This window comes from Oncorhynchus mykiss, chromosome 16, assembly GCF_057628025.1.
Source record: "Oncorhynchus mykiss isolate SJ-2025 chromosome 16, ASM5762802v1, whole genome shotgun sequence".
NCBI classification, from domain to species: Eukaryota; Metazoa; Chordata; class Actinopteri; order Salmoniformes; family Salmonidae; genus Oncorhynchus; species Oncorhynchus mykiss.
In genome coordinates, this window is record NC_143037.1 from 75,606,469 (window position 1) to 75,678,557 (window position 72,089).

The window sequence follows — 72,089 nt, forward strand, 5'->3', positions numbered from 1 at the left end:
CCAGGCTACTGCCCTAGATGCTGACTAGCATGCCCTCACCTCCGATGGACCAGGCTACTGCCCTAGATGCTGACTAGTATGCCCTCACCTCTGATGGACCAGGCTACTGCCCTAGATGTGGACTAGCATGGCCTCACCTCCAATGGACCAGACTACTGCCCTAGATGTGGACTAGCATGGCCTCACCTCCGATGGACCAGGCTACTGCCCTAGATGCTGACTAGCATGGCCTCACCTCCGATGGACCAGGCTACTGCCCTAGATGCTGACTAGCATGGCCTCACCTCCGATGGACCAGGCTAATGCCCTAGATGTTGACTAGCACGGCCTCACCTCCGATGGACCAGGCTACTGCCCTAGATGCTGACTAGTATGCCCTCACCTCTGATGGAGATAGGGAGCGGTTGGCTCTCCCGGGACATGAAGGTTCTCCCGCCCAGCTGGACCTTGTAGAGGCAGTAATAGTAGCCCTCGTTGGAGCGCTGTGCGTTTGAAAAGGTGAAGGTGACGAAGGGAGAGAGGGCGGGCAGCGACTGTCGCACCGTGCCGTTGGAACGGATCAGACGCAGCTGGAAAGAACCTTAGTAAGGAAATAAGATAATGTGACTAAATAGCTACATTTACAAAAAAACGATGTACTACTTGTTCTTGGCTCTACGGACCGGGTTTTCCCGTGCACAGCTTAGCCCCAGACTAAAAAAGCTTGCCGACTGGAGAATCTCATTTGAAATGACTCCAGGACAAGGCAAATTGTAAAATGAATCGAATAAATGAATCAAGTTACCTCCAGGGTACTGCTGCTCGGTGGAGCAGGTGATGTTGAAGCTGTGGCCTTTGATGACAGAGCCTGTGGGAGCCTCGATGGACGTGTTGTGCCAGTGCCGAGGGGTGTGCAGCTCCACTGGCGAGATGCGAGGGGAAAACAAGGGGGTCGGGGATCAATTTGACCCCGTCATTGAGTTACAGAATAGATCCAAATTACAAAACACAGTCACAGTCTAGTAATTTTTTTGTTTCTGGAAAAGATGTCAGGACTTCAGACAATACCTTTATCTTTTGTCGTTTTGGTTAAGTGTTTAGTAAGGAGAACATGTTTTGAAAACGGAGTGAAATGAGGCAGTACTACTATCTATCCTGCACATATGAACACTGGACTTTAGGGCATTCCGTAGCAAATCGCCCTGTTTTCTTCCATTATATATCTAACTGAACAGGCCCCAGATAACTCACCCACAGTGATGTTGATAGAGTTGCTGGGTGGAGAGCTAAGCAGGGAGGAGGGAGAGCTGCCCTTGATCCTATACAGACAGCTGTAGCTGCCCTGGTGGGTAGCCTCCAGGTCTGACAGAGTCAGCTCCACCCTGGTCTGGGCAGAGTCCACCCTCTGAGTCACCAACGGGGTGGCTATGCCCCTCTTATACAGGTGGAAGTCATTCAGGTGGTGGCCCAGTAGCACAGTACAGCTGAAGCGAACCGCCTCCCCGGCAGAGAAGACAGTGTGAGGGGAGAGCAGGGACAGGGTGGGCATCAACAGTGTACCTGTCAGGGACAAAAGGTATGTTATATATCCATTAGGATAGTTTCTAGCCACATACATTGTCTCAACAACAACAAAAAACACAATCACACCACACGTATATTATCAATTGTTTATCGTTACCATTGATCATATGTATTCTAACATGGAAATGTTTTCTGTCCCATAACAAATCCTCACTATTATAGGTGTCCTTGTCTCCTGTAGCCTGGGGATCTGTTTAAACAGTTTAAACAGATCTGGTACCAGGCTATCGTCCTGGGCCTCAGTCTCACCTGAGCATTTCACCCCAGCGTCATTATTATGGGTGCAGGTGAGGTAACTGTGGAGGACCCTGGGACATCGCGTCAGGCTCGCCTCGTGGCCAGAGCACTGGACGTGCCTCAGCCAGATCTCTCTGGAGCCCCTGCCAAACGCAGCTCCACGCAGGGCGTTCTCGGCCAGCCCACAGCCCAGCTCCAGGCACACCACGTCAGCCTCCCTCAGGTCCCAGCCGTGGTCACACACCGTCCCCCACTGGTTTCTCTGGAGCACCTCCACACGCCCCGAACACTCACTGTCCCCATTGACGAGCCGGATGAACGACACACCATCTGCAGAGGGTATCATTTTGAGCAATTCACCGTCTGCATCGACTCCATCCCAAGTAACAAGAGCACAGCCTGTATGGGGAACAGCATAACGAAGAGAGGAAAACATTAGAACTATAACCGTGAAAATACTGCAGAAGAGTCATTGCTACAGTACAAAGCAATACCTTTACAGTATTGGTTATGACACTTGCTCATTACATCAAAAGAGCACATTGAAATACTAAAGCTAGTTCCAGAATGAACAAATTACACCATATAATCATCAGGCACAGAGCAAAAACATTTAAATCATCTCTGACCGAGCGTACAAAGGACAAGGAGAATCTTCAGCATCTTTGTCACCGTTCCATTCGAGAGATGATGATGACGGCTCGATGCGATTTTCTGGGGAACAGACTACTCAAAATGCACCGGACAATGGAGTCCTTCAACTTGACACCACTATAGCTGGCTGGTTAACAAGTCAAAGTATCGCGGCGCAAATACTAGCCGAATGATTTCGGTGTGCTTAGCTCGTACAACTGGCTATAGCATACCTACTGGCGTCAGCTAACTAGCTACATTCCTTCATACGTGTTTAGTCCGTCGCGGTCCTTTTTTTCACATTTAATCACGGATATTTAACATTTTAAACGGAGAGCACTACCCCCTGTCGTTAAAATAAATGTCCATTTAATATCAAACTATTTTTTGAGAGAAGGCGAAGATGATGGTTAGAAACGAGCTAGCTAGCATGCTAGCTAACTAGCTAGCATATAGTTATTCTAGTTAGCTAATAGGGTGGATGGCGTAGCTATAGTTAACATTATAGATACAGTATTCTTTATCATCCATATATAATCAATTCAAGGTGTAAATCCTTTCAAACATTTTTTTTTTTTTGTTTACGAAAACTAGCTAAACACATGTCCGTGACGCGTTGTATTTACGTCATCACGTATGGAAGCGATTCCCAATCGTTCCATCACACATAGAGAGGAACTTGGAGAAGAGTCCCCTGAGCATGCTGGTCCTGGGGACTCTGTTCACACACAAAGTGTCCGGAGCCCCAGGACAGCAACACAATTAAAGCATAAGAAAACAAATAATTACTTGACACATTGGAAACAATTTAACAAAAACAAAAAAACGAGCAAACTGGAATGCTATTTGGCCCTAAATAGAGAGAAAGTACACAAGTGGCAAAATACCTGGCCACTGTGACTGACCGAAAATTAAGGAAAACTTGTGACTTTCCACAAAGTGACCCAGTGCGCCAGTCAGCGAGCATAGCCTTGCTATTGAGGGAGGCCTCTGTAGGCAGACCTGGCTCTCAAGATAAGACGGGCCATGTGCACACTGCCCACAAAATGAGGTGGAAACGGAGCTGCACTTCCTAACCTGCCAAATATACGACTCTATTAAAGACAGATATTTCCCTCAGATTACACAGACACACAAATAATTTGAAAACAAATCGATTTTTGATAAACTCCCATATGATATTAGGTCAAATACCACAGTGTGCCGTCACAGCAGCAAGATTTTGTGACCTGTTGCCACGAGAAAAGGGCAACCGGTGAAGAACAAACACCATTGTAAATACGACCCATATTTATGTTGATACACATCCCCTTTAGTGCTTCAATTACTATCACATTGTTTAAAAACTACATAGCCATGATACGACATTTGAATTTCTCTATTCCTTTTGAAACTTCTGTGAGTGTAATGTTCACTGTTCATTCCAGATTGTTCATTTCACTTTTTTTTTTATTCATCTATATATTTTTGCTTTGGCAAATGTTACCAAATGTTACCAAATGTTTTCCCCATGCCAATAAAAGCCCCTTTTGAATTGAACTGGCTTGTGACGACGGGTCTATTCATTACGCCGATTATGTAGCGAAACGTTTCTCCTGTTGCCAAATGGAAATGTTTCTCAATGAAAAAACAAGATTTTCTATTGGACAACTTCATGTAGGTTACCTCCCCGTTTAGTTCTGTTTGCTCTGTTTACTTCCGTTTGGTTCTCAAAACTGTAATTGTTTTCTGTTGCAATTGCGTAATGAATACACCCAATGACCATCCCACAAAAAATGTTTTTCTTTTAAAGTGTGACCATCCTTCCATCCCACAGACAGAGGTCACTCATTCACCACTAGCTACTCTGCTACAATGTATCCATTTCATACTGTATGTCGAGGATGAAGCTACAGGTCAACACTGAGTATACAAAACATTAAGAACACCTGCTCTTCCAATGACAGACAGACCAAGTGAATTCAGGTGAACGCTACGATCCCTTATTGACGTCACTTGTTAAATCCACTTCAAACCAGTGTAGAGATTAAGGGGAGGAGACGGGTTAAAGAATGTGTTTTAAGCCTTGAGACAACTGAGACTTGGATTGTGTATGTGTGCCATTCAGAGGGTGAATGGGCAAGACAAACTATTTCAGTGCCTTTGAACAGGGTATGGTAGTAGGTACCAGGCTCACCGGTTTGTGTCAATAACTGCAACATTGCTGTTTTTTAAAGTTTTTTTTATACACTCAATGGTTTCCTGTGTGTATCAAGAATGGTCCACCACCCAAAGGACATCCACACAACTGTGGGAAGCGTTGGAGTCAACATTTGTCAGCATCCCTGTGGAACGCTTACAACCCATTTCGTTACATACACCCGCAATAAAATCTGATAAATATGTGCATGTGACCAATACAATTTGATTTGAACACCTTGTAGAGCCCATGCCCTGATGAATTGAGGCTGTTCTCAGGGCGAAAGGGGGAGGTGTTCCTAATGTTTAGTATGCTCAGTGTATACCACAGTGGGACGAACCGTTGCACAGGAAAGTAGCCCATCTTTGGTAGAAAGTAATGACCCGTGTGCAGGTACTGTAGGTAAGGGTAACCCTATTGATGGATGAAAAATATCTCAGGAGAACAAACATTCTTGATGCTCCTTTGATACAGACAGTCCCCCCACCAATCACTGAAAGAGCTTTGTCATCCCACCAATTCATCTGACTATATGAGTCAATTGCGGATAACGGGTTGTAAAAAAATATATATACAGCTAGTCAAATGACCACGGCATTCGCATTCGTAAGTTCATAACCGAAACCAAAAGTCTCATGTGCGTTATCACCTTTCAACGCAGACACACTGACTTTTAGAGGCTGAATCAGGTATTCGTTTCTTAAAATGTCTCTGCATTTTATCGAGGTTTTTGGAGATATTCTCATATTTAATAATCATCTATTTATTTATGTTAAATGTGAACAGGTTGAGAGCGGACTTGAGTGAAACCATGCAGAGAGAGACTCTGACGATCATTCTCCTTTTACTCTGTGGTAATTCCGCTTTTACTCTGTGGTAATTCTGCTTTTACTCTGTGGTAATTCTGCTTTTACTCTGTGGTAATTCTGCTTTTACTCTGTGGTAATTCTGCTTTTACTCTGTGGTAATTCTGCTTTTACTCTGTGGTAATTCTCCTTTTACTCTGTGGAAATTCTCCTTTTACTCTGTGGAAATTCCACTTTTACTCTAATAGTATTGTGAATAAGGCTATTACAGTGATTACAATGTAACATTGGGCATAACGGCTTTATCTATTGTATCTGAATTATACTAAACATGGAGAAACATTAACTGTTATGTGGTTGAGGTTTTGAACAGTGTTACTTTGCCATCTCAAACAGCACTAAATCTCTCTTACTGTCACTCAAAAGTTAAAGAGAAAATGATCATGAATGTTATTACCATGTTACGCATATAACAAACTCACTATTTCCTTCCTTGTCTAGCTGGGCTTCCAGGTGACTGTGGAGTAATAGATTTTCCCGTACTCCATTCTGATATAACCGGTAATCAACAGTGTCCTTATTGGATGAGTGCCAGTCTGTTTCTAATGTGGGACCAGGCTATTCATTTTATTTCCCCGTGTACACTAAAGCATATGCTAGTTTAATTCAATTGTGTTGTCATCAACCTGTTGATATATATATATATATATATTTTTTTTCAGGCTGTATGAAAATGACATGTGCCAGGAGTATCAATGCCTGTGTGGACACACATGGACAGGCCCCCACAGAACAGCTCAAAGGTGAGGAGGACAAAATGTCAGATGTCTTGGTTGTAATACGTTTATACATCATGGATTAGATCATCTTGAGGTTTTATATATATCCTAAAGTATATACGTCAGCCTCAAAGTCTTTTCGTCATGCATTATCAAAACAACGATAATAAAAATACTATATTTATTTATTATATTATTACATTTTTTTTTCTCCCCCAAAAAATCAAAACTGATGTCTTTAGGTCTTTTTTGCAATCATTATTACTGCTAACCATCCTGTTTTTCCTGTTGCAGGTTGTGTTGTCCACAAATGTAGGAAAATCACCAACCGCTGTGTAGATCAGTTCTTCCAACAGTACCTACCCCTGTTATGTGAGTTAAGTTCATTACAGTTTAGTACTATTACACTGAAATGATTCATTACCGTTTAGTATTATTACACTGAAATGATTCATTACAGTTTAGTATTATTACAGTGAAATGATTCATTACCGTTTAGTATTATTACAGTGAAATGATTCATTACAGTTTAGTATTATTACAGTGTAATGATTCATTACAGTTTAGTATTATTACACTGAAATGATTCATTACCGTTTAGTATTATTACACTGAAATGATTCATTACAGTTTAGTATTATTACACTGAAATGATTCATTACCGTTTAGTATTATTACAGTGAAATGATTCATTACAGTTTAGTATTATTACAGTGTAATGATTCATTACAGTTTAGTATTATTACAGTGAAATTATTCATTACAGTTTAGTACTATTACACTGAAATGATTCATTACAGTTTAGTATTATTACAGTGAAATGATTCATTACAGTTTAGTATTATTACAGTGTAATGATTCATTACAGTTTAGTATTATTACAGTGTAATGATTCATTACAGTTTAGTATTATTACAGTGTAATGATTCATTACAGTTTAGTATTATTACACTGAAATGATTCATTACCGTTTAGTATTATTACAGTGAAATGATTCATTACAGTTTAGTATTATTACAGTGTAATGATTCATTACCGTTTAGTATTATTACAGTGTAATGATTCATTACCGTTTAGTATTATTACAGTGTAATGATTCATTACAGTTTAGTATTATTACAGTGTAATGATTCATTACAGTTTAGTATTATTACAGTGTAATGATTCATTACAGTTTAGTATTATTACAGTGAAATGATTCATTACAGTTTAGTATTATTACAGTGTAATGATTCATTACAGTTTAGTATTATTACAGTGAAATGATTCATTACAGTTTAGTATTATTACAGTGTAATGATTCATTACAGTTTAGTATTATTACAGTGTAATGATTCATTACAGTTTAGTATTATTACAGTGTAATGATTCATTACAGTTTAGTATTATTACAGTGTAATGATTCATTACAGTTTAGTATTATTACAGTGAAATGATTCATTACAGTTTAATGTTATTACAGTGTAATGATTCCCTCCTCTAACTATGAGAACTGTGTTTTCTAGTGGCACAAAATCCAAAAGTTGCCTCAATTGTCGAACCAAATGCCAGTATGTATCAAAATTGTTTAATTCTAATGACAATGGGTATTTTAAGACAGGGACAGAAATGATTCTAAACTATAAGGGGATGTGAATTTCTTTCATTGAATGAGTTCTCTGTTTGTGTCAACGTAGAGCTTTTCATGGCTGAAATGACAGATGCTTTTCTTGAATGCTGGCTCGAGACGACAGACTCCGAAGTCGGAGGTGAGGCAATGTTCAGCAGTCAGTACAATATTTTGATGGTGAATAAACTGTGTGACTGAGTGTCTGTGCCTTATGTGATGGTCTGTATATATATCGGCTGTATCTGTTGTTATGTAATGGTACTTGTGTGTATATATACATATATACAGTGGGGCAAAAAAGTATTTAGTCAGCCACCAATTGTGCAAGTTCTCCCACTTAAAAAGATGAGAGAGGCCTGTAATTTTCACCATAGGTACACTTCAACTATGACAGACAAAATGAGAAAAAAATCCAGAAAATCACATTGTAGGATTTTTTATGAATTTATTTGCAAATTATGGTGGAAAATAAGTATTTGGTCACCTACAAACAAGCAAGATTTCTGGCTCTCACAACCTGTAACTTCTTCTTTAAGAGGCTCCTCTGTCCTCCACTCGTTACCTGTATTAATGGCACCTGTTTGAACTTGTCATCAGTATAAAAGACACTTGTCCACAAACTCAAACAGTCACACTCCAAACTCCACTATGGCCAAGACCAAAGAGCTGTCAAAGGACACCAGAAACAAAATTGTAGACCTGCACCAGGCTGGGAAGACTGAATCTGCAATAGGTAAGCAGCTTGGTTTGAAGAAATCAACTGTGGGAGCAATTATTAGGAAATGGAAGACATACAAGACCACTGATAATCTCCCTCGATCTGGGGCTCCACGCAAGATCTCACCCCGTGGGGTCAAAATGATCACAAGAACGGTGAGCAAAAATCCCAGAACCACACGGGGGGACCTAGTGAATGACCTGCAGAGAGCTGGGACCAAAGTAACAAAGCCTACCATCAGTAACACACTACGCCGCCAGGGACTGCAGTGCCAGACGTGTCCCCCTGCTTAAGCCAGTACATGTCCAGGCCCGTCTGAAGTTTGCTAGAGAGCATTTGGATGATCCAGAAGAAGTTTGGGAAAATGTCATATGGTCAGATGAAACCAAAATATAACTTTTTGGTAAAAACTCAACTCGTCGTGTTTGGAGGACAAAGAATGCTGAGTTGCATCCAAAGAACACCATACCTACTGTGAAGCATGGGGGTGAAAACATCATGTTTTTGGGCTGTTTTTTTGCAAAGGGACCAGGACGACTGATCCGTGTAAAGGAAAGAATGAATGGGGCCATGTATCGTGAGATTTTGAGTGAAAACCTCCTTCCATCAGCAAGGGCATTGAAGATGAAACGTGGCTGGGTTGTTCAGCATGACAATGATCCCAAACACACCGCCCGGGCAACGAAGGAGTGGCTTCGTAAGAAGCATTTCAAGGTCCTGGAGTGGCCTAGCCACTTGAAAATCTTTGGAGGGAGTTGAAAGTCCGTGTTGCCCAGCAACAGCCCCAAAACATCACTGCTCTAGAGGAGATCTGCATGGAGGAATGGGCCAAAATACCAGCAACAGTGTGTGAAAACCTTGTGAAGACTTACAGAAAACGTTTGACCTCTGTCATTGCCAACAAAGGGTATATGACAAAGTATTGAGATAAACTCTTGTTATTGACCAAATACTTATTTTCCACCATCATTTGCAAATAAATTCATTAAAAATCCTACAATGTGATTTTCAGGAATTTTTTTTTCTCATTTTGTCTGTCATAGTTGAAGTGTACCTATGATGAAAATTACAGGCCTCTCTCATCTTTTTAAGTGGGAGAACTTGCACAATTGGTGGTTGACTAAATACTTTTTTGCCCCACTGTATATATATATATATATATACTTATATATATACTGTATCGGTTGTTATGTAATGGTCTTTGTGTGTATATATATATACACTGTATCTGCTTTTAAGTGATGGTCTGTTTGTATACAGTATACTGTATCTGTTGTTAAGTGTGTTTTTGTACTCTATATTCGCCGAGGTGATCATTGATTTAAGTCAGTCTTTCTCTTGCAGGTTGTTTTATGGGCAGACTCATTGATAAGGCACAGCCGTTCATTACCCCTTTGTCTGCATTGATCTTTGATGATCCAGGTCAGACTTATTATCGCCTTAAAAAGTGATATTTCACATTTTAAGTTTTACCTCCTAGAGTGGTGTGGTGTTGATTCATCCCTACAGTTTTGAAGTCCATCCGCCAGCTATTTAGCAAGTTGCTTTAGAGAAATGTGAAAATTAGTACCTAGACAACAAGGTTTTCTATGAGTCCTTAGACAACAAGGTATTCTATAAGTACTTAGACAAAAAACTATTCTATAAGTACTTAGACAACAAGCTATTCTATAAGTACTTAGACAACAAGCTATTCTATAAGTACTTGGACAACAAGCTATTATATAAGTACTTAGACAACAAGCTATTATATAAGTACTTAGACAACGAGCTATTCTGGGGGTACTTAGAAAACAAGGTATTCAATAAGAACTTAGACAACAAGGTATTCTATGAGTACTTAGACAACAAGGAAATCTATAAGTACTTAGACAACGAGCTATTCTGGGGGTACTTAGAAAACAAGGTATTCAATAAGAACTTAGACAACAAGGTATTCTATGAGTACTTAGACAACAAGGTATTCTATAAGTACATAGATAACAAGGTATTCTATAAGTACTTAGACAACAAGCTATTATATAAGTACTTAGATAACAAGGTATTCTGGGGGTACTTATATTCTATAAGTACTTAGAAAACAAGGTATTATATAAGTACTTAGACAACAAGGTATTATATAAGTACTTAGACAACAAGGTATTCTGGGGGTACTTAGAAAACAAGGTATTCAATAAGTACTTAGACAACAAGGCATTCTATAAGTACTTAGACAACAAAGTATTCTATGAGTACTTAGATAACAAGGTATTCTGGGGGTACTTAGACAAGGTATTCTATAAGTAGTTTGAAAACAAGGTATTATATAAGTACTTAGACAACAAGGTATTCTATAAGTACCTTAACAACAAGATATTCTATAAGTATTTAGACAGCAGTATTTTATACAAGTACTTAGACAACAAGATATTCTATGAATACTTAGACAACAAGGTATTCTATAAGTACTTAGACAACAAGGTATTCTATAAGTACTTAGACAACAATATATTCTGTAAGTACTTAGACAACAAGATATTCTATAATTTTCATATCAGTTAAATCTGATCGCTATATATTCCATATTTTCAGTTGCTGTGAGCTGTTGGCTCTTCCATGCTTTGAAAGGAATGGTAAGCTGCTATGGTCAGCTAGATGACAACTACATCAAGGAACTGAGTAAGGCAGATATCATATAATTTATATCATTACACAATTGTATTTAAAAATGTTTACATAAATGTACACATACAAAATGTTCATGTACAGTGCCTTCAGAAAGTATTCGTACCCCTTGACTTATTCCTCATTTTGTTGTGTTACAGCCTGAATTCAAAATGGATTACATAGATTTTTTAAATTTGTAGACGTACCTTCGGCAGTGATTACAGCTGTGAGTCTTCCTGGTTAAGTCTCTAAGAGCTTTCCACACCTGGATTGTGAAACAGTTGCCCATTATTCTTTTCAAAATTCTTCAAGCTTTGTCAAATTTGTTGTTGATCATTTATGGACAACCCTTTTCAGGTCTCTGCCATATATTTTCAAGTAGATTTAAGTCAAAAACTGTAACTCGGCCACTCAGGAACATTCACTGTATTCTTGGTAAGCAACTTGAGTGTTTTAGGTTATTGTCATGCTGAAAGGTGAATGTCTCCCAGTGTCTTAATTATTACAAGCATACCCATAACTTGATGCAGCTACCACTATGCTTGAAAATATGGAGAGTGGTATTCAGTAATGTGTTGTATTGGATTTGACCCAAACATAACACTTTGTATTCAAGACAAAAAGTGAATTGCTTTGCCACCGTTTTTGCAGTATTACTTTAGTGCCTTGTTGCAAACAGAATGCATTCTAAGGAATATTTTTTATTCTGTAGAGGTTTCCTTCTTTTCACTCTGTCAATTAGGTTAGTGTTATGGAGTAACGACAATGTTGTTGATCCATCCTCAGTTTTCTCCTCTATCACAGCCATTAAACTCTGTAACTGTTTTTAAATCACCATTGGTGTCATGGTGAAATCCCTGAGTGGTTTCCTTCCTCTCCGGCAACTGAGTTAGGAAGGACGCCTGTATCTTTGTAGTGACTGGGTGTATTGATACACCATCAAAGTGTAATTAATAACTTCACCGTGCTCAAAGGGATATTCATTGTCTGTTTTTTTCAATACCTATCTACCAATAGGTTCCTTTCTTTAAGAGGCACTGGAAAACCTCCCTGGTCTTTGTGGTTGAATCTGTGTTTGAAATTCTCATGCTCGACTGAGGGTCTTTATACAGTAGATAATTGTATTTGTGGGGTACAGAGATGAGGTAGTCATTCAAAAATCATGCTAAACACCATTAATATTATTGAGTTCATGTAACTTGTGACTTGTTAAGACATTTTTTACTCCTGAACTTATGTAGGCTTGCCATAACAAAGGGGTTGAATACTTATTGACTCAAGATATCACCGTTTAAAATGTTCAATGAATTTGTAAAAATATAGGAAAAAAAAATAATCACAAAATAATATTGAAATCATTCCACTTTGACATAATGTGATGTGTGTAGGCCAGTGACACAACATCTCAATTGAATTCATTTTAAATTCAACGATAAACAGCTGTCTCTGATTGGGAACCAATTCAGGCCACCATAGGCCTACATAAACCTAGACATACTAAAACCCCATAGATGTACAAAAACCTAGACAGGACAAAAACTAAACAAACCACCCCTCGTCACACCCTGACCTAACCAAAATAATAAAGAAAACAAAGATAACTAAGGTCAGGGCGTGACAGTGTGAATACATTCTGAAGGCGCTGTAGATTCCCTTGGATTGTTTGGCTCTTCTATTGAATTTAAGGGCGGCAGGGTAGCCTAGTGGTTAGAGCGTTGGACTAGTAACCGAAAGGTTTCACGTTTAAATCCCCGAGCTGACAAGGTACAAATCTTGTGAGACAAATCTGTCGTTCTGCCCCTGAACAGGCAGTTAACCCACTGTTCCTAGGCCGTCATTGAAAATAAGAATTTGTTCTTAACTGACTTGCCTAGTTAAATAAAGGTAAAAAAAAAAAATACAAAATTTAGATTAGTTTCTGTCTGATTGTAAGACGACTGAGTACCCCACCAATTCTCCCACCATTTCATACTCTTATTTTTTTTCCAACAGAAAAAAGGGCAGAGAGAGAGATGAAAGACAATACGTTACGTAAGTAAAATGACATTCATTGTAATGACCGTATTATTTTAAGTCTACACTGAGTATACAAAACATTAAGGAACACCTGCTCTTTCCATGACACAGACTGACCAGGTGAGTGCAGGTGAAAAGCTATGATCCCTTATTGTTAAATCCACTTCAATCGGTGTAGATGAAGAGGAAGAGACAGGTTTAAAGAAGGATTTTTTTTTAAAGCCTCGAGTCAATTGAGACATGGATTGTGTATGTGTTGCCATTCAGAGGGTGAATTGGCAAGACAAAAAATATTTCAGTTCCTTTGACCAGGGTATGGTAGTTGTTGCCAGCCGCACCAGTTTGAGTTTTGAGCTTTGTGAGCACTATGGTGTTGAACGCTGAGCTCTAGTCAACATGGGCCAGTAATCCCTGTGGACTGCTTTCGAAAACACCTTGCCCCCCACGGGCCTGGGGCCAGGGGCCTGGGGCCAGGGGCCAGGGGCTTCAGCCCCGGTAAGGTGATGCATTAACCTGGCCCTGCTTGTAGAGTCCATGCCCCTGACAAATTGAGTCTGTTCTGAGGACAAAAGGGGGGTGCAACTCAATATTAGGACAGTGTTCCTAATGTTTTGTCCACTCTGCGTATTTATTTAAGTCTACACTGTGATAATAGTTACAAGTTTTCAAATATTACTATTGTTGATAGTCGTATCACTTCATCACTTGTAAATTATGATGCATATATTTTCACACATTTAAGTTGTCTCTTGGAATCAGCAAGGTTTCTGTCTCTTTGCGGTAGGTTATATGACATGCATGAGCAAACCCATGACAAACTGGAACTGGTGTCAAGGACTCTTTGATGATCTTTTTGGTAAGTAATTATAGTGTAAAAAAAACAACAACAACAACATTAAGATGGCTAGAAATGAAGACCCCAGAAGACGGGGAGATGTTTCTACTTTTTGAAGTATAAGTAGTTTGAATACAACTAGTCGACGGGTTAATTAAAAGCTGTCTAATTTTTTTACTGTGGTTTTACTCTAGCTTCATCACCAAAGAGGAAACGACAGTACAAAGGTAAGTCAATAATAAACACCGTGTCCTGTTCGCATGTTAAGTTCACGTTTAACAGGGTTTCCCTCGCCACTGAGACCTATCTGAAACCTATCCCTTAAATATATATTTTTTTTTTTTATTTTCCCCCCTCAAGACTTCCTCATCTGTTCAATCCACGGTGGGATTACTGCAACAGCGAAATGCTAGAACTTGTTTTACGAGGTAATACTCTTTCTTATGAGGAAATGTATTACATTTCCCTTGTCAAAATGTATTCATTTGTGTTTTTTTTTCCTTTTCTTGGTTTGTTTTTAGGGGACGGTTATGCATTTGCAGGTTTCCAAAGCAACCGTTGACCAGTAGAAACACGACAAAAAAAATAAATAAATGAATAACGTATTTTGAATGTATCATCCACAAACACAAGAGTTTTATTATACCTTGAAAATCATTATTTTGTTTTATCTTTAACATTTTGAAATGATTTTTTTTTTTTTTTAAAGCACTAAGACTGTCTTTTATTACATAGACAATGAATAAACATATAAATCACAATTAAATGTTCAACTTTGGATACAAAACACACATGGGATTGTTTTTCAAATCCACAACAATGACTTCACAGTGTTTGCAACCCACTGTATTTAAAATGTCCACAGTATTTTAGTGTCCACAGTATTCTAGTGTCCACAGTATTTGTGTCCACAGTATTTGTGTCCACAGTATTTGTGTCCACAGTATTTGTGTCCACAGTATTTGTGTCCACAGTATTTGTGTCCACAGTATTTGTGTCCACAGTATTTGTGTCCACAGTATTTGTGTCCACAGTATTTGTGTCCACAGTATTTGTGTCCACATTATTCTAGTGTCCACAGTATTTGTCCACAGTATTTTAGTGTCTACAGTATTTGTGTGTCTACAGTATTTTAGTGTCTACAGTATTTTAGTGTCTACAGTATTTTAGTGTCTACAGTATTTTACCGTGTCTAGAGTATTTTACCGTGTCTAGAGTATTTTACCGTGTCTAGAGTGTATATATATTTTTGTTGTTGTATTTTCCCCCCTTTTGGTGATATCCAATAGCGATCGTCTCATCGCTTCAACTCCCCAACGGGTTCCGGAGAGGCGAAACATGACCCGCCAAACTGCGCTTTTTAATCACCAGCCCGCTTAACCAGGAAGCCAGCCGCACCAATGTGTCAGAGAAAACACTGTTCAACTGACGACTGAGGTCATCCTGCAGGTGCCCGGCCCGCCACAAGGAGTCGCTAGAGCGCAAATGAGCCAAGTAAAGGCCACCCGGCCAAACCCTCCCCTAAACCCAGACGACGCTGGGCCAATTGCGCGCCACCCTATGGGACTCGCGGTCACGGCCGGTTGGGATACACACTGGGATCAAACCTGGGTCTGTGGTGACGGGAGGCTGCGCCCACAGTATTTTAATGTTCACAGTATTCTAATGTCCACAGTATTCTACAGTGTTCACGGTATTCTAGTGTCGACAGTATTCTAGTGTTCACAGTATTCTAGTGTCGACAGTATTCTAGTGTTCACGGTATTCTAGTGTTCACGGTGTTCTAGTGTTCACGGTGTTCTAGTGTTCACGGTGTTCTAGTGTCCAGGGTATTCTAGTGTCCAGGGTATTCTAGTGTCCAGGGTATTCTAGTGTCCACGGTATTCTAGTGTTCACAGTATTCTAGTGTCCAGGGTATTCTAGTGTCCACGGTATTCTAGTGTTCACGGTATTCTAGTGTTCACGGTATTCTAGTGTCCAGGGTATTCTAGTGTCCAGGGTATTCTAGTGTCCACGGTATTCTAGTGTTCACGGTATTCTAGTGTTCACGGTATTCTAGTGTTCACGGTATTCTAGTGTCCACGGTCCATTCCAAACAAAGTTGATGCAACTTGTTATGAGGATGTTCTAGTAAATCAGACTACATTTGATAAGAGTTGGGCGTAATATATATATATATATATATCCTTCTCAGTCTTTGCATAGGGTTTTCACTTTTGATTGAACCACTATGTAAAGGAGTTGTGAAGTGAGAAAATCCAGTTGACATTCAGCATCTTTTACTGTAGACCACCAAGGGAAATCCATAACACCAAAAAAAAATCCAGTCCATCTTTTACTGTAGACCACCAAGGGAAATCCATAACACCAAAAAAAAATCCAGTCCATCTTTTACTGTAGACCACCAAGGTAAATCCATAACACCAAAAAAAAATCCAGTCCATCTTTTACTGTAGACCACCAAGGGAAATCCATAACACCAAAACAATCCAGTCCATCTTTTACTGTAGACCACCAAGGGAAATCCATAACACCAAAACAATCCAGTCCATCTTTTACTGTAGACCACCAAGTGAAATCCATAACACCAAAACAATCCAGTCCATCTTTTTACTGTAGACCACCAAGTGAAATCCATAACACCAAAAAAATCCAGTCCATCTTTTACTGTAGACCACCAAGGGAAATCCATAACACCAAAACAATCCAGTCCATCTTTTTACTGTAGACCACCAAGTGAAATCCATAACACCAAAAAAATCCAGTCCATCTTTTACTGTAGACCACCAAGGGAAATCCATAACACCAAAACAATCCAGTCCATCTTTTACTGTAGACCACCAAGTGAAATCCATAACACCAAAACAATCCAGTCCATCTTTTTACTGTAGACCACCAAGTGAAATCCATAACACCAAAACAATCCAGTCCATCTTTTACTGTAGACCACCAAGGGAAATCCATAACACCAAAACAATCCAGTCCATCTTTTTACTGTAGACCACCAAGTGAAATCCATAACACCAAAATAATCCAGTCCATCTTTTACTGTAGACCACCAAGGGAAATCCATAACACCAAAACAATCCAGTCCATCTTTTACTGTAGACCACCAAGTGAAATCCATAACACCAAAACAATCCAGTCCATCTTTTACTGTAGACCACCAAGGGAAATCCATAACACCAAAACAATCCAGTCCATCTTTTACTGTAGACCACCAAGTGAAATCCATAACACCAAAACAATCCAGTCCATCTTTTACTGTAGACCACCAAGGGAAATCCATAACACCAAAACAATCCAGTCCATCTTTTACTGTAGACCACCAAGGGAAATCCATAACACCAAAACAATCCAGTCCATCTTTAACTGTAGACCACCAAGTGAAATCCATAACACCACAAGTCTATATTTTCTAACCAGGTTACTGTAGTATGACACCATTCAAAAACAATCCAGTCCATCTTTTACTGTAGACCACCAAGTGAAATCCATAACACCAAAACAATCCAGTCCATCTTTTTACTGTAGACCACCAAGTGAAATCCATAACACCAAAACAATCCAGTCCATCTTTTTACTGTAGACCACCAAGTGAAATCCATAACACCAAAAAAATCCAGTCCATCTTTTTACTGTAGACCACCAAGTGAAATCCATAACACCACGTCTGTATTTTCCAACCAGGTTACTGTAGTATGACACCATTCAAAAACAAATGAACCAAACCACTTATTGATGCAATTTTATTGAGCCACTGGTCAAATAAGCATTCACGTTGTCGTTATATTGTAAAAGATGACCATGTTCTTTAACAAACACAATATTACAGATTCATCTGTATTCGTCATGTAAAATATGATGCATTACTCAGCGATAATTCTAATCAAAACTTCACCGTGTGGTAGTGAATAAATAAACTATCATGAGTGTGTGTGTGTGTGCTTTTGCCTGGCAAATAACAACTCTAGCTATGCCTCCACCTTCTTTCTCATCATTAGTGTGAAATAAAATAACCTGTAATGAAACAACCTGTAATGAAATAGCCTGTAATGAAGTAGCCTGTAATGAAATAGCCTGTAGCCAAAGAAAGTCCTGGAACGTTGGACATTCAACATGGATAACCGTCAGAGAAACAGCATTTAACAATACAAATACAAGAAAATAATTTAGTTGAACTTAACTAGTGGCCCACCTATTCAGGTGACCTCTTTACCTCGTATGATTCAAAACGGAAACTAAAGTTCTTCTCGGGACATGGAGTAGTCCTAGCCCGATTCCCGGATCTGTTTGTGTCGTCTTGCCAACTTACAACTCAAAATGACAGCAGTGGAGTTGGTAATAACAGCACAAACCGATCTGGGACTCGGGCTAGAGTTGTCCTGTCATAAGTACCACAATTCTTGAGAGCGTAAAATTATTCTGAACACCTTAATAAACATAACATGCTTCCATTAAAATAAAACATTATTTTTCCAGAGTCCCAAATGCTCCCTTATTCTCTATATAGTGCACTACTTTAGACCAGAGCCCTATGGCACCCTATTCCCTATATAGTGCACTACTTTAGACCAGAGCCCTATGGCACCCTATTCCCTATATAGTGCACTACTTTAGACCAGAGCCCTATGGCACCCTATTCCCTATATAGTCCACTACTTTAGACCAGAGCCCTATTCCCTATATAGTGCACTACTTTAGACCAGAGCCCTATGGCACCCTATTCCCTATATAGTGCACTACTTTAGACCAGAGCCCTATGGCACCCTATTCCCTATATAGTGCACTACTTTAGACCAGAGCCCTATGGCACCCTATTCCCTATACAGAGTGCACTACTTTTGACTAGAGCCGATAAGGCTCTGGTCAAAAGTAGTGCCCTAAATAGGGATAGGGGATAGTTTTCCATTTGGGATGCAAGCCTTAAAAATCAGTTTCAGGTCCTTTGGATAACAGTAAAACCTGCTTTCAAATTCCTTCAAGAGAAACCAACAGTTCACAAAAAAAAACAAGTTTTCTTTCTTCTGCAATTGCACGATAGTCTCTTTCTTAGCCAACGTGCCTTGGGGTACAGCTACATAATGTTGCCCTTCCATCTGATGGGCCCGACCAGAACACGTCGTCATTGATCATTGCGAGGAGTCTCCCATCAGGTGGACAATGAGTTCGTAGGTGGAGAGGACGATGGCTGTGTTGGGGATCTGTCTGATGAGCTGTGGAATGAGTCCTCTGTAAAACGCAGCGTAGCCCTCCTCCACTGCCACCAACCGGGCTGTCTGGAAGAAGTACAGATATTTGCTGCCCTCTTCTCGCAGCCTTGTCCGAATCACCTCTGATGAATGGAGACAAGACGCGTTAGAAGGTGATTTTGAATGAAGTTTACAGAGTATTTGACCCAAAGATGGAAGGAACGTTGGGAGTTTAATCTAAAAAAAAGACTGTTCACTCAAAAGGTCAAGTCTGTAGCTTTCTGGGCGACCCAACCAATAACACATAGAAATGCGAGTTATAGAGCTGTCGTTCTCATTGAAAGCCAGTCTAATAAGCTGTAGAGCCATTCTATGAATGCCATTTCGATGCTTCCCCCTTTTTTATTTTTTTAAAAGTTTAGATTTGGTTTTGTACACAGGCTTCAAAACAGCTTTAAAATGGATGTTTGGGTTATTGAAAAGAGATTTCACAGGGGTTTAGATTTGTACTGATTTTAATGATTCTCTACTACACACTGTGTTTTGGCATTAGGCGAACATGATAGAATTTTGAGTCACGATGTGTGTTTGCTTATTCCACAGTAGGCTAGATGGCCGTTGACTGGGCCGTTGTCATTTAAACAGCTACGGCTTGGCCTCCGAAGTCAATGTGCATTTTGTCCGTTGAGCTGTGGTTTGACAAGTTAATATCCTAACATCTTATTCACTACCCATTAATCCCCATGCTTACCGTGCGGGTAGGCTATGCAGGAAGCACAGCCCTTAGCGAAGGCAGCCGCCATCATCAGGCCTAGGAAGTCCGACGCCCCTTTTTCCGTCTCGCTGTTCGGCGACGTGAAGCGCGCTTCGTTCAGGCGTTTCTTCAGCGTCTCGTAGATGAGGAAACAGATCATGGTCTCGGAGATGCCAGCGTAGGACGCCGTCAGGCCCCGGTAGAAACCTCTCATGCCCTCGGTCTTGTAAACGTTACGGGCACACTGCAGCGCGTTCGTCTTCTTCTCCCCTCGCGCCCTGGAGGAAATTATCGGAGGTTAGATTAGAATGAAATAAACATTTTTCAAGTAGGAACTTACAATTAGTGGAAAACAGAAGAAAAACGGAGTGGTTCTATTTGAACCAATAGGAAATACTTGTTTTGCGCCAGGTTGCTATGGTGCGCCTCAATGCGGGGCTCCCGTGTGGCATAGCGGTCTAAGGCACTGCATCTCAGTGCTAGAGGCGTCACTACAGACCCCGGTTCGAATCCAGGCTGTATCATAACCGTCTGTGATTGGGAGCCCCATAGGGCGGCACACAATGGGACCAGCGTCGTACGGGTTTGGACAGGGTAGGCTGTCATTGAGGTGAGGTGTCCCCTAAAGCACCAGGTGTAGAGGTGTCCCCTAAAGCACCAGGTGTAGAGGTGTCAGGAGCTAGTCAACACTTCACCTCCCCAAAACACATAAGTTGTCGTGTGGAGAAGTCAGCATACCTCAGACTCCAGTCAAATATGGAGTCTGAGGTACAAGCATTTCGCTACACCCGCAATAACATCGGCTATACACGTGTCTGTGACCAATAACATCTGCTATACACGTGAATGTAACCAATAACATTTGATTTGAATAGGTCACAGGACAAGATGAGGGGGGCATTCTCTCTCAAACAATACATCCTATATTCCATTTCCTTTCTCAAATATACATTTCAGTATATATATTTTTTAGCATCTTAATACATTTCAGAATATATCTTAGAAGAATATTTGATGAATTTTTCCTCTAGCAGTTAACACTAGTTTGAGGGACGAGCTACATGACACTAGTTTGAGGGACGAGCTACATGACACTAGTTTGAGGGACGAGCTACATGACACTAGTTTGAGGGACGAGCTACATGACACTAGTTTGAGGGACGAGCTACATGACACTAGTTTGAGGGACGAGCTACATGACACTAGTTTGAGGGACGAGCTACATGACACTAGTTTGAGGGACGAGCTACATGACACTAGTTTGAGGGACGAGCTACATGACACTAGTTTGAGGGACGAGCTACATGACACTAGTTTGAGGGACGAGCTACATGACACTAGTTTGAGGGACGAGCTACATGACACTAGTTTGAGGGACGAGCTACATGACACTAGTTTGAGGGACGAGCTACATGACACTAGTTTGAGGGACGAGCTACATGACACTAGTTTGAGGGACGAGCTACATGACACTAGTTTGAGGGACGAGCTACATGACACTAGTTTGAGGGACGAGCTACATGACACTAGTTTGAGGGACGAGCTACATGACACTAGTTTGAGGGACGAGCTACGTGACACTAGTTTGAGGGACGAGCTACATGACACTAGTTTAAGGGACGAGCTACGTGACACTAGTTTGAGGGACGAGCTACATGACACTAGTTTGAGGGACGAGCTACATGACACTAGTTTGAGGGACGAGCTACATGACACTAGTTTGAGGGACGAGCTACATGACACTAGTTTGAGGGACGAGCTACATGACACTAGTTTGAGGGACGAGCTACATGACACTAGTTTGAGGGACGAGCTACATGACACTAGTTTGAGGGACGAGCTACATGACACTAGTTTGAGGGACGAGCTACATGACACTAGTTTGAGGGACGAGCTACATGACACTAGTTTGAGGGACGAGCTACATGACACTAGTTTGAGGGACGAGCTACATGACACTAGTTTGAGGGACGAGCTACATGACACTAGTTTGAGGGACGAGCTACATGACACTAGTTTGAGGGACGAGCTACATGACACTAGTTTGAGGGACGAGCTACATGACACTAGTTTGAGGGACGAGCTACATGACACTAGTTTGAGGGACGAGCTACATGACACTAGTTTGAGGGACGAGCTACATGACACTAGTTTAAGGGACGAGCTACGTGACACTAGTTTGAGGGACGAGCTACGTGACACTAGTTTGAGGGACGAGCTACGTGACACTAGTTTGAGGGACGAGCTACGTGACACTAGTTTGAGGGACGAGCTACATGACACTAGTTTGAGGGACGAGCTACATGACACTAGTTTGAGGGACGAGCTACATGACACTAGTTTGAGGGACGATCTATATGGACAAGTCCAAAGGGTAAACAGGATTTTAGGTCACCATTTAACCTGCTTATCCTTGTAACTGACTTCAACACAGTCCTCTCTGCTCCAAAAAAATGGCACCCCCATATTCCCTACATAGTGCACTACTTTTGAATAGGGCTCTGGTCAAAAGTAGTGCCCTATATTAGGGAATAGGGGGAGGGGTGCAATTTGGTACGCAAGCAGCCGCTTAATATAGCCTCCTCCTCCCACACAGCCTAATGCGTCAGCAGCTCGGGTATTTATGGACCTGCCTGGTCACATGTTAAACCATGCTGCACTGCAGCTAAGATGTGGGGGCTTGTCAAAGGGCACATTACACGTGGTGGTGACCGGTGACTAGACTAGTTACAGTAACCCTGACATGGTCTGTACCATTAGTAGAGAACAAACTCTTGAAGGTGTCCGTCTGTAATTTAAAGATGTAATCAAAAGATTTTAAAAAACAAAACAAGAGATGAACAGTTAGGAATGTACTACATATATAACAGGAATGTAAAGTACATATATAACAGGAATGTACTACATATATAACAGGAATGTAAAGTACATATATAACAGGATGTACTACATATATAACAGGAATGTACTACATATATAACAGGATGTACTACATATATAACAGGAATGTACTACATATATAACAGGAATGTACTACATATGTAACAGGAATGTAAAGTACATATATAACAGGAATGTAAAGTACATATATAACAGGAATGTAAAGTACATATATAACAGGAATGTAAAGTACATATATAACAGGAATGTAAAGTACATATATAACAGGAATGTAAAGTACATATATAACAGGAATGTACTACATATATAACAGGAATGTAAAGTACATATATAACAGGAATGTACTACATATATAACAGGAATGTAAAGTACATATATAACAGGAATGTAAAGTACATATATAACAGGAATGTAAAGTACATACAGTGCCTTGCGAAAGTATTCGGCCCCCTTGAACTTTGCAACCTTTTGCCACATTTCAGGCTTCAAACATAAAGATATAAAACTGTATTTTTTTGTGAAGAATCAACAACAAGTGGGACACAATCATGAAGTGGAACGACATTTATTGGATATTTCAAACTTTTTTAACAAATCAAAAACTGAAAAATTGGGCGTGCAAAATTATTTAGCCCCTTTACTTTCAGTGCAGCAAACTCTCTCCAGAAGTTCAGTGAGGATCTCTGAATGATCCAATGTTGACCTAAATGACTAATGATGATAAATACAATCCACCTGTGTGTAATCAAGTCTCCGTATAAATGCACCTGCACTGTGATAGTCTCAGAGGTCCGTTAAAAGCGCAGAGAGCATCATGAAGAACAAGGAACACACCAGGCAGGTCCGAGATACTGTTGTGAAGAAGTTTAAAGCCGGATTTGGATACAAAAAGATTTCCCAAGCTTTAAACATCCCAAGGAGCACTGTGCAAGCGATAATATTGAAATGGAAGGAGTATCAGACCACTGCAAATCTACCAAGACCTGGCCGTCCCTCTAATCTTTCAGCTCATACAAGGAGAAGACTGGTCAGAGATGCAGCCAAGAGGCCCATGATCACTCTGGATGAACTGCAGAGATCTACAGCTGAGGTGGGAGACTCTGTCCATAGGACAACAATCAGTCGTATATTGCACAAATCTGGCCTTTATGGAAGAGTGGCAAGAAGAAAGCCATTTCTTAAAGATATCCATAAAAAGTGTTGTTTAAAGTTTGCCACAAGCCACCTGGGAGACACACCAAACATGTGGAAGAAGGTGCTCTGGTCAGATGAAACCAAAATTGAACTTTTTGGCAACAATGCAAAACGTTATGTTTGGCGTAAAAGCAACACAGCTGAACACACCATCCCCACTGTCAAACATGGTGGTGGCAGCATCATGGTTTGGGTCTGCTTTTCTTCAGCAGGGACAGGGAAGATGGTTAAAATTGATGGGAAGATGGATGGAGCCAAATACAGGACCATTCTGGAAGAAAACCTGATGGAGTCTGCAAAAGACCTGAGACTGGGACTGAGATTTGTCTTCCAACAAGACAATGATCCAAAACATAAAGCAAAATCTACAATGGAATGGTTCAAAAATAAACATATCCAGGTGTTAGAATGGCCAAGTCAAAGTCCAGACCTGAATCCAATCGAGAATCTGTGGAAAGAACTGAAAACTGCTGTTCACAAATGCTCTCCATCCAACCTCACTGAGCTCGAGCTGTTTTGCAAGGAGGAATGGGAAAAAATGTCAGTCTCTCGATGTGCAAAACTGATAGAGACATACCCCAAGCGACTTACAGCTGTAATCGCAGCAAAAGGTGGCGCTACAAAGTATTAACTTAAGGGGGCTGAATAATTTTGCACGCCCAATTTTTCAGTTTTTGATTTGTTAAAAAAGTTTGAAATATCCAATAAATGTCGTTCCACTTCATGATTGTGTCCCACTTGTTGTTGATTCTTCACAAAAAAATACAGTTTTATATCTTTATGTTTGAAGCCTGAAATGTGGCAAAAGGTCGCAAAGTTCAAGGGGGCCGAATACTTTCGCAAGGCACTGTATATAACAGGAATGTACTACATATATAACAGGAATGTACTACATATATAACAGGAATGTACTACATATATAACAGGAATGTACTACATATATAACAGGAATGTACTACATATATAACAGGATGTACTACATATATAACAGGAATGTACTACATATATAACAGGAATGTACTACATATATAACAGGAATGTAAAGTAAATATATAACAGGAATGTACTACATATATAACAGGAATGTAAAGTACATATATAACAGGAATGTACTACATATATAACAGGATGTACTACATATATAACAGGATGTACTACATATATAACAGGAATGTACTACATATATAACAGGAATGTACTACATATATAACAGGAATGTACTACATATATAACAGGAATGTACTACATATATAACAGGATGTACTACATATATAACAGGATGTACTACATAACAGGAATGTACTACATATATAACAGGATGTACTACATATATAACAGGAATGTACTACATATATAACAGGAATGTAAAGTACATACTTTCTCTCCAGCTGCATCCTGGTCTTAACCATCCAGACAGGGTTCATGAGGGAGTTTGTAACAAAGGCTGAAACAGGAAGTAGAAATAGAGAGTTTCATGTCATATCACTGGATGGAGCAGGAGAGAGAGAGCGAGAGAGAGCGAGACAGAGAGAGAGACAGAGAGAGAGACAGAGAGAGAGAGAGAGAGAGAGAGAGAGAGAGAGAGAGAGAGAGAGAGACAGAGAGAGACAGAGAGAGAGACAGAGAGAGAGAGACACAGACAGACAGACAGACAGACGACACAGGGCTCCTCTACGACACAGGGCTCTATATCCTCTACGTCCCAGGGCTCTACGTCCCAGGGCTCTATATCCTCTACATCCCAGGGCTCTATATCCTCTACGTCCCAGGGCTCTATATCCTCTACGTCCCAGGGCTCTATATCCTCTACGTCCCAGGGCTCTATATCCTCTACGACACAGGGCTCTATATCCTCTACGACACAGGGCTCTATATCCTCTACGACACAGGGCTCTATATCCTCTACGTCCCAGGGCTCTATATCCTCTACGACACAGGGCTCTATATCCTCTACATCCCCGGGCTCTATATCCTCTACGTCCCAGGGCTCTATATCCTCTACGTCCCAGGGCTCTACGTCCCAGGGCTCTATATCCTCTACATCCCCGGGTTCTATATCCTCTACGTCCCAGGGCTCTATATCCTCTACGTACCCAGGGCTCTACGTCCCAGGGCTCTATATCCTCTACGACACAGGGCTCTATATCCTCTACGTCCCAGGGCTCTATATCCTCTACGACACAGGGCTCTATATCCTCTACGACACAGGGCTCTATATCCTCTACGACACAGGGCTCTATATCCTCTACGACACAGGGCTCTATATCCTCTACGTCCCAGGGCTCTACGTCCCAGGGCTCTATATCCTCTACGACACAGGGCTCTATATCCTCTACATCCCCGGGCTCTATATCCTCTACGTCCCAGGGCTCTATATCCTCTACGTCCCAGGGCTCTACGTCCCAGGGCTCTATATCCTCTACATCCCCGGGCTCTATATCCTCTACGTCCCAGGGCTCTATATCCTCTACGTCCCAGGGCTCTATATCCTCTACGTCCCAGGGCTCTATATCCTCTACGACACAGGGCTCTATATCCTCTACATCCCAGGGCTCTATATCCTCTACGACACAGGGCTCTATATCTTCTACGACACAGGGCTCTATATCCTCTACATCCCCGGGCTCTATATCCTCTACATCCCAGGGCTCTATATCCTCTACGTCCCAACGTGTTCTGCTTCAGACTGAGTCTCACCTGCAAAGCCAGCTGAGGACATGTGCACCACTCCGCTGTTGGGGACGAAGACCCCGTTGAACGTCTCTTTCGCCTTCTTGTAGGCAGCAAAATAAATAGCTCTGCAATGACACAAGACGGAGGGCGGTGAGAAAATGGAAATGACAAATTGGTGATAACCCCCTGAATGAATGAATAATGTTCCCATCTTTAGAAGTGTGTGTGTGTATGTATGTATGTGTGTGTGTTTGTAACATCACGTTTCCCAGAGATGCCTGTGCTGTGAAGCAGCAGTCTTTGACAGGGCTAGCCAAACATGCTGTCTGTCCTGTCCAGAGCAGTCTCATTTCTTTCTGCTATGCATTTGGAACAGCCAACCCCAATCCCTGTGTGTGTGTGTGTGTGTGTGTGTGTGGGGGGGGGGGGGGGGGGGGGAGGAAGAGTTCACAGGCAGGAGCAGAATGGGCTGATTAAGAACAGAGAGGGAGGATTAGATGGCTGATACTTAGTGAGGACTGTATACTATGTAGTGTATACTATATAGTGTATACTATGTAGTGTATACTATGTAGTGTATAGTAGTGTATACTATGTAGTGTATACTATATAGTGTATACTATGTAGTGTATACTATGTAGTGTATACTATATAGTGTATACTATGTAGCGTGTACTATGTAGTGTATACTATGTAGTGTATACTATGTAGTGTATACTATGTAGTATACTATGTAGTGTATACTATGTAGTGTATACTATGTAGTGTATATAAACCCTGGGGTGGAAAAGGGCCCAGGCATCAGGTCTACATTGGGATCATCCTGTTACCTTCGTTAAAGTAAAGAACATCAAAAGGCCTGAAGCTGTGTTTTTCTTGTATTTCCCCCCTCTGTCAGTATACAGTATAACCACGTCTGGCTTTCCAATAATATCTCGCTCCATGAATGAAAACAAAGGATTCCATGAAATATGGACTACTTTCTGTTAACGTTTACATGACCACGGGTCAATGTCTTAACGATGTCACCCTCTATCCCGAGAAAAATCAACACTATACTGCAACTCTGTCACTTATAAAGCGGCGTCGTGTTCATCAGGGCACAGTGTAGCAAAAAAAAACAACATTTTTTTTTGCGACGGAAAACAAAAGCACGCGTTTCTTATTGGACGAGTTCAGATAGAAGCTCTCCATTTTGTGTCTACTGAACAGGCCCCTGCTTTGTTCTCTTCCACCTCACCATTCTGCTCTGCCATCCTATCGCCACAGGTTACTGAAGCTGCCATCCTATCACCACAGGAGGTTCCTGGAGCTGCCATCCTATCACCACAGGAGGTTCCTGGAGCTGCCATCCTATCACCACAGCAGGTTCCTGGAGCTGCCATCCTATCACCACAGGAGGTTCCTGGAGCTGCCATCCTATCACCACAGGAGGTTCCTGGAGCTGCCATCCTATCACCACAGGAGGTTCCTGGAGCTGCCATCCTATCACCACAGGAGGTTCCTGGAGCTGCCATCCTATCACCACAGGAGGTTCCTGGAGCTGCCATCCTATCACCACAGGAGGTTCCTGGAGCTGCCATCCTATCACCACAGGAGGTTCCTGGAGCTGCCATCCCATCACCACAGGAGGTTCCTGGAGCTGCCATCCTATCACCACAGGAGGTTACTGGAGCTGCCATCCTATCACCACAGGAGGTTACTGGAGCTGCCATCCTATCACCACAGGAGGTTACTGGAGCTGCCATCCTATCACCACAGGAGGTTACTGGAGCTTCCAGCCTATCACCACAGGTTACTGGAGCTGTCATCCTATCACCACAGGAGGTTACTGGAGCTGCCATCCTATCACCGCAGGAGGTTACTGGAGCTGCCATCCTATCACCACAGGTTACTGGAGCTGTCATCCTATCACCACAGGAGGTTACTGGAGCTGCCATCCTATCACCACAGGAGGTTCCTGGAGCTGCCATCCTATCACCACAGGAGGTTACTGGAGCTGTCATCCCATCACCACAGGTTACTGGAGCTGTCATCCTATCACCACAGGAGGTTACTGGAGCTGTCATCCTATCACCACAGGTTACTGGAGCTGTCATCCTATCACCACAGGAGGTTACTGGAGCTGCCATCCTATCACCACAGGAGGTTCCTGGAGCTGCCATCCTATCACCACAGGAGGTTACTGGAGCTGTCATCCTATCACCACAGGTTACTGGAGCTGTCATCCTATCACCACAGGAGGTTACTGGAGCTGTCATCCTATCACCACAGGTTACTGGAGCTGTCATCCTATCACCACAGGAGGTTACTGGAGCTGTCATCCTATCACCGCAGGAGGTTCCTGGAGCTGCCATCCTATCACCACAGGAGGTTACTGGAGCTGCCATCCTATCACCACAGGAGGTTACTGGAGCTGTCATCCTATCACCACAGGTTACTGGAGCTGTCATCCTATCACCACAGGTTACTGGAGCTGCCATCCTATCACAACAGGAGGTTACTGGAGCTCATTAGTGATTGGAGGATTGGTAACCAGATGCTGAAGTTAACGGAAAGAAGACTTTCTAGGTGTCACATCACTCCAGTAGATTATTGGCCTTTCATTTTAAGAAAAGGCCAACTATTTCCCCATATCCTTAGGAGATGGTTAGATTAGAAAACATAATAATAACTGGGCCCAGGTTGGGGTAATCTGGGCCTTTCGCACCAACACAGTGAAACAAAGGAAAACCCCGTTATTAGGAAATGGTGTTGTCGTAAGATATTGTTCCTGCCCAGTTGTTAAAGTCTAACCATCTGTCAATTGAGATGGCATGGTGTGTGTGTGTGTGTGTGTCATGTTAGTGCACACGGAAAGCTAGAAACACATCCACACCCAAAACAGTACTTCCACCAAATCCACTCTGCTAAATGCAGTGTAGAAGGTGGACTGCAGGGTGGGCTTACCTTGAAGGGGCGACACCGACAAGATTTGGACCCAGTCCCCGGAAAAGAGACCTTGGACCCTCTTTTTCTAGAATTGACCTAGAAATGGGAACATTTTTTTTAAAATACATTTTTCATTGATAAAAAAAAAAAAAAAAAAGAAAGTTTCTCATTGTGATGAATCTTTTTTTTTGCAGAAGATTCTTCTGAGTTTGTTCCGTAAAATTCACACACAGGTATCGTTCTCACACACTCACAGGTATCGTTCTCACACACTCACAGGTATCGTTCTCGCACACTCACAGGTATCGTTCCCACACACTCACAGGTATCGTTCTCACACACTCACAGGTATCGTTCTCACACACTCACAGGTATCGTTCTCACACACTCACAGGTATCGTTCTCACACACTCACAGGTATCGTTCTCACACACTCACAGGTATCGTTCTCACACACTCACAGGTATCGTTCTCACACACACACAGGTATCGTTCTCACACACTCACAGGTATCGTTCTCACATACACACAGGTATCGTTCTCACATACACACAGGTATCGTTCTCACGCACACTTATTTATGACCCTAGAAAAGGATGACCTTTATGCCAGTAGCTGACAAACAGGTATGAGTCAGGTGGGTGGACACACCGACAGGTATGAGTCAGGTGGGTGGACACACCGACAGGTATGAGTCAGGTGGGTGGACACACCGACAGGTATGAGTCAGGTGGGTGGACATACCGACAGGTATGAGTCAGGTGGGTGGACACACCGACAGGTATGAGTCAGGTGGGTGGACATACCGACAGGTATGAGTCAGGTGGGTGGACACACCGACAGGTATGAGTCAGGTGGGTGGACACCCCGACAGGTATGAGCCAGGTGGGTGGACACACCGACAGGTATGAGTCAGGTGGGTGGACACCCCGACAGGTATGAGCCAGGTGGGTGGACACACCTACAGGTCGGCTGATGCATAAGTCCCACTCTCTGCTATATAAAAGCACAGCTGTTTTCTAGGACAATGTTGCCCGCACATTTTGGTCCCCTCTCCCTCACTGTAACTACGTCATTTTAGTCAACTAGGCCTAAAAGAAAAACACTGTTCATGTTACTACGCGGCACAATACGGACTTACAGAGTTAGTTATATCGCCAAAGTAAAGACAACAACCAAGCATGAACTTCTCACATTGGGAAAAAAAAACAAAACAAGGATTTTGAATACAACAATGATTGGCTAAATGAACCAAAACAGATACTTGAAGGCTGTTGTGTAACTTAAGAGTTGCAATGGCTCATGTCCAAACTGCACTGGGTGAACCGGTTGACAATATTATTTGAGCCAATCATCCATTCAGCGGGAGTCCTGCCCACACTGGTTCAGTCAGTCAGCCAAAGGCCTCAAGCTCTAAATCCTTGAAGTGAGAAACATGAGAAACCCCCAGAGCACAGTAGAAGTGGTCAATTCAGCACAGCTTCCTCTTCGTGTTCAATTTGGCAGAGGCACAGTGACACCATGGCTCTCACACCAGCGAACCGATCGCTGCAGCTGTACATAGTCCATCTGTAAAGAACCCACCCAATCTATCTATCTCATCCCCATACTGTTTTTATTTACTTTTCTGCTCTTTTGCCCACCAGTATCACTACTCGCACATCATCATCTGCTCATTTATCAACTCAGTGTTAATCTGCTAAATTGTAATTCTTCGCTACTATTGGCCTATTTATTGCCTACCTCCTCATGCATTTTGCACACACTGTATATAGACTTTCTTTTTTCTCTCCTGTGTCACTGACTTGTTTATTCCATGTTATTCCATGTGTTGTTGTCTGTGTCAAACTTGTTTTAAACTAGTTTTAAACACCCTCTGTGGACTGAGGCAACCCTGCTTGCTTCCTGCCCAAAACAGGCCGTGAGCCTCAGGCGAGGGACATTTCCACAGGTGGCATCAGCACTTACATAACTAGTCCTCACTGTACGTGTGTGTCCTGGCCTGCCTTCCTAGTAGTAAAACACATTCCCAACATGCTCTGTGGTGGAGGCGGCAGTGTGTCTGTGCTCCCCACAGCTGGCGAAGAGAGATTAGATCAGAGCAGGATTCTCAGTCTTTAATCTTAAATACTTCTTTATAGAAGATTAATTTATACTGAACAAAAATATAAAAACACAACAAGTGTTGGTCTCATGTTTCATGACCTGAAATAAAAGATTCCAGAAAAATGTCCAAATGAAAAAAAAAGAAGCTTATTTCTCTCAAATGTTGTGCACAAATTTGTTCTAACACATCTGTTAGTGAGCATTTCTCCTTTGCCGAGATAATCCATCCACCTGACAGGTGTGACATATCAAGAAGCTGATTAAAAAAAGGATGATCATTACACAGGTGCACCTTGGGCTGGGGACAATTAAAACAACTAAAAAGTGCAGTTTTTTGTCATACAGCACAACCCCACAAATGTCTCAAGTTGAGAGAGCAGTTGGCATGCTGACTGCAGGAATGTCCACCAGAGAGAGCTGTTGCCAGAGAATTTATAATGTTTCTTCTCTACCATAAGCCGCTTTCAATGTCGTTTTAGAGAATTTGGCAGTACGTCCAATCCGGATTCTACACCTGCGGGACTGTCGGAGACCACGAAAACTGTGGGTTTGCACAACTTGAAGAATTTCTGCAACAAACAAAAAAAACGGTCAGAAACCACATCCACTGACAGCTGGAACAGCGGGCATCTGGCAATCAGGAGAGTACTATACCAAGTGGATCGGTCACTACATTGTTATGGGTAGGGAACGCAGGGGGGGTGAAAGTTGATCATATCCTGGTCCTACACGAGGCTGTGGTATTAGTTCTTCCTGCTGTGGCGCTGTTCACTTGTCTCCTTCTATAGACGGGTGGGGTTGTTTAGCCAAAAATGATGCGTGCGCCACCGTGGTGTAAAACAGGCAGGGTTGGCTTAGAATCAAAGGATTGTTGACGTCATGGAAACTATATATTTTATCTCCATGGTAACAACTATATCAAGCACGTGGTTTCCATGTAGTTAATGCCACTTCATTCCCCCATGTTCCGGCCATTATTACGAGCTGTCCTGCCCTCGGCAGCCTTCTGTGCCCCCTCACTTATACGAGCCCCTCACCGTAAGACCCACAGTAGAGACTGTCCTGGAACACGTTAATTGAGCTCGCCAGCTTGTAGCCCTAAAAACCAGTAATGAGTTACTTCTGGTTGGTTCAGTCATTCCTATGGGGGAAATTAATTGGGGAAAGAATAGGGTTGTGGGATAGACGACGATAATAAGGTCTGAGGTGAACACAGGCTTTAGGAGATCTGACCTCTGTGAATTATGAAGACTTCATGTTTTGTTCTATGAGATAATATCAGTCAGTTAACATGACCTCTATGAATGATGAAGACTTCATGTTTTGTTCTATGAGATAATATCAGTCAGTTAACATGACCTCTGTGAATGATGAAGACTTCCTGTTTTGTTCTATGAGATAATATCAGTCAGTTAACATGACCTCTGTGAATGATGAAGACTTCATGTTTTGTTCTATGAGATAATATCAGTCAGTTAACATGACCTCTGTGAATGATGAAGACTTCATGTTTTGTTCTATGAGATAATATCAGTCAGTTAACATGACCTCTATGAATGATGAAGACTTCCTGTTTTGTTCTATGAGATAATATCAGTCAGTTAACATGACCTCTGTGAATGATGAAGACTTCATGTTTTGTTCTATGAGATAATATCAGTCAGTTAACATGACCTCTATGAATGATGAAGACTTCCTGTTTTGTTCTATGAGATAATATCAGTCAGTTAACATGACCTCTATGAATGATGAAGACTTCATGTTTTGTTCTATGAGATAATATCAGTCAGTTAACATGACCTCTGTGAATGATGAAGACTTCATGTTTTGTTCTATGAGATAATATCAGTCAGTTAACATGACCTCTATGAATGATGAAGACTTCCTGTTTTGTTCTATGAGATAATATCAGTCAGTTAACATGACCTCTATGAATGATGAAGACTTCATGTTTTGTTCTATGAGATAATATCAGTCAGTTAACCTGACCTCTATAAATGATGAAGACTTCATGTTTTGTTCTATGAGATAATATCAGTCAGTTAACCTGACCTCTGTGAATGATGAAGACTTCATGTTTTGTTCTATGAGATAATATCAGTCAGTTAACATGACCTCTATGAATGATGAAGACTTCCTGTTTTGTTCTATGAGATAATATCAGTCAGTTAACATGACCTCTATGAATGATGAAGACTTCCTGTTTTGTTCTATGAGATAATATCAGTCAGTTAACATGACCTCTATGAATGATGAAGACTTCCTGTTTTGTTCTACGAGATAATATCAGTCAGTTAACATGACCTCTATGAATGATGAAGACTTCCTGTTTTGTTCTATGAGATAATATCAGTCAGTTAACATGACCTCTGTGAATGATGAAGACTTCATGTTTTGTTCTATGAAATAATATCAGTCAGTTAACATGACCTCTATGAATGATGAAGACTTCCTGTTTTGTTCTATGAGATAATATCAGTCAGTTAACATGACCTCTATGAATGATGAAGACTTCATGTTTTGTTCTATGAGATAATATCAGTCAGTTAACATGACCTCTGTGAATGATGAAGACTTCATGTTTTGTTCTATGAGATAATATCAGTCAGTTAACATGACCTCTATGAATGATGAAGACTTCCTGTTTTGTTCTATGAGATAATATCAGTCAGTTAACATGACCTCTATGAATGATGAAGACTTCATGTTTTGTTCTATGAGATAATATCAGTCAGTTAACATGACCTCTGTGAATGATGAAGACTTCATGTTTTGTTCTATGAGATAATATCAGTCAGTTAACCTGACCTCTATAAATGATGAAGACTTCATGTTTTGTTCTATGAGATAATATCAGTCAGTTAACCTGACCTCTGTGAATGATGAAGACTTCATGTTTTGTTCTATGAGATAATATCAGTCAGTTAACATGACCTCTATGAATGATGAAGACTTCCTGTTTTGTTCTATGAGATAATATCAGTCAGTTAACATGACCTCTATGAATGATGAAGACTTCCTGTTTTGTTCTATGAGATAATATCAGTCAGTTAACATGACCTCTATGAATGATGAAGACTTCCTGTTTTGTTCTACGAGATAATATCAGTCAGTTAACATGACCTCTATGAATGATGAAGACTTCATGTTTTGTTCTATGAGATAATATCAGTCAGTTAACATGACCTCTATGAATGATGAAGACTTCATGTTTTGTTCTATGAGATAATATCAGTCAGTTAACATGACCTCTATGAATGATGAAGACTTCATGTTTTGTTCTATGAGATAATATCAGTCAGTTAACATGACCTCTATGAATGATGAAGACTTCATGTTTTGTTCTATGAGATAATATCAGTCAGTTAACATGACCTCTATGAATGATGAAGACTTCCTGTTTTGTTCTATGAGATAATATCAGTCAGTTAACATGACCTCTATGACTGATGAAGACTTCATGTTTTGTTCTATGAGATAATATCAGTCAGTTAACATGACCTCTATAAATGATGAAGACTTCATGTTTTGTTCTATGAGATAATATCAGTCAGTTAACATGACCTCTATGAATGATGAAGACTTCCTGTTTTGTTCTATGAGATAATATCAGTCAGTTAACATGACCTCTATGAATGATGAAGACTTCCTGTTTTGTTCTATGAGATAATATCAGTCAGTTAACATGACCTCTATGAATGATGAAGACTTCATGTTTTGTTCTATGAGATAATATCAGTCAGTTAACATGACCTCTGTGAATGATGAAGACTTCCTGTTTTGTTCTATGAGATAATATCAGTCAGTTAACATGACCTCTATGAATGATGAAGACTTCCTGTTTTGTTCTATGAGATAATATCAGTCAGTTAACATGACCTCTGTGAATGATGAAGACTTCATGTTTTGTTCTATGAGATAATATCAGTCAGTTAACATGACCTCTATGAATGATGAAGACTTCCTGTTTTGTTCTATGAGATAATATCAGTCAGTTAACATGACCTCTGTGAATGATGAAGACTTCCTGTTTTGTTCTATGAGATAATATCAGTCAGTTAACATGACCTCTGTGAATGATGAAGACTTCATGTTTTGTTCTATGAGATAATATCAGTCAGTTAACATGACCTCTATGAATGATGAAGACTTCATGTTTTGTTCTATGAGATAATATCAGTCAGTTAACATGACCTCTATGAATGATGAAGACTTCCTGTTTTGTTCTATGAGATAATATCAGTCAGTTAACATGACCTCTATGAATGATGAAGACTTCATGTGAGCTTCAGAATTCACAAAAAAGTGACGTTAGCTGATGTAGCTTATATCATAGAACCAAACGTATACGATCTCCTAAACCTGTGTTTACCTCAGACCTTATATTCAGCGATTATCCAAAAACGGCATTCATTTTCCCCATAGGCTTTGTCCAACGAACAATGGAGGAGTGCCTACAAAAAGACGCCATTTCCATTTCCCTCTATTATAAGAAGAACAACCCCTTACCGTAACACCCATTGTAGATGAGCCCCATGTTAATAAAGAAGGACAACCCCTTACCGTAAGACCCATTGTAGATGAGCCCCATGCTAATAAGGAAGGACAACCCCTTATCGTAAGACCCATAGTAGATGAGCCCCATGATAATAATAAAGACAACCCCTTACCGTAAAAGCCATTGTAGACTAGCCCCATGCTAATAAGGAAGGACAACCCCTTACCGCAAGACCCACAGTAGATGAGCCCAATGATAATAATAAAGACAACCCCTTACCGTAAGACCCATTGTAGATGAGCACATGCTAATAAGGAAGGACAACCCCTTACCGCAAGACCCACAGTAGATGAGCCCCATGATAATAATAAAGACAACCCCTTACCGTAAGACACATTGTAGATGAGCCCCATGCTAATAATAAAGACAACCCCTTACCGTAAAAGCCATTGTAGACTAGCCCCATGCTAATAAGGAAGGACAACCCTTTACCGTAAGACCCATAGTAGATGAGCCTCATGCTTATAATAAAGACAACCCCTTACCGTAAGACCCATAGTAGACTAGCCCCATGCTAATAAGGAAGGACAACCCTTTACCCTAAGACCCATAGTAGATGAGCCCCATGATAATAATAAAGACAACCCCTTACCCTAAGACCCATAGTAGACTAGCCCCGTGCTAATAAGGAAGGACAACCCCTTACCCTAAGACCCATTGTAGACTAGCCCCGTGCTAATAAGGAAGGACAACCCCTTACCCTAAGACCCATAGTAGATGAGCCCCATGATAATAATAAAGACAACCCCTTACCCTAAGACCCATAGTAGACTAGCGCCACACTAATAATAAGAAAAGGGACAACCCCTTACCGTAAGACCTGCAGCAGGCCAGGTGGTGTAATGGTGCCTGAGCCTGGTCTGATGACCCCAGTACCATTGAGAGTGCCCAGTTGGACCTGGAACATGGGCCGGAGCGTGATGCCTGAAGACTGCAACCTGGTCTTCAGCACCTCCAGAGGACAAGTCACAATGGCTCCCACCGTGCCGCTACATCTGCAGAGAGGAAGTTGAACATTTGTTGACAACATTTCTATAACACGGTAACAACAATATATAGGTCGGGGCTTTTAAGTCATCTGCACTACATCTTTAACGAGAAAAGGCAAACGAATCAATATGGCATTATTAATAAATTACTAACATGACGGAGGACAACAGAGACGGAGCTCCAGTAACCCGCGTAAAAGATTACCAGAAGTGGATTACCGCCAGAGGTGCAGAATGTTTGCTGACAAATGAGTGACCAGGTTTTATTTTTTATGTGTCAGGGGTAGAACACACAAAAAAAAGGCATCCCTATAGCCCAGGGGTGGGCAACTCCAGTCCTCGAGGCCTGATGGGTGTAACACTTGTTCTCCATCCCTAGCAAAACACAGGGGATTAATCAAATTGCATTCTAAAACTGCAGGTCGTGATTAGGTGATTATTGGAGTCCGATGTGTTAGCTGGGGGCAAAACTGTGACACCAATTAGACCCTCGAGGACTGGAATTGCTCACTCTCTCTATATCCTGAGCCTAATAGACGTTTAAATCTCCAAACCATGCACTTTATTTAATTTATGACCGTAACAAGTCAGGGATAGTCTCGAGTGACATCATAAAAATACCCGTCTACAACCCCTGTCCATCCAAGACAAGTTTAGACGGGAGACAGAATCAGATTAGTTTAGCATAAGCTTCATCTAGTGTGTCAATCCTGTACTGCCTGCCCTGTACTCTGTGTCTAAAGGGCAGGTCAACTGCCAAATGCAAGGGATTCCAATTCCTAACACCCAGCTAGACATCCATTCACTGTTTATCATGTCATTCCTCCTAGCGGCCTGGGACACCATAAGATAAGATAAATGATACAGAGTCACATAACCCTACGCACCCTTGGGAACTAACCGTAAAATGGCTACAGGCCAGATGCCCTGATTGACACTCAAAGTTAAATGTTTACATTTGAAACTACCACTCACTGGGCATTCATTTACAAATGAAGGCACTGTGAGAGTCCTGTGTAAATATAGACTAGTTCTCAATGTCATGCCTGGAAAGTGCACTGCACCGTGGCAGCCTATGCAAAGTACCAGGACCTGCAGGACAAGTGAAACTAGGATGTAGGATCTCAAGCAAAAAAAATTATGTAGTACTGTCTGAAATGATAAGAGGAAACTAATCCGTTTGCTCCTATCAACTGTAGATACACAATGGGGTGTGTGAAGTAGCTACTAATCTTCTTTTTTTTGAATTATCATATCATGATATGACAAATAAAGTTATTATCACCATTCTGGTACTTCTTGTCATTGGCTAAGATATTCAGACACACACACACACACACGATAGATATACTACATATGACTGGGATTTCTATTCCTCTGTGGGATTAATATAGTATCAGTGTGTAGTAAATGCAATATCGGCGCTAGGTATTGAATGGTGCTTTCCCAAATGTCAACAGCTGTCAATGGATGACCGTAACTGATTGAGTGATAAGTACTGGCTTCCAAAACAAGGTTTCAGCTTCCAGGTTAAAGAGATGGTTGGACTCGCTCTCGCTCTCTCTCACGACTTGCTAGCTAGTGTAGCTAGCTATATATTAGCTAATATACATTTTTAGGACGGGTACCTTAAGATCCTCTTTCCCCTCTATGGCAGAATCAAATGTTTTCTATGTATAGTTTAGAGTCGGCCATTGTGTACGCTGCAGTAGCTAACACGAGACAGTTTGCTAGTTTAGCACTTAGCATGCTCTATAAATCAGGGATTCCCCAAACTGTGGCCCCCCCCTCCCTTGGTGCACGTTGTTATTTTGTCCTAGCGCTACACAGCAGATTCAAATAACCAACTCATCTTCAAGCTTTGGTTATTTGAATCAGCTGTGTAGTGTTAGGACAAAAAACCAAAACATGCACGGAGCCTCGGACCGACTTTTTGGGAAACTCTCATGAAGATAATACATTTAAAAAAAAACGATGATTAATTTTTTTTTTTAAGTTAAGGTTAGGCATAAGGTTAGTGCTATTGGTTAGGTTTAAAATCTGATTTTACGAAGATACATTTTAGAAATAGGGCAAAGAGTTTTGTGGCAACCATGTGACGTTAATGAGGGTCAGAAAGACTGCGCCACTTGACATTAATACCACATCAAATTAAAAACATTCATCATCTTGATATTTACGACGCTGGTGTTTTATTATATCTCAAGTGTTATCAACTTTATAGAAATAGACAGCATCACAAATGGCTAAGATGCCCACATTTCCTGCATAAAGTTAGCGAACGTAAATGTTAACGTGATAGCTAGAATAGCGGCTAGCTCGCTTCAGAAATCAATATGCGGTCGATTAATAACAGTGAGAATGATACTAATTGGCCACCTGACATTGCATAACTACTCTTGAACCTGTACATTTGCTTGACGAGACGAGGTATAGGACGAGATACCCAGCCGGTACCGGTTCAAACTAAACGGATGATACTAAAAAAGGGGGTGCGTTCGTAAAAGCATCAGTTAATTCTGCGCTGTAAAATCGAAAGTAAAAAGCCGAAGCGAGTTTATCGAACGCACCCCAGTAAACATATACTAGTTAACCAGTTAACAAAACAACTCGTCTGAAACACATTGACATTGTACATCATTACATGTAGCTAACAAACGCATGTTGTAGCTAGCTAGCCAGCTAGCCCTTCTCACGCCATCGGGAACGAGAGGCAAATAGCTAGCAACTGTAACTTCCCTTACAATAAAAATATTCAGCTACGCTATCTAGCTGTCACATTTGAGAGGGAAAAAAGGTCGGATAGGATGACTTACCCCCCCGCGAAGAGATGTAATAACGTATTATTATTCTGTGCCATTTTGGGTTTTTTTAAAACACTATAACCATAATCTTATTTTTCTTCCCGTAAATATAATATTTATAAATCAGAGACTTCAATGTGGCTTTTCTTGCTCATCAACTGTTGTCCTCCACCCGGCTTTCTCTGAATAGGACCAACTCTGCTGCAACAGCATCTGAAGAGATTAATTAATTTGCGTCATGGGGGGCTGGTAGGGGGAGTTGTCCGTGACGTAGAGAGGTCTGACAACAGCACAAGGGGTGTCTCTTTTATTTATGGAAAGAAGATTGACCAATTGATTGACAGAACAGTTGACAACAAAGAGAAATGAATAGTATCCAATAAAAACAATCTACTCAAAGTCTGATGTCCTATTCTACCCTTAGTCAATGTTACTGATAAAAATAACTTTACAGGTGGAAGCAATTGCCATATAACGTTACTTTCACTGAGCCATTGTACTAAGAGAGAACATAAAGGAGAGAGGACAGAAAGCTATCTTAATGCATACAGAGTGATTCAACTAGTGGACACACACAAGGCTAGCTCTCAATCCATAGAGTTGAAGGTCTCCACACCATAGAGAATGATAGAGGCCTCTAGATGTGGATAACCCAACTTTTTGCTTGGACATTGCCATTGAGGGCTTCCACCATTTTAAAGTAGTCAACTGGGTGGGGATTCCTATGGGTTAAGGAAGGATTGCTTATTTCCTTCCAGGTCATCAGGAGGGCTCAGCCAATTAATTATACTCGTGAGCAAACATTCCATAACTACAGGTGGTTGTAAATCGCCGATATTGGCTTTATACTTGTTCAAACAACACCCTCCAGGGGGCAGTATGCACCTTTTCAGTTTGTTTACCAACTCATAGAAGTAGTAGAAGAAAATGGACTACTTCAAAATGGAGATGACCCATGCTCTCTCAGGCACCATAATGAGACAGATACAATGATACGATGTCTATCTAAGTCTATGGTCTATACCTGTGACCACTTCAGCACAACAACCCCCCCTACCCCCACCTATTGAAAGGGTAAAGGCTTGATTTGTACTGGGCCACAGGCTGGCTTTTTCCAGTTTTCAACAGACCAATTGTCTGCTGCTAGGTTTATGACTAATTTACAAAAGTGAACCGATATGTGAATTCATGCACCTCCTAGGCTGCGATTCTGGATACTGATCAATAAGTTACAAACGTCCCAGTTTTCACCGCACAACAACAACAACAACAACAAAAAACGTTTGTTTTCATAACATCTGGATGACAATTTTTAGCAGGGGGCAAATATGTTAATCACCAATGATTTGTTTTGGTTTTAATACTGCACAGCACCTTCACCTGTTTGAGAACAAAGTAAACCCCCGTTTGTCTTACAGTAGGCCTGTATGCCAATCATCTACCTGCTTCTACTTTTCCCCTAAAACAAGCAGGCATAAAAATATATATATGTATACATATCGTTCTTCCATTTTAGTTTAGGGGGTGAACATGACACCTGGACACCATGACCATTCACTGTGGCATCCGAAAGAGGTCTGTAGACACGTGACATGGAGTGTTGTGTGTCTACTGAGCGGCCAGCCAGCCAGCCCACCCAGCCAGCCAATGAGAGGTGAGGGTGTGCAAACCTGGGTTCAAGCACTATTGGATATGCGTGATTGAGTGTGCCTGTTGAAATGGAACCAATCAGAAAGACAAAAAAAAAAACTAACACAAACGTCGACCATCTGGCACTAAAACAAATGCTCAAAGTATTTTTGAAAGATTTGAAATAGTGGTTGAACCCAGGTATGGAGGTGTGTAAGAGGTGGAATGTCATTGGATGGCTCACATTCTTACCAAGGGGAAATAGCTTCAGTATCAGGTTCTTCCTGCCCAGAAACTCCAGAGAGGTTTAAGACGGTCATTCTTACCCACATCCACGAGGCGTTTTGTTGAGAGTAATGATTAACTGAAATTCTGATGTCTTCTTATGAACGTTTTGTTGCTCGTTTCCCCAGAGTAGGATCCACAACAGCATTTCATAACTCTTTTGAATCCATTATTTTATGGCTGTTAAGATGCATGTGCCTTCATGTCTGGTTTGTTTTTGTTTTTTTGAAATCACGTGTTTGTCATTATTACAGGTCTTGTCCTCATGATTTATTGATGTGGAGTGATAAAACAATTTGCCCAAGTTGGGATCAATAAATGTACTAGTCGACGATGATATCAAGGGTTCATCACCTATGAAATAGACAAGTAGGTTATTCAACCACCTGGAAATGGTGCTGTTTGTCAGTGGAAAGTTGCTGACTTCTCAGGGAACCGGTTTTATTGGTCAGGGTAATGAAAAATAAAAACAATTCCAGGAGATCGTCACCATTTTGTCATTTTAGAGCATTTAAAACCTCAACAATTCACTTAATATTATACAAATATGTCTGGTTTCATAAATGATATTGAATCATATTATGAACAATGACAAATATCTTCATTCTATTTATTTATTTATACCCAGGGAGACATTAAAAACAGGTACGTTGACTTATAGAAAAGTAGTGGTCAGTTTGTTTTTTTGATGCAAGAGGCAAATCTGCAGAATGATCTTGAGCGAAAATCAGTTTTGATATGGTCTTTATGATCACACAGTGCTAAGTCGCGACAGCAAATGATTCACTTGGAGTGAAATGTTTTAGAAAGAGATTCGGCTGAAGGTTCATACAGGTAGTTGGTGCCAGAAGGCCAGTAATCTGCTCTTTGGTATCCCCCTGACGACTAGATAAGGAAGAACCTGGCTGGAGCTCCCATTTCCTACTAAATCAGACGTCTTCATCCAAAGTGAGTGCATATTTTTTCGTGCGGGTGGCCCCAGCGGGAATCAAACCCCATGATTATTGGAAGCGACAGTTGAGTTTCAAATTTGTACCATATTTCAAACTTTACACACAAAAAAAAGATTAAAAAAAATACCCACTTGGTTCTATTACCTTGTCAATACTTTGGAGGACTCCATGAAATTATACACAACAGCACAACACAAAATATATTTTGAAATAAACTTTTATTATGGAAGTTACTACATAAAGAAAATTAAAATGAGCAAACTAGAAAAAAAACGATTGACGCAGTCAATGCCCAGCACAACGCCGACTACATCCGCCCATTAAAAAAAAAAAAGGTAGACCACTATACAGGAAACAGAGTACCGTTTGAACATATGCTTTCCTAACTAAAACAAAACAATAGATATTAAAAATTAAAAGAAGACCCCACACCTTCCAACGACATCCCCACACACATTTCAGAATTACCTAACCATCCCTTATACACAAACAAGTCCTTGGTACGCATGAAAGAGTCCATGGGTCCGAAGCAGAGAGAAAGACTATTGGTCACGGACATTGTACAGTGAATGGCTTGGCGACCAATGACAAAAACAGTCTGCTAGTACATGTTAGAAATTCTCACAGCGATGTCATCATTCCTATATGAAAAGCTCTTCCATAAAAATCTGTTGGGCACATCGGTACATTTAACAGGTGCTTCAAATATTGCATGGAGAAAACCTGATTGCTCTGCTGCGCTGAGTTAAAAGGCACACTTCACCCAAATAAAATTCTACTTTCTTTTTTTTTTTTTACCCTGAAAGCAGTCTATGGATAACGGGATTCTAGGTAAACGAACCCAAAGCTTGGATTGTACTCCGTCCTTGTCCAGACAGCTTATACTGTCATTGGGGGGGGGGGGGGGGGGTGTAATTTGGGTGAACTGTCCCTTTAAAAGGTTGGGGGTAGGTGTACGGTCACCTTGAAGGACAAACTGCGGTGCTGGTGTTTCCAGGAGTAATGGAGTTGTATCACCACCTTAGTAACAGGTGGTCAGTGCATGGCCATCACCAGGCACACGCAGTCTGGGCTGAGATCAACCATCGTCTACTGGAGAGTGTGAGGAAGGTGAGCACTAACTAACTTTATTAAAAACCTTCCAAGGAAATCTCATAAAATCTCTCAAGTATATAAAAAGGAGTACCATTTCCTGACGGACCACTAAAAGAGGAGGAACAAGTAAAGATGAGAAATGGCACCACCTTGTGGTGTTTACAAATAGTTTTCAACATGCAATAAACCCATCTGTTATACCACACAACGGCCCTCCACCATACTGAAGGGGGGGTTGGACTCCAACACAACAAACCCATCTGTTATACCACACAACAGCCCTCCACCAAACTGAAGGGGGGGGTTGGACTCCAACACAACAAACCAACTATTTACCAACAGGACATGTCATGCAGCAATCACTTGATTGAATTTTCATTTAAGAAGACAAAACGGAAAAGGTGAGACAAAGTCAAAAATCACTATTAAGGAGGTGTTGCGGTCACAACAGACTGACCGTACCATTTAAACTCATTGCACTTCAACACAGACAGACAAGACATATTGTAGTACCAATATGGCAGTCATCTCAAAGCCCTCAGGACCAGCAAAGATACGCATAAAGCCCTCTGCATGTCATGCCTGTCATCGACGTGGATATCTCATTATATTGAAGTAAACCATCATAAACAGGATTATAGACCTAAAATAAAAAAAGACTTGACCCATTACCAACCATGGTCTCTACGGCTTCCTGAACACTCCAAGCATCACACAATGATGTTCTTCTCACTCTGTGGTGTGACTGGTACAAACCAACCCTGAGGGCTGGGAAGGATGAGTCAGAGCTCGAACCGAGAGGCTGGAGTGATGTGTTGAGTTGTTGAACTGGTTGAGCTACCCTTCTGATGGGGAAAATCCCAGAGACAGACAGAGCGAGGGAGAGACATGTTTTCTGTATGTATTGAGACAACAGACGGGGCAGTCAGGAGAGAGACATGTTCTGTGTATGTATTGAGACAACAGACAGGGCAGTCAGAGGAGAGAGAGAGAGACATGTTCTGTGTATGTATTGAGACAACAGACGGGGCAGTCAGGAGAGAGAGAGAGACATGTTCTGTGTATGTATTGAGGCAACAGACGGGGCAGTCCACGGATCTAAGAGATGTTCTCTATGTTGTGCTGAGGGGGTCATTGGTAGAGCAGGTAATTCTTGAGAGAGGCTGGTAGAGGCAGACCATGGATCTCACTCAGTCGTTCTCTGCCCAGAGCTACCCTCACGGAGCGCCGACACAGGTCCATCAGAGGGAGAGGCTCAGCTGGGGAGGGAAGAGAGATATTTAGAGTACAGCACAGCAAAATAGACGTCTACATTTTAGTTTAACTTAAATAGAGAACGAGACAGACAGAGCAGTCACACCCCTTAACTTTTCCCACATTTTGTTGTGTCACAGCCTGCATTTAAAATGGGTTTAATTTTAAATGATTTTGTCACTGGCCTGCCTATAGACAATACCCCATAATGTCAAAGTGGAATTATTTTTCTGAAATGTTTACAAATGAATTAAAAATGAAATGTTGAAATGTCTTGACTCAATAAGTATTCAACCCCTTTGTTATGGCCTAAATAAGTTCAGGAGCCAAAATTTGCTTGACAAGTCACAAGCTTCATGGACTTGGACTTGCTGTGTGCAATAATGAAATATCCCTTTGAGCATTGTGAAGTTATTCATTACACTTTGGACGGTGTATCAATACACCCAGTCACTACAAAAATACAGACTTCCATCCTAACTCAGTTGCCGGAGAGGAAGGAAACTTCTCAGGGATTTCACCACGAGGCCAATGGTGACTTTAAAACAGTTACAGAGTTTAATGGCTGTGATAGTTTTCTCCTCTGAGGATGGATCAACAACATTGTAGTTACTCCACAATACTAACCTAAATGACAAAGTGAAAAGAAGGAAGTCTGTACAGAATACACATATTCCAAAACATGCATCCTGTTTGCAACAAGACACTAAAGTAAAACTGCAAAAAATGTGGCAAAGGAATAAACTTTTTCTTGATTACAAAAAGTGTTATGTTCATTACTTATTTTCAAGCATCGTTTTAATGTCACATGTACAAGTACAGGGGTGGTTGCATCATGTTATGGGTATGCTTGTAATCGTTAAGGACTGGGGAGTTTTTTTAATACATTTTTAATCCTAGAGGAAAACCTGGTTCAGTCTGTTTTCCACCAGATACTGGGAGATGAATTCACCTTTCAGCAGGACAATAACCTAAAACAGAAGGCCAAATCTACACTGGAGTTGCTTACCAAGAAGACGGTGAATGCTCCTGAGTGGCAGAGTTACAGTTTTGACTTAAATCTACTTGAAAAGCATTTTAAGATCTTGCCATAGGTTGTCTATAAATAATACATTTGACTGAGCTTGACGAATTTAGAAACTAAAATTAAAAAATATAAATTCATTTTTTTAAATGGAAAATCTTGTGTTCATATCTCACAACCTCCGTGGGATTTTCGAGTTGCCTATGTGCGAGTAAATACCAAAATAACACACTTGATTTATGCTACGTTAAAAAGTGGGTGGTTCGAGCCCTGAATGCTGATTGGCTGAGAGCCTTGGTATATCAGACCGTAATATCACGTGTATGACAAAACAATTATTTTTTACTGCGCTAATTTCGTTGGTAACCAGTTTATAATAGCAATAAAAGGTACCTCTGAGGTTTGTGGTATATGGACAATATACCACGGCTAAGGACTGCAAAGCGTCGTGCCTAAGAACCGTCCTTAGCCGTGGTATATTGGCTATATACCACAAACCCCCAAGGTGCCTTATCGGTTAATTATAGCACGCTAGATGTGTCAGAACAGATATTAGCAAAGTAATACACGAGCTTCCCAGCCAGATATCAAATAACCAAATATGCAGAGAAACAAAATCACATTGGTTGATTATCAGTCAAGAGCTTTTAGCCAGAATAAGGCGTAGGCTACTTCGCAAGAGAAGAGCAAAATAACCCACCTGTTATACTAAGCTACAAAACATGCTAGTTAAAATGTTCTGATAACACTGTTAGATTAACTAGACTAAAGATTATTATCGTCGTGAACAAACCTCAATTTGGCTAACATTTTCCCAGCCTAATTATAACTAATAGGCACTGTGTGTGTATATATATATATATATATATATATATATATACTTTTTTTTAACGGAGAGTCTGCGAAAACAATCGGATTGATTAATTTATTGAGTCCACACGCTTGTCACATAGCAGCGCGATAACACTGTCTCAATCGTAACGGTGATGAAATTATTGTTGACCACACACAGCTATTACTTTAATAAAGTATTTAAAATGGTTAGATGACTTTGGGGAGTTTCAGTAAGCAACAACATGATACATGTCTTCAAAATGCCATTAGCCTACTTTTAATTCCAGTATTTTCATAATTCAGTGCTATTTATTTCCACAGTAATGATTGTTCCATCCAGTAGTGGTTGAGAAATAGTGCATGCTTAGTGGTGGGCTACGGGAAGTGTTGGGACATGAACTGCTACAAGGTCGGTAACAGATTAATAACTTCTAATGTGATATTGTACCCCCTAGCCCAATTGTCCTTTCTTTGTGTGTGTGTGTGTGTGTGTGTGTGTGTGTGTATACATACACACACACACTAACGTTCTATGACACTAGTTTGCCTTTTCTTTGCAAGTTAAGCCTACATCATGTCAGCCGCTAATGACAATCGTTAGTTAGCTGATAAATGTACAGAGTCAGAGCAAAAGTAACTAGCTACACAGCCTGATAATACCAGTGACTGTGTAGACCTAAATTAGCATGTGGTTTGTGCAACAGTATCTTCTAAATCAAAGAGGAATATGTTAGCTACATGAAGCAGCTAAGAGAAAACATTAAATGGAGCCAAATATTATAGTGTCCCCTAGGAAACACTTATCAACACTTTGGTTCCTACCCTGTCACAATAACTCCTCCCTGGCATTTTCATTTGTTGTCTTGTCAAAACACTATTCAAAATGCACATTATTATATTGTAACTATACAATTGGAATAATCATTCTATTTCCATGATTCCAACAGTTCACCCAAGTGTTTTGTTCTAAATCACAAGTCAAATCTCAATTGCAACATTTGGTTAAAAATAAAGCTTAGATTGTTTGCCCATATCGTACAGGCCAAGTGGCAGTGTGGAAATGATCTCAAGTGAAATCAAGAAATGGATGAAAATGCTGAAAATTGTTGAATAGAACAGTATAAACCAATCAGAATGGAGGAAGACCCATTGACCTAGTGTGTATGTGTCTCCCTAGGGTCAAGCACTAGTCATGAAGCAAATTTAGAACTTACATTGTTCAAAAACATAAAATACTGTAAAAAAATAAATACATTTAAAAAAAAGTGAAAAATAGTGTAATATTTTGGCAATATTGTCTAGCCCCAACTATTTTCATATTGTTACAACACAGTACATGGCCATAATAAACATTTTAAATGTATATTATTTAAAAACTTTTCAGTATAATGTAACGAGTAACGTAAGGTAATGTTTACTATTCATTTCTGATTGCCAAAGCAAGTGAAACAAACAATATAAGCATGTTTCCCATGCCACCAAAAGCCCTTTGGGGGGAGAGAGAGAGAGAGAGAGAGAGAACGTCAAGCTCCCCACAGTTTCCAACACCATCATTAAGTTTGCTGACGACACAACAGTGGTAGGTAGGCCTGATCACCGACAACGATGAGACAGCCTATAGGGAGGAGGTCAGAGACCTGGCCGTTTGGTGTTGCCAGGACAACAACCTCTCCCTCAACTTGATCAAGACAACGGCGCTGATCGTGGACTACAGGAAAAGGAGGGCTGAACATGCCCCCAATCACATCAACGGGGCTGTAGTGGAGCGGGTCGAGAGCTTCAAGTTCCTCGGTGTCCACATCACCAACAAACTATCATGGTCAAAATATGCCAAGACAGTCATGAAGAGGGCACAACAACCGCCTTTTCCTCCTCAGGAGACCAGTTGCATCACCACCTGTTATGGCATCCGTAAGGCTCTACAGAGGGTAGTGCGTACAGCCCAGTACATCACTGGGTCCAAGCTTCCTGCCATCCAGGACCTGTATATCAGAGGGTAGTGAGTACAGCCCAGTACATCACTGGAGCTCCATGCCATCCAGGACCTGTATACTAGGCGGTGTCAGAGGAAGGCCCCCAAAAATGTATCGGAGACTTTCTGCTACCGCACAGCAAGCAGTACCGGAGTGCCAAGTCTAGGTCCAAAAGGCTTCTTTTTAACAGCTTCAAGCCATAAGACTCCAGAACAGTTAATCAAATGGTCACCGGGACATTGACCGACCCCCTTTGTTTTTACACTACTGCTACTCAATGTTTATTATCTATGCATAGCCACTTTACCCCGACCTACAATTACCTGGACCCCCGCACATTGACTCGGTACTGGTACCCCCCCTGTACATAGCCACATTGTTACTTTAGTTTACTTACAAAATATTTTCTTAAGAAGTACATGGGTTGGTTGACACACCCCGACAAATAACATTTGATTAGATTCTTACTGCAGAATGAGACGTTCTAGAACAGAGAAGGACTTGGGGTCAGAGTTTTTCGTGGTCAGATCGCATGCCGGGAGGGAAAAAGAAACTCCAGGTTTGAATGCTCTTAAAATGCATCCTTCCTTAACTGGCTTTTGACATAAATTGGTGAAAGCAATGCAATGGAAAGCTGGCTTAAGGCGCCTGCATACTAGGCTCGGTTTACTCGCAGAACTCAGCTAGGTGGACGACTCCCTTACAAAAAAGACCTTCGCTTGGAAAATGAGAAGAAAGAAAGAAGGCAGTAATATTACTGTTTGTCTCACTGCAGCAACATAATAGCCAGTATAAACTTCCTCAAAATAGTCAATTAATTACACCTTTCTTGATGACGTTTTTTTTTTTTTTTTTGCAGAGATCTTAGGTTGCATTATTTTACATCTAAGATGTTTGATGCACATTTTCTCACTTGACAAATATTACACTACAACTAGTCGTCGTCTCACTGACAAACACTTGGTTGACGAATCGCATCCATCGTTGACTCCTACTAGGTACTACTATTGACCAATCACAGATGAAGGGGCGTCGACTTCGGTTACCGAACTTCAACTTGCCTCAAGTAAAGAATGTGTGCGAAAAACCAAAACGTCACAGTCATAATATAAAATGCAACGGACCGCCACATCCGGCTTCTTCACCTGCGGGATCGTCTGAGACCAGCCATCGCGACAGCTGATGAAACTAAGGAGTATTTATGTCTGTAACAAAGCCCCTTTGTGGGGAAAAAAAAGGCATTCTGACTGGATGGGCTTGGCTTCCCAGTGGATGGGCCTGGCTTCCCAGTGGATGGGCCTGGCTTCCCAGTGGATGGGCCTGGCTTCCCAGTGGATGGGCCTGGCTTCCCAGTGGATGGGCCTGGCTTCCCAGTGGATGGGCCTGGCTTCCCAGTGGATGGGCCTGGCTTCCCAGTGGATGGGCCTCTGCCCAGTGGATGGGCCTGGCTTCCCAGTGGATGGGCCTGGCTTCCCAGTCTTGTGAAATGTATAGATTTGGGCCTAATACATTTATTTCAAAATGGACTGATTTCCTGATATGAACTGTAACTCAGTAAAAAATCATTGAGATTGTTGCATGTTGCACACTGAACAGCAACGCGTTGGGCCTGGGTTTTTACAGTATACTATACTAGCCCAGTGGATGGGCCTCTGCCCAGTGGATGGGCCTCTGCCCAGTGGATGGGCCTCTGCCCAGTGGATGGGCCTCTGCCCAGTGGATGGGCCTCTGCCCAGTGGATGGGCCTCTGCCCAGTGGATGGGCCTGGCTTCTCAGTCTTGTGAAATGTATAGATTTGGGCCTAATACATTTATTTCAAAATGGACTGATTTCCTGATATGAACTGTAACTCAGTAAAAAATCATTGAGATTGTTGCATGTTGCACACTGAACAGCAACGCGTTGGGCCTGGGTTTTTACAGTATACTATACTAGCCCAGTGGATGGGCCTCTGCCCAGTGGATGGGCCTGCACACTGAACAGCAACGCGTTGGGCCTGGGTTTTTACAGTATACTATACTAGCCCAGTGGATGGGCCTCTGCCCAGTGGATGGGCCTGGCTTCCCAGTGGATGGGCCTGGCTTCCCAGTGGATGGGCCTGGCTTCCCAGTGGATGGGCCTGGCTTCCCAGTGGATGGGCCTGGCTTCCCAGTGGATGGGCCTGGCTTCCCAGTGGATGGGCCTGGCTTCCCAGTGGATGGGCCTGGCTTCCCAGTGGATGGGCCTGGCTTCCCAGTGGATGGGCCTGGCTTCCCAGTGGATGGGCCTGGCTTCCCAGTGGATGGGCCTGGCTGCCCAGTGGATGGGCCTGGCTGCCCAGTGGATGGGCCTGGCTGCCCAGTGGATGGGCCTGGCTTCCCAGTGGATGGGCCTGGCTTCCCAGTGGATGGGCCTGGCTTCCCAGTGGATGGGCCTGGCTTCCCAGTGGATGGGCCTGGCTTCCCAGTGGATGGGCCTGGCTTCCCAGTGGATGGGCCTGGCTTCCCAGTGGATGGGCCTGGCTTCCCAGTGGATGGGCCTGGCTTCCCAGTGGATGGGCCTGGCTTCCCAGTGGATGGGCCTGGCTTCCCAGTGGATGGGCCTGGCTTCCCAGTGGATGGGCCTGGCTTCCCAGTGGATGGGCCTCTGCCCAGTGGATGGGCCTCTGCCCAGTGGATGGGCCTGGCTTCCCAGTGGATGGGCCTGGCTTCCCAGTGGATGGGCCTGGCTTCCCAGTGGATGGGCCTGGCTTCCCAGTGGATGGGCCTGGCTTCCCAGTGGATGGGCCTGGCTGCCCAGTGGATGGGCCTGGCTGCCCAGTGGATGGGCCTGGCTGCCCAGTGGATGGGCCTGGCTGCCCAGTGGATGGGCCTGGCTGCCCAGTGGATGGGCCTGGCTGCCCAGTGGATGGGCCTGGCTGCCCAGTGGATGGGCCTCTGCCCAGTAGATGGGCCTCTGCCCAGTGGATGGGCCTGCACACTGAACAGCAACGCGTTGGGCCTGGGTAACATACAGGTTTTTACAGTATACTATACTAGTTGTCAGATCAATAACTTGAAGGGACTATTCTATACATCTACTATTCTCTTGCCACTCCTTACTACAGAAAATGCTACCCAGACCTAGATCAAAGTGATCAACAGGTTTGTGAAATGATTACATTTGTTGTATCTGGGGCATAGAAGAGAGAGAGATAAAAAAAAAAAAATGATTTAATAACAATGCCAATGGCACATTATCAGGTTGTGCCCAACTGGCTTACATAATAGTTGTAATCAGTGGCTCTAGCCTGGTCCCAGACCTGTTTAGGCTGTCTTGTTGAATTGGCAGGCTAACGTTTGGGAAAACAGTACAAATAGATCTGGGACCAGGCTAGCCTAACAGTGTAATCTGTAGATGCCTCTAACTTGGTCCCAGATCGATTTCTGCCATTTATCATAGAAGTAGGCAAGACCACACTATCAGATCTGGGACCAGGCTAGCCTAACTGAAGTCTGTTCTAGCCTGGTTCCAGATCTGTTTGTGTTGTCTTGCCAACTCCTTTACATTAACAGGACTCTGGCAAGAGAGAACAAAGGTCTGGGTCCAGGCTACAAATCCTCAGTTCTCTGGTGTAACCTAGATGTGCAGTAAAACGGGGTCGACCTTTGATATGTACTGTTACACCCAAGTCCATTACATCACCAAGTTGTACTCAAAACTGTGGTCTAAAGTAGTGCACTACTACTACAAAGTCCTATTGGTCCTGGTCTAAAGTAGTGCACTACTACTACTACAGAGTCCTATTGGCCCTGGTCTAAAGTAGTGCACTACTACTACAGAGTCCTATTGGTCCTGGTCTAAAGTAGTGCACTACTACTACAAAGTCCTATTGGTCCTGGTCTAAAGTAGTGCACTACTACAGAGTCCTATTAGCCCTGGTCTAAAGTAGTGCACTACTACAGAGTCCTATTAGCCCTGGTCTAAAGTAGTGCACTACTACTACAAAGTCCTATTGGTCCTGGTCTAAAGTAGTGCACTACTACTACAAAGTCCTATTGGTCCTGGTCTAAAGTAGTGCACTACTACTACAGAGTCCTATTGGCCCTGGTCTAAAGTAGTGCACTACTACTACAGAGTCCTATTGGCCCTGGTCTAAAGTAGTGCACTACTACTACAGAGTCCCATTGGCCCTGGTCTAAAGTAGTGCACTACTACTACTACAGATTCCTATTGGCCCTGGTCTAAAGTAGTGCACTACTACTGCTACAGAGTCCTATTGGCCCTGGTCTAAAGTAGTGCACTACTACTACAGAGTCCTATTGGCCCTGGTCTAAAGTAGTGCACTACTACTACTACAGAGTCCTATTGGACCTGGTCTAAAGTAGTGCACTACTACTACAGAGTCCTATTGGCCCTGGTCTAAAGTAGTGCACTACTACTACAGAGTCCTATTGGCCCTGGTCTAAAGTAGTGCACTACTACTACTACAGAGTCCTATTGGACCTGGTCTAAAGTAGTGCACTACTACTACTACAGAGTCCTATTGGCCCTGGTCTAAAATAGTGCACTACTACTACTACAGAGTCCTATTGGCCCTGGTCTAAAATAGTGCACTACTACTACAGAGTCCTATTGGCCCTGGTCTAAAGTAGTGCACTACTACAGAGTCCTATTAGCCCTGGTCTAAAGTAGTGCACTACTACTACTACAGAGTCCTATTGGTCCTGGTCTAAAGTAGTGCACTACTACTACTACAGAGTCCTATTGGCCCTGGTCTAAAATAGTGCACTACTACTACTACAGTCCTATTGGCCCTGGTCTAAAATAGTGCACTACTACTACAGAGTCCTATTGGCCCTGGTCTAAAGTAGTGCACTACTACAGAGTCCTATTAGCCCTGGTCTAAAGTAGTGCACTACTACAGAGTCCTATTAGCCCTGGTCTAAAGTAGTGCACTACTACAGAGTCCTATTAGCCCTGGTCTAAAGTAGTGCACTACTACAGAGTCCTATTTGCCCTGGTCTAAAGTAGTGCACTACTACAGAGTCCTATTAGCCCTGGTCTAAAGTAGTGCACTACTACAGAGTCCTATTAGCCCTGGTCTAAAGTAGTGCACTATGTAGGGAATAGAGTGCCATTTGGGATGTCCTCACAATTTCAGTGTTTATTGATGTAATTAACTTGGGTGTAACAGAATGTTCAAAGGTTGGCCCCATTAAAAACATCATTAAAAACATGAACGCACACCAAGGCAACACCAGAGAAGCCTGATCTCAGATCTGTTTGTGTTCTCTTGGTCAATTCCTATGGTCCACTGTTAAATATATAGTAGTTGGCGACTAAACTGTTACGACTAAGATCTTCTCAGCAAAATTATTTTTTTTGGACTAGTAACCGGAAGGTTGCAAGTTCAAACCCCCGAGCTGACAAGGTACAAATCTGTCGTTCTGCCCCTGAACAGGCAGTTAACCCACTAGTTCCTAGGCCGTCATTGAAAATAAGAATTTGTTCTTAACTGACTTGCCTAGTTAAATAAAGGTAAAATAAATTTAAAAAATTTAAAAAATGTGCTGTTAACTTAAAGGGGGCAGGAGACACGTTGGTCTCCTATTTGGGGGTACATTGAGCGTGGAACACCCCCCCCCCCCCCCCCCCCAAAAACTGTCATTTAATCATTAAAAACACTCAATTTTATTGTGATTTGTGTTCCTAAATATGAACTAATGCCCTTGTAAAAAAAATGAAAATAGTCAGTGTTCGAGCCCTGAACTAATAATATATAAACCGTATCACTCAGTATTTAGTGGCAGAGCAAGGAACTTAGTTGATTGTTGACGTTCAGTTGTACAACCGTTTATCAGTTTGACTATTGTATCAAAATTACTTATTTTAACTGTTAATGTTTTTAATTATTTAAAACTCATGTCAAAGTTAATTGAGCAATACATTCTGTATTACTAGTTAGAAGTTTCTTGTTTTTTAAAAACATTAACGTTATTTTTCTGGTTAAAAAATAAAAAAAAAGTGTCTGGTAGATTCTCTCATTTTACCTGCCATTGACTGGTGGAGGGAAAAAGTTACATTTGCCAGATTCCAACCAATGTCCAGTCAGACACTGTTGCTATAGTTCCCGAGGAGGAAGTATTAAGTGATAGCTAGGAACACGTGCAGTAGCACTCATCTTTTCAACTGGAACATATAGAGTTGAGATAACTAGAGCCAACATGATTCTTTATCCTAATGCATGTCAGAGAGGCATGTTTGTTCTACATAGAATATTTCTACGCGTTCCAAAGAACCCAAGACAACAGCTGGCTGTGAGACAAGGCTATAGTAGATTCCTATGGCGTTTAGAAAAAAAAAAGAAGAGTCTCAAATCATATCTCAGACCCAAGCCAACTCTGAACAATTACAGTTTAGAAAATATATTATAGGCCAGGGCACTCCAACCCTGTTCATGAAACGCTACCTTCCTGTAGGGTTTAACTCCAACCCTGTTCATGAAAAGCTAGTTTGAGCTCCAATCCTAATCTAGTCCACCTCATTCTCATCATTAACTGGATGATTAACTGAATCAGGTTAGTTACAACTGGGGCTGGAGTGAACCTATAGGAGGGTAGCTCTCCAGGAACAGGGTTGGAGTGAACCTATAGGAGGGTAGCTCTCCAGGAACAGGGTTGGAGTGAACCTATAGGAGGGTAGCTCTCCAGGAACAGGGTTGGAGTGAACCTATAGGAGGGTAGCTCTCCAGGAACAGGGCTGGAGTGAACCTATAGGAGGGTAGCTCTCCAGGAACAGGGCTGGAGTGAACCTATAGGAGGGGAGCTGACCAGGAATAGGGTTGGAGTTTAAACCTACAGGAGGGTAGCTCTCCAGAAACAGGGTTGGAGTTTAAACCTACAGGAGGGTAGCTCTCCAGGAACAGGGCTGGAGAGCCCTGGTGTGAACCTACAGGAGGGTAGCTCTCCAGGAACAGGGTTGGAGAGCTCTGTTATAGGCACTACTTACGATCGAGTCCATTGATGTAGCGGATTCGTATTTCACAGTGCCCCCACACAGCACTGACGACAGGGTACAGCTTCCTCCCCTTGAGTCCTCTGAAAGCCACCCCTAAGTATTGTCCGTCCACAATATAGCTCAGAGTCCCCTCGTCCATGTCCAACACTACCAGGAATGAATCGGGGACTATAAACGTCTCATCCGGCTCCAGGAACGCAGGGTACATCTTACTGGGCTGATTCTTTCCATCGTGGTGAAGTCTATTCCGTCCCAGGTCCCAGCCCCAGGACTCGTGGTTATTACCCACCAGGGTCGTGTAGCCTACAGAATGAAGAGGCGCGTCTCCTGTCGCCACGCCGACGATGGCGTGCGTGCCCCGCTGTCTCATGGCCCAGCTGATCTCCCAGATGTGTAGCCCCCGGGTGTAGCCGACACAGGCCCGGATGGCGTCCGTGCTCTGAGCCACGGGGTGCCGATGGAAGACCAGTTTGTTGTCGTCCTTGACGAAGATGTTGAGCGATCGGTCGTTGTTGTTCCACGAGTGCTGCATCTGGACCTCCTGTCCAGCAGGGGGCATGTCCAGCAGCAGATCCAGCCTGGAGGGCTTGTTATGGTCCAGAGCTGCCAACTCCAGAGGCTTGAATGCCGGGTCCCTCATGTCAATAGTCTTTATGCCTCCAGGAACACTCTGCCCCATGCTCCTCTGTGAAGTTAGAGCGCCCACAGAGCACTCCTCCTGCCGAGTGCTCCTCTCCCCCCCCCCCCCTTCAAAACAAAGAAGAAACTAAAAAAGGGGGTGAGCAAAGTAGTTTGTTTTCGGTTGCCCCCTCCTCACCACCTCTACAGCCTGCTTCTGTCACAGCCAATCAGGAGGCAAGGATTGGTGCCCAGTCACTGGTTGCCAGGTAACAGGATCAGGCCAGGTCTTGGTTCAAGCCCACCTGGGAAGAAATAGGAGGAGAAGAGAGAGGAGGAAGGGGAGATGGATGAGGAGGAGAAAGGAGAGATGGATGAGGAGGAGAAGAGCCAGTAGGAAGGGAAGATGGATGAGGAGAGAGGTCGAACACGAATCATTACACCAACAACTTACATTGACTTCCTATTCCCCTATTACTATAATGTGTGGTTCAGTAAGGGCCTGGTGCTAGTAAAGTTAGCAAGGTTGTGGGTTCAATTCCCACATGCAGGAATCACAGACTAAAAAGGTATGCACTCAATGTATTGTAAATCACTCTGGATAAAAAGCATCTGCTAATTATATGAGATTAGTATTTTAAAACTGCCTCAGGTCAGCTCTTTAACCCACAGCTTCTGGCTAATCAACTAACTATGGCTGGTTATATATGTGCAACTGACCCTTTAAAACACTAAGAGGTCAGAGGATTTGATGTTAATCACTGGAACACACTACAACATTACGAAATCATTTTGTCTTCAGAATATTTGAAATATTCCATGAAATGACTCCAAGAAGATTGGGGGCAACACCACCCATTACTGAAAGACAGTGGAGAGAGGGCCCTGCTACCGACAGTGGAGAGAGGGCCCTGCTACCGACAGTGGAGAGAGGGCCCTGCTACCGACAGTGGAGAGAGGGCCCTGCTACCGACAGTGGAGAGAGGGCCCTGCTACCGACAGTGGAGAGAGGGCCCTGCTACCGACAGTGGAGAGAGGGCCCTGCTACCGACAGTGGAGAGAGGGCCCTGCTACCGACAGTGGAGAGAGGGCCCCGCTACTGACAGTGGAGAGAGGGCCCCGCTACCGACAGTGGAGAGAGGGCCCCGCTACCGACAGTGGAGAGAGGGCCCCGCTACCGACAGTGGAGAGAGGGCCCCGCTACCGACAGTGGAGAGAGGGCCCCGCTACCGACAGTGGAAAGGAAGACTGTGACACTACTAGGAAATATACAGAGTACTTCCATCTCTGCTGTAAACTTCACTCTGTTCAGCCAAACTAAAATACAATTTCCCACAATTTCCAAAAATAGGAAATACGGATTTCTTATGATACAGTTGTCTGGTCAGGGGATAGTAGGAAAAATAATCATACTGCTTCTGGCATAAACATATAAACACACGCTGTTACAGTCTGTGGTTGTCCAGGGCAAGAAAACACAAGACTACTGGTCTGGCTACACTGTGAATGCAGTGATCAGCTACTAGACAGTGACCAGCTACTAGACAGTGACCAGCTACTAGACAGTGACCAGCTACTAGACAGAGTTACAGAACACAGAGTCTCAGTCCCAAAAGGCACCATATTCCCTTCACAGTGCACCATATTCCCTTCACAGTGCACCATATTCCCTTCACAGTGCACCATATTCCCTTCACAGTGCACCATATTCCCTTCACAGTGCACCATATTCCCTTCACAGTGCACCATATTCCCTTCACAGTGCACTATATTCCCTTCACAGTGCACCATATTCCCTTCACAGTGCACCATATTCCCTTCACAGTGCACCATATTCCCTTCACAGTGCACCATATTCCCTTCACAGTGCACCATATTCCCTTCACAGTGCACCATATTCCCTTCACAGTGCACCATATTCCCTTCACAGTGCACCATATTCCCTTCACAGTGCACTATATTCCCTTCACAGTGCACTATATTCCCTTCACAGTGCACTATATTCCCTTCACAGTGCACTATATTCCCTTCACAGTGCACCATATTCCCTTCACAGTGCACTATATTCCCTTCACAGTGCACCATATTCCCTTCACAGTGCACCATATTCCCTTCACAGTGCACTATATTCCCTTCACAGTGCACTATATTCCCTTCACAGTGCACCATATTCCCTTCACAGTGCACCATATTCCCTTCACAGTGCACCATATTCCCTTCACAGTGCACCATATTATCTTCACAGTGCACCATATTCCCTTCACAGTGCACCATATTCCCTTCACAGTGCACCATATTCCCTTCACAGTGCACCATATTCCCTTCACAGTGCACCATATTCCCTTCACAGTGCACCATATTCCCTTCACAGTGCACCATATTCCCTTCACAGTGCACCATATTCCCTTCACAGTGCACCATATTCCCTTCACAGTGCACCATATTCCCCCCACAGTGCACCAAAAGGCACCATATTCCCTTCACAGTGCACCATATTCCCTTCACAGTGCACCAAAAGGCACCATATTCCCTTCACAGTGCAGTACTTGCCCCACTACTGGACAGACCTACAAATCAACACCAAAGACTTGGCACCAAGCACAAGATGAGAACCTGATTCACTGTAGCTTGGTCCCAGACCCATCTGTGATGTTTTTGAATTAATTTAAAATGAAATACTTTGTCCCTTTTAGGGGAAATTTGCCTTGCAACATACAGCTCCTACGTGCGTTTGTGCTGTGTGGCCCAGATCTGGTTTTGCCAATTTCTTGCCCCACTCAAATGTTGCAATCTTATGTAACAGCTGGTGTAGCTTGGGGCATTGCTTGGAACATTGTATTGCGCCAAGTGACGACTTAAATCAATGGTTCAATTCAAAATGTGTTTATTGTCGTCATGTGTTCCACATTGTCTAATAGGATGTCACGTGAAGAAAATTATGCACTTTACTGGCTCAGCTCTGGTGTCACTACCGATCATCAGCATGTCTGATCAATTCTATCTGTATTCTGTCCATGTTGCTAGGGGACTAAAGACAGCCAGGGAACTGTGGTAACAGACAGGCAGGGTACTAAAGACAGCCAGGGAACGGTGGTATCACACAGACAACCAGGGTACTAAAGACAGCCAGGGAACTGTGGTAACAGACAGACAGGGAACTAAATACAGCCAGGGTACTAAAGACAGCCAGGGAACTGTGGTAACAGACAACCAGGGAACTAAAGACAGCCAGGGAACTGTGGTAACAGACAACCAGGGAACTAAAGACAGCCAGGGAACTGTGGTAACAGACAACCAGGGAACTAAAGACAGCCAGGGAACTGTGGTAACAGACAGCCAGGGAACTAAAGACAGCCAGGGAACTGTGGTAACAGACAGACAGGGAACTAAAGACAGCCAGGGTACTAAAGACAGCCAGGGAACTGTGGGAACAGACAACCAGGGAACTAAAGACAGCCAGGGAACTGTGGTAACAGACAACCAGGGAACTAAAGACAGCCAGGGAACTAAAGACAGCCAGGGAACTGTGGTAACAGACAACCAGGGAACTAAAGACAGCCAGGGAACTGTGGTAACAGGAACTAAACCGTGCTAGCTGCTGCTGAAAAGGGAAAGGTTAGGCCCCACTAATTGAATTGTAGACAAGAGTTCATTGAGAAGCATTTTGGCTCTTTTTCTAATACAAGTAAACAACCATTTAAAATGGGGCATGTCTCCTCAATGATGGCCAAACAGAGGGGAAGAATACCCCAGCAGCGGGTGGCCACTCTCTGGGACTACTTCCCAAATGGCACCCTATGCCCTACATAGTGCCCTACTTTTGACCAGTACCCTATAGGCCTTAGTCAAAAGTAGTGCACTAAATAGGGAACAGGGTACCATTTGGGATCACCACCTGATGTAAACAATCGTCCTTCTCAATGCCCGTCCAGCCTTCAGGGCCTCAGTCCACGGGAGAATGAAACATGTTAATTTGCACATGCTTTGTGCTAGGGACTTTGGCTTTTGACTCAAATATCACCCTAGTCCCTATCTAGTGCACTACTTTTGATAAGGCTCTGGTCAAAAGTAGTGCACTATGTAGGGAATAGGGTGCCATTTGGAGCTCAGATTTAACCATTCATTCCCCACTTTCTCAGAAGAACCACCACTGTTGTGGTGACACGTTCTGAATTTTATACCACACGCGTCACAGGCTATAGGTAATTGCAGAAATAGATTACATTTAAAATGATTAGCATATAGTGATGGTAACTAATGCCCCCTTTCCTGGCAGACTACCTGCATTTATAGTTTTTTTTTAAACTTTCAGTTGAATCTAAGGACGCTTGCTGAACATTTGCCTGAGATACAACACTATGGTGCAGCACATTGGGTGCTCGTATCCGTCCCTATTCATATACACTGAAAATGAATGTGAGGGAAGGTGAAGTAGAGAGGCTGGCGAGTTCGGTCCTGTCGCTGATTGTCTTGGGGGGTTTCCAGGCCCCTGGGTTAGTAATGAGCTGATTGAGATGCAGAGGGGACTCTAAAGGATTTAGCTGAGCCAAGGGAACACTTGGTCTCTTGTGTTGACAAAGTCTACATTTAGGCTGAATACTACTTGAACTTCTTTTGTGTCAAATTAAGATTTCGTTTAGGTGTGTAGGTCGCCAGCGATCATAACGTCCCGGGTTCTGGTCTTGCGGTTGAAGTGTAGACGCTACAGTACTAAAAACAGAGGACTATCACCAATGACCTAATCATGACGCCTCTCCAATAACAGGATCTAGCTAGCCTGGTAACAGACCTGATATATCTCCAATAACAGGATCTAGCTAGCCTGGTAACAGACCTGATATATCTCCGATAACAGGATCTAGCAAGCCTGGTAACAGACCTGATATATCTCCAATAACAGGATCTAGCAAGCCTGGTAACAGACCTGATATATCTCCAATAACAGGATCTAGCTAGCCTGGTAACAGACCTGATACATCTCCAATAACAGGATCTAGCTAGCCTGGTAACAGACCTGATACATCTCCAATAACAGGATCTAGCTAGCCTGGTAACAGACCTGATATATCTCCGATAACAGGATCTAGCAAGCCTGGTAACAGACCTGATATATCTCCAATAACAGGATCTAGCTAGCCTGGTAACAGACCTGATATATCTCCAATAACAGGATCTAGCTAGCCTGGTAACAGACCTGATATATCTCCAATAACAGGATCTAGCTAGCCTGGTAACAGACCTGATATATCTCCGATGACAGGATCTAGCTAGCCTGGTAACAGACCTGATATATCTCCAATAACAGGATCTAGCTAGCCTGGTAACAGACCTGATATATCTCCAATAACAGGATCTAGCTAGCCTGGTAACAGACCTGATATATCTCCGATGACAGGATCTAGCTAGCCTGGTAACAGACCTGATATATCTCCAATAACAGGATCTAGCTAGCCTGGTAACAGACCTGATATATCTCCAATAACAGGATCTAGCTAGCCTGGTAACAGACCTGATATATCTCCGATGACAGGATCTAGCTAACCTGGTAACAGACCTGATATATCTCCAATAACAGGATCTAGCTAACCTGGTAACAGACCTGATATATCTCCGATAACAGGATCTAGCTAACCTGGTACTATAGATCTGTTTTGGGACCTAAATGCGACAGACACCATTGGTTATGATATGCCAGTAGGCACATTTTTTTTATTTTTTTTTTAAAATCAGCATAGCACACAAAGACATTTGTTTGAATGGCATTTAACAAGTCTATCGTATTGCTAGAATCAAATCAAATTTTATTTGTCACATACAAATGGATGGTCAAGGATTCCCGAGGTTACTGCTTTTCTAGACCTACCACAACTCAGGGCAGCTGATGACTCGAGTTAGTCATTACCTGACCTATATAGCAAGGTATCTAGCCTAATCCCTAACACACAGAACATACACCCAGCAGGAAGTCAGCTACGACCACTGGACTGGCCCACTAGCAAGGTATCTAGCCTAATCCCTAACACACAGAACATACACCCTGGCAGGAAGTCAGCTACGACCACTGGACTGGCCCACTTGCAAGGTGAAGAAGGTACGGTTACTTTGTATCCTTAACACACAGAACATACACCCCGGCAGGAAGTCAGCTACGACCACTGGACTGGCCCACTTGCAAGGTGAAGAAGGTACGGTTACTTTGTATCCTTAACACACAGAACATACACCCCGGCAGGAAGTCAGCTACGACCACTGGACTGGCCCACTTGCAAGGTGAAGAAGGTACGGTTACTTTGTATCCTTAACACACAGAACATACACCCCGGCAGGAAGTCAGCTACGACCACTGGACTGGCCCACTTGCAAGGTGAAGAAGGTACGGTTACTTTGTATCCTTAACACACAGAACATACACCCAGGCAGGAAGTCAGCTACGACCACTGGACTGGCCCACTAGCAAGGTGAAGAAGGTACGGTTACTTTGTATCCTTAACACACAGAACATACACCCCGGCAGGAAGTCAGCTACGACCACTGGACTGGCCCACTAGCAAGGTGAAGAAGGTATGGTTACTTTGTATCCTTAACACACAGAACATACACCCCGGCAGGAAGTCAGCTACGACCACTGGACTGGCCCACTAGCAAGGTGAAGAAGGTACGGTTACTTTGTATCCTTAACACAGGAAGCGTGTTCCTACTCATAATCATTTAGGGAAGTGCGGGTGTGGCGGCAAAAAGACTGATGAGATAGATTCCATGTTGAAAATAAATGAATACAATTCTGACTTCGTGTCATTTAAATGTGATAAATTAACCAAGCTATATCCTTATTCATGACATATTGATTTGCGTCTAATAACCCATGAATAGTCAATTATTCAGACAGGAAAGCCAAAGTAAAAGCCGAAACAAAAGATCTACAACAACAACAAAAAACACACACGAACGAAATAAAACTCACCTTGGCTTGGCAACTTCTTGTTTTCAACCAATAAAACCTACAGAGAGGATTGGAAAAGCGAGTTTGTTTTTCTCCAATTTAAACACAATACCCAAGCTATTGCATTGCTGTTCGTTCTATCCTCTCCAATCCTTCCACCTCTTTCCCATTCTGGGTTGGACATGAATTAGGTAAAACGATGGCTGCCCTAACGTGTACTATCCAGTCACGTGGTCCAATAGATCCCAGCAGGGGCGAATTCATTACGCCGTTTCTGTTGCGAAACGCTTCTTACACGGAAGCAAACGGGACGAAACGGGGAGGGACCTACCTGAATTTGTTCAATAAAAACTCTGTGCACTAATGAATACACTCCTATATATAAGCGCTTCCCGACAGAGCGACTCCGCCATATAAATGTTTTTCTGTTTATGGGACTGTTTATTACAGCAAGGCCCTGAGATGGCTTGTGCTGTGGGAAACATTTGGTCAGTGACTGTTCAGTTATGCACCAGACTGAGTCAACATTGACGTTTTTTCTTTCATTTGACAACCCTGAGGAGTCACTGGACTGTGACGAGGATATACAAAGGTAAAACTATAGGCTCAATAGGGCCTTCATAACTAACCCTGTTCGATCAACAGTTTATGTGAGGTTTACACTTTTCACAGGGATGCCACTTACTCTATATCCCACAGACGACTGTTTAAAGTTCCCGCACAGTCATCCTATCCTAAGTAAAAAATAGCATTTGAATGACCAAAACATCACTCATAACATTTTTACACTATTAAAATGCTCAGAATTTAAGAAATAGTACCTTTTCTCTCATCTCTAACTGTCAGGAAGCCTGAAAGAACAGGATGAGTGGGCGGGGAATTTATATTCATGAGTTCCCCTTGACTGACAGCACTTTGAAACGCCCTTGTGGTCGTTGCCAGGTAACAAGGTAAACAATGGGTCACGTGTCATTGATGACTAGGTGAACAATGGGCCACATTTATTTGTCTTTTTTATTTTACCTTTATTTAACTAGGTAAGTCAGTTAAGAACAAATTCTTATTTTCAATGACGGCCTAGGAACAGTGGGTTAACTGCCTGTTCAGGGGCAGAACGACAGATTTGTACCTTGTCAGCTCGGTGATTTGAACTTGCAACCTTCCGGTTACTAGTCCAACGCTCTAACCACTAACATGTCATTGTGAGTTTACATAGTATACCTCAAACCCATTTTCTCTGCTAAATGCTCTCATGGTCAACAGAGCTGATCATGGACGGTTAGATATCAGACAAACAGCAGCAATACACAATTGCATTTTCTAGTATTTTGTAACTTAATGACAGAATACATTTCACTGATACAGTTCTTCACAATAATTAGTAAAAACCTGATTCACCTTAGAAGCTTAGACAGAAGGGAATGTACTTGAAAACAGCATACAATAAGTGTATTGGACCAATGTATTGGTGCCTCTGCATTATCATTAATAATGGCAATATGTTCAGAGTTGTAGGTATTGATCAGACATGTATTTGATCATTTATAATAGGCCAGCATAGCCAAAATATTGATCAACACGAACACTAAAGAGAAATAAAGGTGTCAAATCATGGTGAAACATCATTTGACATTATTATTTAAAAAAAAAAATCAAAGCCATAAATATCCCATTGATTCGTAACAATTTGTAGCACTTACCCATCCCGTCTGATAATTAAAAAAACAAAGAATACAAAAGGAACAATGTCACATCACGTATGAGGGGGGGGGGCAGCGGAGGAGGGGGGGGCAGCGGAGGAGGGGGGGGGCAGCGGAGGAGGGGGGGGGGGCAGCGGAGGAGGGGGGGGCAGCGGAGGAGGGGGGGGGGGCAGCGGAGGAGGGGGGGGGCAGCGGAGGAGGGGGGGGGCAGCGGAGGGGGGGGGGGGGGCACAGCGGAGGAGGGGGACCTAAGCAGGCTTCGGGCACCCACTTGGCTGCAGTCACCCCCAAGATTGAATCGGGAGACAAATCCAGCTATGGCCTCTCTCATTGGGCAGACAGGGGTCCTGGGATGGACAAATCAGGCCTCTCTCATTGGGCAGACAGGGGTCCTGGGATGAAACAGCTCATGGCCTCTCTCACTGAGCAGACAGGGGTCCTGTGATGGACAAATCAGGCCTCTCTCATTGGGCAGACAGGGGTCCTGGGATGGACAGATCAGGCCTCTCTCACTGGGCAGACAGGGGTCCTGGGATGGACAGATCAGGCCTCTCTCACTGAGCAGACAGGGGTCCTGGGATGGACAGATCAGGCCTCTCTCACTGGGCAGACAGGGGTCCTGGGATGGACAGATCAGGCCTCTCTCACTGGGCAGACAGGGGTCCTGGGATGGACAGATCAGGCCTCTCTCACTGGGCAGACAGGGGTCCTGGGATGGACAGATCAGGCCTCTCTCACTGGGCAGACAGGGGTCCTGGGATGGACAGATCAGGCCTCTCTCACTGGGCAGACAGGGGTCCTGGAATGGACAGATCAGGCCTCTCTCACTGAGCAGACAGGGGTCCTGGGATGGACAGATCAGGCCTCTCTCACTGTGCAGACAGGGGTCCTGGGATGGACAGATCAGGCCTCTCTCACTGGGCAGACAGGGGTCCTGGGATGGACAGATCAGGCCTCTCTCACTGGGCAGACAGGGGTCCTGGGATGGACAGATCAGGCCTCTCTCACTGGGCAGACAGGGGTCCTGGGATGGACAGATCAGGCCTCTCTCACTGAGCAGACAGGGGTCCTGGGATGGACAGATCAGGCCTCTCTCACTGGGCAGACAGGGGTCCTGGGATGGACAGATCAGGCCTCTCTCACTGGGCAGACAGGGGTCCTGGGATGGACAGATCAGGCCTCTCTCACTGGGCAGACAGGGGTCCTGGGATGGACAGCAAGCACAGCTTCCCAATGTACAGGGCTGGATCAAGGGTGAACAATTTTTTGAAAAGGGACATGTTTGTTTAAATGGATAGTGAATTTAATATCCTTTTATGCACTGTTCTGAGTTATGATGCTATCATTTCGTTGATGTCGCGATCTACTTATTAAATGTGTTTTCTGCTATCTTTGTACTCAATTTTAAATATGCGATATTTAGTTGTACACTTTTTTAGTGAAACTTTTCAATGTCAGTATTTGGAATTTGTGTGCCTGAAATGCTCAATTGATTTGCAATGAATAACTGTGATTTACATTATGTTGGGTCTATCTTCATAGACTTCACAGCATATCCCCCATTCTTTGACATGGGAAATCTGATTTTATATTACAACCTGCCACGGTGGCTACCTGGAAACCTGATTTTATATTACAACCTGCCATGGTGGCTACCTGGAAACCTGATTTTATATTACAACCTGCCACGGTGGCTACCTGGAAACCTGATTTTATATTACAACCTGCCACGGTGGCTACCTGGAAACCTGATTTTATATTACAACCTGCCACGGTGGCTACCTGGAAACCTGATTTTATATTACAACCTGCCACGGTGGCTACCTGGAAAGCTGATTTTATATTACAACCTGCCCCGGTGGCTACCTGGAAACCTGATTTTATATTACAACCTGCCACGGTGGCTACCTGGAAACCTGATTTTATATTACAACCTGCCACGGTGGCTACCTGGAAATCTGATTTTATATTACAACCTGCCCCGGTGGCTACCTGGAAACCTGATTTTATATTACAACCTGCCACGGTGGCTACCTGGAAACCTGATTTTATATTACAACCTGCCCCGGTGGCTACCTGGAAACCTGATTTTATATTACAACCTGCCACGGTGGCTACCTGGAAACCTGATTTTATATTACAACCTGCCACGGTGGCTACCTGGAAACCTGATTTTATATTACAACCTGCCCCGGTGGCTACCTGGAAACCTGATTTTATATTACAACCTGCCACGGTGGCTACCTGGAAACATGATTTGATATTACAACCTGCCCCGGTGGCTACCTGGAAACCTGATTTTATATTACAACCTGCCACGGTGGCTACCTGGAAACATGATTTTATATTACAACCTGCCACGGTGGCTACCTGGAAACCTGATTTTATATTACAACCTGCCACGGTGGCTACCTGGAAACCTGATTTTATATTACAACCTGCCACGGTGGCTACCTGGAAACCTGATTTTATATTACAACCTGCCACGGTGGCTACCTGGAAACCTGATTTTATATTACAACCTGCCCCGGTGGCTACCTGGAAACCTGATTTTATATTACAACCTGCCACGGTGGCTACCTGGAAACATGATTTTATATTACAACCTGCCCCGGTGGCTACCTGGAAACCTGATTTTATATTACAACCTGCCACGGTGGCTACCTGGAAACCTGATTTTATATTACAACCTGCCACGGTGGCTACCTGGAAACCTGATTTTATATTACAACCTGCCACGGTGGCTACCTGGAAACCTGATTTTATATTACAACCTGCCCCGGTGGCTACCTGGAAACCTGATTTTATATTACAACCTGCCACGGTGGCTACCTGGAAATCTGTACAGACAGTAGATGTTGTATTTGTTAAATGGTTTATTATTACAGCTTGATGATAGTGTAAGGACATGGGAAGAGAAATAATACTATACACATCCCAACTACTTTTTTGTTTACGACATTCCTTCGTGTCAGCTGTGTGCTGGCAGTTCTCAGACAACGTAGGGGGGGGCGTAGGAATTGTAAGAACTACATCCGTGTAGTGACTATCAGGTGTGTTACAGATAAACTATCCCGCTCACAGCACAGGAGGCTTCCCGAGGGAAGGACGGCTCATAATTGTTTTTTTTTTTGTTGTTGTTTTTTTTCACCTTTATTTAACCAGGTAGGCCAGTTGAGAACAAGTTCTCATTTACAACTGCGACCTGGCCATGATAAAGCAAAGCAGTTCGACACAAACAACAACACAGAGTTACACATGGGATAAAACAAACATATAGTCAATAATACAGTAGAAAAATAAGTCTATATACAATGTGTGCAAATGAGGTAAGATAACGGAGGTAAGGCAGTAAATAGGCCATGGTGATGAAATAATTACAATATAGTAATTAAACACTGGAGTGATAGATGTGCAGAAGATGAGTGTACAAGAAGAGATACTGGGGTGCAAAGGTGCAAAATAAATCAAATAGATACCAGTATGGGGATGAGGTAGTTGGATGGGCTGTTTACAGATGGGCTATGTACAGGTGCAGTGATCTATGAGCTGGTGCTTAAAACTAGTGAGGGAGATATGAGTCTCCAGCTCCATAATAATGGTTGGAACGAAGCAAATGGAATTGCATCAACCGTGTGTTTGATGTATTTGATACCACCATGCCACTCCACTAAATATATGTATCTATTCTCTGAATATATGTATCTATACTCTAAATATATGTACCTATTCTCTAAATATATGTATCTATTCTCTAAATATATGTATCTATTCTCTAAATATATGTACCTATTCTCTAAATATATGTATCTATTCTCTAAATATATGTACCTATTCTCTAAATATATGTATCTATTCTCTAAATACATGTATCTGATGATAAGATACCAGTATAGCACTATATTGCCACCTAGTGGCTTCAACATTCCTGATACTGACAGTATACCTTCCGATTAGATTTCAGGCACACTTCTCCAAAGTGACAGGCTGACTTTGACTATCCTGTGCAATAGATTTTTTTTTTTTTAAATAACACAACTTGACCATCCTTTCAAAACTATCAAACCCCCTTATAACACCAGTTGTTCCACTTGTAAGAACCGGTGTTATTATTCTACAGTAGTTCACTCAGTCACCCCATTTTCTTGACATCCAGGTGACGTTGATTTTAAAGGTCTTATCACCTGATCTCTGGATAATAATAACCTTTTAACATGCCTATGACAAGACCAATAAGTGACCTTATTTCGCCCGTGAATGTGTGGTGAAGTGTTGTCTGTAGGTAACACAGCTCATGTTCCGTCTCTGTCTGCGTAGAACAGTAACACAGCTCATGTTCCGTCTCTGTCTGCGTAGAACAGTAACACAGCTCATGTTCCGTCTCTGTCTGCGTAGAACAGTAACACAGCTCATGTTCCTTCTCTGTCTGCGTAGAACAGTAACACAGCTCATGTTCCGTCTCTGTCTGCGTAGAACAGTAACACAGCCATGGACTAGAATTACTCTCCACTCAGCTATCTGGGAGCACAAATCCTATTTTCCCCTCTGTGTGTGTGTGCGTGTGTGTGCATGTGTGTGCATGTGTGTGCGTGTGTGTGTGTGCATGTGTGTGCATGTGTGTGTGTGTGTGTGTGTGTGTGGCTGACTGGCTGTAGGGCAATGTGGTGGTGATGCTGATATCTCTCTCTGGTTATAGACACCCCAGGCCGAGTCCGGCCTCACAGTGTGTGTGTGTGTGTATGTCATATCAAATCCAATTTTATTTGTCACATGCGCCAAGTAAGGCTCCTGAGGAGGAAAAGGCGGTTGTCGTGCCATCTTCAAGACTGTCTTGGTATGTTTTGACCATAATAGTTTGTTGGTGATGTGGACACCGAGGAACTTGAAACTCTCGACCCGTTCCACTTCAGCCCCGTCGATGAGCATGGGGGCGTGCTCGGTCCTCCTTTTCCTGTAGTCCACAATCATCTCCTTTGTCTTGATCACATTGAGGGAGAGGTTGTTGTCCTGGCACCACACTGCCAGGTCTCTGACCTCCTCCCTATAGGCTGTCTCATCATTGTCGTGTGTGTGCGTGTGTGCGTGTGCGTGTCCTTGAGTCTGTGTGTGTGTGTGTGTGAGCTGAGACAGCGCTCCTCTTGTCTTTTCTGCCTGTCTTTTCAAAAGCAGCAGATCGATAGAACGTTCCAATCTACAGCTTTACAGAGTCACACCACGATTCTATTAGAGAGAGAGAGAGAGAGGGGGAGAGAGGGGGAGAGGGAGAGTGAGAGGGAGAGAGGGAGAGAGAGAGAGAATGTGATTCTGTTGGGGAGAGAGAGCGAGAGAGAGAGAGAGAGACTGTGATTCTGTTGCAGAGAGAGAGAGAGAGAGAGAGAAAGAGACTGTGGTTCTGTTGCAGAGAGAGAGAGAGAGATTATATTGGCCTGAGAGCAGAGCAGAGCATGTGTATCTGGGTAATGATGATGGCATCATGTAGAGGAGAGAAGAGGAGAGTAGCGAGACGTAGAGCCAAGAAGAGCTGTGTCCCACATGGCATCCTAGTCTTTATCTAGTGCATTGCATTTACCCAGGTCCAAAAGGTCTGTGATCTGCTCCAGAATAGGTTGCCATTTGGAACACACACACACAGGAGGATGGTGGCATCTTAATTAGGGAGGACATGCTTGTGGTCATGGCTAGAGCGGAATAAGTGGAATGGTATCAAATACATCAAACACCGTTTTCCAAGTGTTTGATGCCGTTCCATCCGCTCCGTTCCAGACATTATTATGAGCCGTGCTCCACTCAGCTGCCTCCGCTGGACACAGCCAATCTGAATAAAAGCCATGCTTCGTCAGACAGCGTGCCAGCTCAGTGCTTGTGCAGGACAGAACAGGACTCTTTACAAGGTGCAGTTTCAGGTTAAAGCCAGTGGGGGGGGATACTAGGTCCAAGGTAGTCTGTGGTTATATTTGCTGCAGGACAGCACCAAACACCATCCAAAGTAACAGTATATATCTGGTAGCTCAGGGCATTAGTGCGCATTGCTTCATTCGGAGGAATGCGCAGTAACACCCTGGACCAGAGCTAAGGGCATTAGTGCGCATTGCTTCATCTGGAGGAATGTGCAGTAACACCCTGGACCAGAGCTAAGGGCATTAGTGCGCATTGCTTCATTCGGAGGAATGCACAGTAACACCCTGGACCAGAGCTAAGGGCATTAGTGCGCATTGCTTCATTCGGAGGAATGCGCAGTAACACCCTGGACCAGAGCTAAGGGCATTAGTGCGCATTGCTTCATTCGGAGGAATGCGCAGTAACACCCTGGACCAGAGCTAAGGGCATTAGTGCGCATTGCTTCACCTGGAGGAATGTGCAGTAACACCCTGGACCAGAGCTAAGGGCATTAGTGCGCATTGCTTCATCTGGAGGAATGTGCAGTAACACCCTGGACCAGAGCTAAGGGCATTAGTGCGCATTGCTTCACCTGGAGGAATGTGCAGTAACACCCTGGACCAGAGATAAGGGCATTAGTGCGCATTGCTTCACCTGGAGGAATGTGCAGTAACACCCTGGACCAGAGCTAAGGGCATTAGTGCGCATTGCTTCATCTGGAGGAATGCGCAGTAACACCCTGGACCAGAGTTAAGGGCATTAGTGCGCATTGCTGCACATGGAGGAATGTGCAGTAACACCCTGGA

At 42.8% G+C, this 72,089-nt stretch overlaps 4 protein-coding genes and 1 pseudogene across 6 annotated transcripts in view; 1 reads left to right on the forward strand and 4 right to left on the reverse strand.

Moving 5' to 3' along the window:
• Positions 1 to 3,437, reverse strand: part of si:ch211-150o23.3 (uncharacterized) — a 7,619-nt gene extending 4,182 nt beyond the window's left edge. The window contains exons 1-5 of one of the 2 annotated variants that reach the window (XM_021567037.3): positions 2,439 to 3,437; positions 1,813 to 2,199; positions 1,231 to 1,539; positions 785 to 901; positions 383 to 580 (exon numbers count right to left, since the gene is read on the reverse strand). In XM_021567037.3, the coding sequence (XP_021422712.1) occupies positions 383 to 580; positions 785 to 901; positions 1,231 to 1,539; positions 1,813 to 2,199; positions 2,439 to 2,463 (1,036 nt within the window). In that variant the 5' untranslated portion in view covers positions 2,464 to 3,437. Of the gene's footprint in view, positions 1 to 382; positions 581 to 784; positions 902 to 1,230; positions 1,540 to 1,812; positions 2,200 to 2,429 lie in introns of both variants that reach the window. The other variant, XM_021567036.3, reaches the window with a different exon arrangement.
• A 1,749-nt stretch (positions 3,438 to 5,186) lies between these two features.
• LOC110492608 (uncharacterized) lies at positions 5,187 to 14,782 on the forward strand. The gene is made up of 14 exons (XM_090203958.1): positions 5,187 to 5,301; positions 5,399 to 5,466; positions 5,920 to 5,979; positions 6,141 to 6,221; positions 6,492 to 6,569; positions 7,703 to 7,747; positions 7,874 to 7,945; positions 9,869 to 9,946; positions 11,096 to 11,182; positions 13,163 to 13,201; positions 13,971 to 14,042; positions 14,216 to 14,248; positions 14,382 to 14,449; positions 14,543 to 14,782. Exons 2-13 carry the CDS (start codon positions 5,424 to 5,426, stop codon positions 14,432 to 14,434), a joined length of 741 nt encoding a protein of 246 aa, XP_090060084.1. The 5' UTR covers positions 5,187 to 5,301; positions 5,399 to 5,423; the 3' UTR covers positions 14,435 to 14,449; positions 14,543 to 14,782.
• Positions 14,783 to 17,756: 2,974 nt separating this feature from the next.
• LOC110491162 (solute carrier family 25 member 33) lies at positions 17,757 to 40,390 on the reverse strand. Its single transcript, XM_036947752.2, has 7 exons — positions 40,136 to 40,390; positions 37,143 to 37,325; positions 29,685 to 29,762; positions 26,760 to 26,860; positions 25,440 to 25,506; positions 19,965 to 20,245; positions 17,757 to 19,356 (listed from the first exon to the last, which is right to left on the reverse strand). The coding sequence occupies exons 1-7, from the start codon at positions 40,177 to 40,179 to the stop codon at positions 19,154 to 19,156; spliced, it is 957 nt and encodes a 318-aa protein (XP_036803647.1). The 5' UTR covers positions 40,180 to 40,390; the 3' UTR covers positions 17,757 to 19,153.
• Positions 40,391 to 43,191: 2,801 nt separating this feature from the next.
• Positions 43,192 to 64,177, reverse strand: LOC110492609 (SPRY domain-containing SOCS box protein 1). 2 transcript variants are annotated; one of them, XM_090203959.1, is made up of 3 exons: positions 63,728 to 64,177; positions 56,140 to 57,071; positions 43,192 to 45,344 (listed from the first exon to the last, which is right to left on the reverse strand). In XM_090203959.1, the coding sequence occupies exons 2-3, from the start codon at positions 56,825 to 56,827 to the stop codon at positions 45,217 to 45,219; spliced, it is 816 nt and encodes a 271-aa protein (XP_090060085.1). In that variant the 5' UTR covers positions 56,828 to 57,071; positions 63,728 to 64,177; the 3' UTR covers positions 43,192 to 45,216. The 2 variants fall into 2 exon arrangements, 1 of the variants encoding a protein (XP_090060085.1); XR_016487549.1 differs by lacking the exon at positions 43,192 to 45,344 and adding an exon at positions 54,799 to 56,028 and having other exon boundaries at positions 56,080 to 57,071; positions 63,728 to 63,952.
• A 1,873-nt stretch (positions 64,178 to 66,050) lies between these two features.
• Positions 66,051 to 66,686, reverse strand: LOC149977349 (uncharacterized; annotated as a pseudogene).
• Positions 66,687 to 72,089: the final 5,403 nt, after the last annotated feature.

Bases quoted from the DNA above. Each gene is read 5' to 3' on its own strand.
- LOC110492608 (XM_090203958.1), top strand. From the start codon at position 5,424: ATGCAGAGAGAGACTCTGACGATCATTCTCCTTTTACTCTGTG. The intron at 14,043-14,215 runs GTAAGTAATTAT...GTTTTACTCTAG, and splicing joins ACTCTTTGATGATCTTTTTG to CTTCATCACCAAAGAGGAAA. The intron at 14,249-14,381 runs GTAAGTCAATAA...TCCCCCCTCAAG, and splicing joins GAGGAAACGACAGTACAAAG to ACTTCCTCATCTGTTCAATC.
- LOC110491162 (XM_036947752.2), bottom strand. From the start codon at position 40,179: ATGGCACAGAATAATAATACGTTATTACATCTCTTCGCGGGGGG. The intron at 25,507-26,759 runs GTGAGACTCAGT...TTCCTGTTTCAG, and splicing joins GTCCTCAGCTGGCTTTGCAG to CCTTTGTTACAAACTCCCTC. The intron at 20,246-25,439 runs GTATGTACTTTA...AATTTCCTCCAG, and splicing joins AGGATGCAGCTGGAGAGAAA to GGCGCGAGGGGAGAAGAAGA.
- LOC110492609 (XM_090203959.1), bottom strand. From the start codon at position 56,827: ATGGGGCAGAGTGTTCCTGGAGGCATAAAGACTATTGACATGAGGGAC. The intron at 45,345-56,139 runs GTAAGTAGTGCC...TTCCCTCCCCAG, and splicing joins CTACATCAATGGACTCGATC to CTGAGCCTCTCCCTCTGATG.